Source organism: Nicotiana tabacum, chromosome 16, assembly GCF_000715075.1.
Source record: "Nicotiana tabacum cultivar K326 chromosome 16, ASM71507v2, whole genome shotgun sequence".
Classification (NCBI taxonomy): Eukaryota; Viridiplantae; Streptophyta; class Magnoliopsida; order Solanales; family Solanaceae; genus Nicotiana; species Nicotiana tabacum.
Genome location: NC_134095.1, coordinates 63,260,198 through 63,332,286, shown reverse-complemented (window position 1 = coordinate 63,332,286; position 72,089 = coordinate 63,260,198). Strand labels below are relative to the sequence as shown.

General features: G+C 40.0%; 1 protein-coding gene and 1 long non-coding RNA gene across 2 annotated transcripts; both read left to right on the top strand.

The window, feature by feature from the left end:
* The first annotated feature begins 358 nt into the window (after positions 1 to 358).
* LOC107787945 (uncharacterized) lies at positions 359 to 1,741 on the top strand. The gene is made up of 2 exons (XR_001648512.2): positions 359 to 841; positions 1,479 to 1,741. It is a non-coding gene; the product is annotated as an uncharacterized LOC107787945 (long non-coding RNA).
* Positions 1,742 to 24,696: 22,955 nt separating this feature from the next.
* LOC107824260 (histone acetyltransferase of the MYST family 1) lies at positions 24,697 to 35,190 on the top strand. The gene is made up of 9 exons (XM_016651007.2): positions 24,697 to 25,045; positions 26,258 to 26,346; positions 26,864 to 26,923; positions 28,876 to 29,085; positions 31,434 to 31,502; positions 31,630 to 31,791; positions 33,603 to 33,696; positions 34,425 to 34,567; positions 34,739 to 35,190. The coding sequence occupies exons 1-9, from the start codon at positions 24,733 to 24,735 to the stop codon at positions 34,940 to 34,942; spliced, it is 1,344 nt and encodes a 447-aa protein (XP_016506493.2). The 5' UTR covers positions 24,697 to 24,732; the 3' UTR covers positions 34,943 to 35,190.
* The last annotated feature ends 36,899 nt before the right edge of the window (positions 35,191 to 72,089 follow it).

Sequence of the window (72,089 nt, the reverse complement as noted above, 5' to 3'; positions counted from 1 at the left end):
TTTCAAATATTTCAGTAATAGATTTTTCTATTAGTTAACTATATATATGTTTTAAAAGTGGTCAATTTTAGTCCAAATTATTAAGACAAAGAATCCCAAAGAAATTAGTTGAAGGAGAAAAAAGGTCATTCAAATGTGGCCTAATATATCTAGCCCATAGTCATTCTAACTAGTCCAATAATGACCCACCAAATTTCTTCCAATTAATGTAGTCCATTTGTATTCTAAGCCCACTCCTCAATAGCCCAGAAAACACACCCAACAACCCAGCATTTCTATAATCTAAAGCTGCCAGCCCAACTAAACCTAACCCTAGTTCCTTTTCTCTATAGCAGTCACCCTCTCTCGTTCATCTATCTCACATGGCCATTTTTAGCAAACTCCAAAGCTTTTCAAACCTAAGTGAGGGATGCTCTACCATTTTTGTGCAAACCTTGGTAACTCCATAACGTCTCTCCAACGCTTTCCTCTCTCATCTCTATCACAAGATTTGGTCAAGAATAAGAGGCCAAAGAACTTTTGAATAAATCAGATTCTTCTACACTTTTCAGAGATTTGACTCTCAAACGGCTACAATTCAGAGACTGAAGCCGAACCCGTGACCCCCTTTTCTTTGATTTTCAAATCTCGCTCAGAAATTCGAACCCTATATTGATTTCGCCTATAAATACTCCTAAAACCTTCAGCCTAAACCAAGCTTGAGCACAGGTAAAAACCAGGCTTGAATCACCAAAAAAAAAAAATCGTGCTTCAATTTACATTCAAGTTCTAAATTTCAGTTTAGTAGTGAACAGTAGTGGATCTGAGACCTCAAAGCCTACAGTTCACTGCCCCATAAAAGGTCAGTTTTTTTCTTGTCTTTTCATTATTATTTTTCTTTTGCTTTTGCTGTCAATGTGATATTATTTGTTTCATATAGCTAGAAGTTATGATTTAAGGTCTCCTATTTTATCTAAAGAGATAGTTCTTAGGTTATTGTTATTCTGGTCACATTTCGGCAAAAAACGTGATTAATAAATATGCAATGAAGTGACCATCTAATTTTACTTGCTCTATGTCAGTCTCAATTAATTTGATTCCATGTTTTAGATACCATGTTATATAGGAAAGATTACTGAAGTGGAATTTCTATTAAGCGTCGCACTAATGAATGTTCTCTTACCTAGACATGTGTGGTCTAAATCTTGTTGTTGATGTTCTGTTATTTTGTCCAAAACTGCCCGATGAACCATGTCCATAAAGATTTCTCTTTTTTTCCATGAAAGAATTGTATTTGAACTTTCATTTTGTGGGATGCACCCTCTAACTGGTGGTCATGCTTTAGGAGTTATATCACATATTTTTATTTTCGGTTTAGAGATCCTGCATTAGGACTTTAAATTAGATAACAATATGTTTTTTTCACTTTAGCTATTTCTTATGAAAGTTTATGATGTAGATGTCCCACTTCTAATTGTTTTGTTTTCTTTCTTTCTTAGTTTCACATGAACACCGGAGCGGAAGTGTCCCACTTTGAGACTCGACGACGCTGCAGCACTATACCTGCATGGACTCAGCACACTTTTTACGTTCTCACTGCTGATGTAGTGATAAAACAACAAAATTATCCCGCGTGGGATGTTGGCGGAGAAGCCAGTCAATTGTCCTTTTGATTTCTGCGTTAATCACAATGTTGTTTCTTAATATGTTAGAATCTTAATTGTTATGTGATACTATATCAATTCAGTGAGGTGTTTACGTATGGATAATAATAGAGGTACTCATCATATCACATAGAACATAACATCTAGACATAAGGATATTAAGAATTTGGTTAGCTTGATTCAGGTTTGAGGTATTAGAATTGAACTGTAAGTGTGCTTAAAATATTGACTGTCGTCCTTTTCTTTAAACAACAACATTGGTTTTTCAACTATGGAATTGTTTTCTTATTTGAACTTTTGGAATTAGCTTTGTAAAATGAGCAAAACGTGAGTTTAACCAAATCTTCTATTAAGTTAATCTACTTTTTTACATGCACGTAGACTTGTAGAACTCTTTAGACATAACATTAAGTCTTAGCATTAATCAATTAACTTAAGTCCGGTTGGTAAACCATTTTAATGTGGATCTTAAGGAGTGCCTTACACCTTCTCTTTAAGATTAATCGAACTCTTACCTTAGAATCTCTAATGTTTAGTAGACCATACATAGTTAATAATAGATAATTTAGGGTGCCCTAACTCACCTTTTAATATAGGTAGGTGGCGACTCTTTAGTTAATAATTAATTCAAGAATCACCAATATGTTATACTCTAATTTGATCCGTGTTAAAATGGGGTATAACAATGGTAAGGGGTTAAAACCTTGTGATTGACACTATACCTTGCAAGCAAAGTGTCAAATGCCTTATTGCAGAAATGAGAACCCCCATCACTGATGATTGCTCTAGGAGTATCAAACCGAGTAAAGATATTCTTCTTGAGAAAAGCCACCACACTTTGGGCCTCGTTGTTGGGTAAAGCCACAACCTCAACCTATTTGGAAACATAATCAACGGCCACTAGAATGTATGTTTTGCCACATGAACTCACAAAGGGTCCTTGATGTCAATGCCCCACACATCAAATATGTCAAATTCAAGAATAGTAGTGAGAGGCATTTCATCCTTCTTTGAAACTCCACCTGCTCTTTGACACTCATCACATCTCTTCACAAGCTCACCTGCATCCTTGTATAATGTAGGCCAATAAAAACCACAGCTAAGCACCTTTGAAGCTGTCCTCGCCCCACCATGATGACCAACGTAGGGAGAGGAATGATAAGCATCTAGAATACTCATTTGCTCCTCTTTCGGAACACATCTCCGGATCACACCATCATTACAGATTTTGAACAAGTAAGGCTCATCCCAGTAGTAGTCCAAACTATCTCGTTTAAGCTTCTTCCTTTAGTTAGAAGAGAGCTCACACGGGATAATGCTGGTCACAAGAAAGTTAGCAACATCAGCAAACCAAGGCATTCTATTCACAGATAGAGAGAGGAGTTGCTCATCAGGGAATGAATCATTAATTTCGATGCCATCACGGGGCCTCCCCTCTTCCTCCAAGAGGGACAAGTGGTCCGCCACTTGGTTTTCACTCCCTTTCTGATCAACAATCTCAAGGTCAAACTCTTGAAGGAATAGAACCCATCTCATTAACCGAGCCTTAGAATCCTTCTTTGTCATCAAGTAACGAAGTGTTGCATGGTCAGTATGAACTATCACCTTGACACCCATGAGATAAGGTCTAAACTTCTCCATTGCAAACACAATTGCTAGCAACTCTTTTTTCGTCATCGTGTAATTCACTTGAGCATCATTCATTGTTTTGCTTGCATAATACACCAGGTGAAACATTTTGTTTACTCTTTGACCCAAGACTGCTCCTACCGCAACATCACTTGTGTCACACATGAGCTCAAAAGGTAAGCTCCAATTGGGTGCGGTAATAATAGGAGTGGTTGTCAATTTGTACTTGAGATTCATGCATTCATTATTAAACACGAACTTGGAATCCTTTTCCAATAACTTGCACAAAGGATTCACTACCTTAGAAAAGTCTTTGATGAATCTTCGGTAAAACCCCGCATGCCTAAGAAAACTCCTAACCCCCTTGACTGAAGTAGGAGGAGGAAGCTTTGAAATCACTTCAATCTTAGCCTTGTCCACTTCTATATCATGCTTTGAGATCTTATGGCCGAGGACAATGCCCTCATCGACCATAAAGTGGCATTTTTCCCAGTTAAGTACAAGATTTGTCTCTTCACATTGGGCTAACACCTTGTCAAGATTCTTCAAACACTCATCAAAGGAGTCACCAAAAATACTGAAATCATCCACGAACACTTCCAAGAAGTCCTAGAAAATGCAAAGGTGTCGTACGGACACGTGAAGGTGGTTTTCTCCTGGTCTTCCGGAGTAATCAAAATCTGGTTGTAACCTGAGTACCCATCTAAGAAACAGTAAAAGGCACGCCCAGCTAGTCTATCTAGCATTTGGTCAAGAAAGGGCAATGGAAAATGATCATTGCGGGTCACTTTATTCAACTTGCGGTAGTCCATGCACACCCTCTATCTGGTGACAGTCCTGGTGGGAATCAACTCATTTTGCTCATTGGTAACCACAGTTATACCACCCTTCTTCGGCACACATTGCACCGGCGAAGTCCAAGAACTATTTGAGATGGGGTATACAACCCCTACATCTAACCACTTGATCACCTCCTTTTTGACAACCTCTTGCATAGCCTCGTTCAACCTCCTTTGATGTTCCACGGAAGGCTTTGCATCATCTTTAAGTATAATCTTGTGCTTGCAAAAGGCGGGTCTTATTCCCCGAATATCAGCTAAAATTCATCCAATTGCCTTCTTCCTACTTTGGAGCACCTCTAGTGTTGCATCTACCTGCACGTTAGTAAGACAAGATGAAAGAATAATAGGTAAAGTTGAACTAGGGCTTAAGAATTTATACCTGAGGTGTGAAGGCAAAGGCTTCAACTCCAAAACATGGGGTTCCTCAATTGAGGGCTTTGTTGGCGGAGTCTTTCTATTCTCAAGATCCAAAGAGAGCTTACGGGGCTCATAAGAATAAGAGCCCATTCCGTGCAAAGCATTGACACACTCCACCCGACCTTCATCCTTATTCATATCAAGGTTCAACAATACCGCTTCTAAAGGATCCTCCACATTGACTATAGCACTAGTATCATCGACTATCACCTCCATGACAAGATCCACAAAAGAGCACACTTCAGTACTATTCGTCTGCCTCATTGATTTGCACACATGAAAGACCACTTTTTCATCACCCACCCAGAAGGTGAGCTCCCTTGCTTCCACATCAACCAATGTTTTCCCAGTTGCAAGGAAAGGCTTCCCAATATTATCGGCACCTCATAGTCGACCTCGCAGTCCAAAATCACAAAGTCAGCAGGCAAAATAAACTTGTCCACCCGAACAAGAACATCATCAATAATACCTAGCGGCCTCTTCATTGTTCTATACACCATTAACAATCTCATTGAAGTAGCTTTCGGTTGACCAATACATTTTGAACACGGAGTAAGGCATCAAATTGATACTTGCTCCCAAATCACATAATGCCTTTTCCAAAATCTGCACTCCCAATGGTACATGGAATGGTGAAAGCATCGGGATCTTCAAGCTTTGAAGCCATTGAGTTCACAATTACACTTACTTAATGAGTCATTTTGATGGTCTCACAATCCATGGATCTCTTTTAAGTCACCAAGTCTTTCATGAACTTGGCGTAACCCGGCATTTGCTCAAGAGCTTTCACCAAAGGAACATTGATTGACAAGCTTTTCATCATCTTAATAAACTTCTTAAATTGGTTTTCATTCTTTTGCTTCGCCAGTCTTTAAGAGTAAGGTGGAGGAGGTCTTGGCAAGGGAGCCTTAGCCTTGGGCACTACCATTTCTGGTATGTCTATTACGTGTTCCCTAGATGGGTTCACGTCATCTTGAGTCTCCACCTCATTATCATGAATATCAATTCTCACTTTCGTATTCAAATTCTCTTCACTCGCTTGCTCATCAACTATAGGAACATCATCATCTTGCACTTGAACCTCATCACTCACAACTTCCTTTTGCTTGGAGGTATTCACATCACCACCTCGACCGCTTCTTGTGATCATCGCCATTGTATGCCTATTATTGTTCCACCCTTTGGGTTTACTACCGTATCACTAGGTAGAGCCTCCTTAGGGCGAGTATTCAAAGATTGAGAAATCTGGCCAAGTTGAACCTCCAAAATTTGGATTGAAGTATTATGGGATGCCAACTGGGCATCAGAGTCGGCATTCTTTTTCATCATTTGTTCAAACATCATCTCGATCGTTCCCATATCATTATTTGACGAGCTAGGACCTTGAGACAGAAATGGAGGTGGGTTGTTTGGTTGTTGATACATCGGAGGCCTTTGAAAGCCTTGCCCCTGATTCCCTTGATTGCCATTATTCCAACCCCCTTGGTTGTTGTTTCCTCCCCAATTGTTGTTGTTGTCACTCTAGTTGCCCTGGTTGTTCTGATTGCCCCAATTGTGATTGTTGTTCCCCTAGTTGCTATTTCCTTGTTGGTTTTGATTCCCCCAATTTCCTTGGGATCTCCACTATTATTGTTGGTTAGGAGCATTGCCCCTTTGTCCTTGATAATTGTTCATGTACTACAATTCTTCACTTTGCTCATCATACCCATCATCTTGGTTGAAACCACCACTACCCACTGCTCATATTGATCTGGACTACCTTGACCTTGTTAACCTCTTTGTCACCTCTTGTTGACCAACATGTTGACACCTTCCATAGCATTTACTTGCCTCGGTGCTTGAATTTGTTGCAATTGAGCTTTTGCCAACTGGTTCATTGTTGTAGTTAACTCTGTTATTGCCTGAACATGGTCGTGGAGCTCTTTGTGCAAGTGAATGATAGTCGGATCACCCTATGGCACATTAGCTCGACTTTGCCAAGCTGAGGAAGTATCTGCCATCTCATCCAATATCTCACACGCCTCAACATAAGGTGTGTTCATAAAATTTCCCCCTGCTAGTTGGTTCACTACACACTAATTGGTCGTGTTAATGCCATGGTAGAATGTCTGCTGGATCATTGCTTTGGTCATGTCATTGTTCGGACATTCTTTCACCATTGTCTGATATCTCTCCCAGATCTCATGAAGTGGTTCATTAGGTTCCTGTTTGAAGGCCAAAATCTCATCTCTAAAAGTCACCATATGCCTTGGCGAGAAAAAGTTAGCTATAAACTTGTCCGCCAACTCATCCCATGTAGTGATGGAATGGTTGGAAAGCCTTTCGAGCCAGTCCAAAGCTTTCCCTCTAAGTGAAAAAGGGAACAATCTCAATCTCAATGCATCATCCAACACATTGGTCTGTTTGCTTCCCCAACAGGTATCCACAAAGCCTTTAATATGTTTATATGCATTCTGATGGGGAGCGCCTGTGAAATACCCTCCTTGATCCAATAAAGTCAATATCACATTTGTAATTTGAAAATTGCTCGCCCGGATCCGGAGTGGGACAATTGCACTTGCGTATCCTTTATTTGGAATCACCTGAGGAGTGACTCTTGGAGGAGGAGGGGGAGGGTCTGGAGCCTTGTCATTGGCCTGGCGGCCCCTTTGTTGACCTTGAGGTATTAGAGGCACCTCATCTTCACCATTATCATCTACCTCCTCCCCCGGGAGAACATTTCCAAGAGAATCATTGTTTTCCATTTTGTACCTGAATTGATGACACACACAAGTTAGTAACACAAAAGGAAAGAAAAACAAGACACAAAAACTAGTCAGATAGATAACCAAACCGCTTAGCTCCCCGGCAACGACACCAAAAAGTGATCGTGTCCAACCCTACACCACTATAGAGTGGCAAGAGCGATCGATGCAGCTTTTACCCGAAAGGTCGAGATCGAATCCATAGAGAGCTAAGATATGTTTGGAATTGGGTTCCTATCTAATCTAGCAATGTGCGATGTTCTTAATTACACTTCCAATCATTCTTTGTTTGTTTACTATTCTACTTCAATACTAATGATGCAGGAAAATAAGCTAAGTATGATATTTTTGTAGGGTTTTCTTAATTGGTCTAAAGGCACTAGGGAAGTGACTTGCACCTAGGTGGGTATCTAACGGGATCTAAAACTTAGGGCAAACTTGTTATAATTGGGATCATGATATAGCCATTGCACGAAACTATTCACTCTATACCTCTCGGTAGTTTGAGTGACTTTGCCCTAATTGACTTTATCAAGCCCAATTGGGTGTCAAACAATGCAAGAAAATATGTCTCAAGTCGAGTATTACTATCTCTAGGTTTAACCCTTTAATTGGGGCTATCAATCTCTTGAATGCACCCCAATTCCTTGTTGGCTTGAATTTACTAGACTTAGTATCTCTTTCTCAAGAAGAACCTAAGTCCAAAAGGTACAAATAAGTGTTTGCAACCACCAATTCAACATTTAAAGCATAAATCAAGCCAAATATCATTCACCCATAAAAATTTAAACCCTAAAACTGAAGATCCATTAAATACCCATACTAGGGTTGAGCCACACCCCTAGCTAATAGGTTTAACTACTCATAATCAAAGTAGAAATCAAAAATAGAGATGAAATATAAGCCATAAAAAGTAATTACAAGATTAAAATCTAAGTTTAATTGCTAAAGATGTTCTAAAATTACTCAAAAAGGTAAAAGGAGGCCGTTCACATGCTCTCTAAACAACAGATGACCTAAAAATCTCAAAAAGAACTATTTATATGCAGCTAAATGTTTTGATAAAAAATGCCCCTACGAAGGTTCCGCTGACAGTGAAAAATGGACCGCTGCAGCGCTATAACTACCGCGAACCGCGGTCTTCATTTTTTAGCTCCATTTTTGGTTCTCTGAATCTGGTTCCCGTTGAGGGCGGTAATTTCACCGTGGCCGCGCTAAAGCTACTGCTGCCGCGCAATTTCACCGCGGGCAGCGGTGACATTTTAAGCCCAAAATGCACTCTCTGAACTATGCCACCGCTGAAAGCGAAATCAAGACTGCCTCAGCGGTGGACCCTTTGCGTCCGCGTTTGTTTCTTCGTTGTCAGCGCTCTTTTGACCCACCTTTGAACTTGTGCAGGTTTCACTCCTTTTTTGAGCTGGTTATGACTTCCTTGACTCTTTTTGACCAAACATTGCAATCAAGCACAATAAATTAGCTTTCGGGAATACTTGTACACACTTTTAATCCAAAATCTAAGCAAAAAGGAGCATAAAATAGGCTAGAATCCCTAGTTATCATTACACTCATCCCAAAGCAATATAACATTATTCTCTTTCTGTGAGCTACTGTTCTTTTGTACCTGATATCGTTTGAATTGCATCCAGTTCAAGTGAGACTCGTTTTTTCAAGGCAATAACTATTCAAGTCGCACGGTTTGAATTTATTTTATCATTATTCGCTTTAATTACAATTCAATTCATTGATGTGTGTCAGATTAATCCATGTATCCTGAAAACCACTTACATATTTAATTGTTATCCGATTTTGAGGGTAAACAATTTGGCGCCCACAGTGGGGCTAAGGATAATAGTGGTTATTTTATACAAAATTCCATAACACACACTATTTTACACTTGTTCTTTAAAGTGTCTCTAATTTCGGGTTAAAGCTCAAAATGTCAAACTCACAATTGGCACCCCTACCTACTGACAATGAGTCTGGTCACCACGACGAAAATAATAACATAGCGCCCGGTAACGAGGTACCACCCGCTGATCCCATCGAAATTTCAGTCGCGGACCCGTTGGACACTAAATCGCATGTGGCTATAGACATGAACCTGCCTACCGATCCCGAAAATAGCATCCGTGGTAGAGCCCGATCAATGATGCAAAATACTCAAAACAATAGGGGAGACGGGATAAATCTACGGATGATATTCGAAATGTTACAGGCTCAACCGGCGACGATAACTTGTCACACCTCCTTTTTACCTACACCCCCCCGCTAAGGGAGTATATAAAGGAGTTTTTCCAATCAAAGGACAATCGAAACGGGATTTATTTATTTATTTTAGAGTTGCCACTTGGGAGATTTATGGTGTCCCAAGTCACCGATTTTAATCCCGAATCGATGAAAAGAATGACTCTGTTTAACAGTCTGCGCACCAGAAATCCGGATAAGGAATTCTGTTAACCCGGGAGAAGGTGTTAGGCATTCCCGAGTTCCGTGGTTCTAGCACGGTCGCTCAACTATCATATTCGGTTTAATTATCTGATTTTTATACATGTTGAATCTATGTGCAATTTTTAACTGTTTACCGCTTTTGTTATTATTATTTTTACCGAGAATTGCAACATTGTGAAAATACATCTCGAACTACGTCACATCAATGCACCCGTGGTTATTGACACATTTCAACTCTGTTGAGATTTGAATTTGGGTCACATAAATGTGCACCCGAGTTTAAGAAGATAACATTATTAAATACGCGCCTAAAGCGACTAGCGTATCATTATTTTGGGTAGGGCCGTGAAATTTTTGCTAAACGGTCCATCCCAAAGTCTAAGTAATTTTACCAACACGTATAGAGGGCCCCGCAGCTTGTGTATTTTTGTTTGTCGAGGCTCGTCTCATTCATTATTTTTAAAAGGAATTTGCAACGTCGTGGAAATGCATCTCGAATCACGTCACAATCAATGTACCCGTGATTAGCGACACATTTCGACTTCGTTGAGATTTGGATTTGGGTCACATAAATGCGCACCCAAGTTTATGAAAATAACTTTATTAAAATATCGCCCTTAAAAGCCACTACGCGTTTTTAACTTTGCAAGGCCATGGAAAATTCACTAAATGGCACACCTCGATTTCTAAAGGAAAGTTAATTAAGTGAGGGCCATAATTGTTGGCTTGGATAATATGGAACATCTCCAAACCAATCGTAAGAGTCTAATTAATTAAGGAGAGCTTAAAGGAATTCTAATTATTTTAGGCTAATGTTCAAGCTAACTTAATAACTATTGGGCTTGTGTTAAATTGAAGTTAAGCGTTCAGCTGAAATGGCATTGGGCTGGCAGCTGGCCCAAATGAGTTGCAAGGCTATACATTCCTTATTTCAGAATGGCCTTATGGCTTAAACATTTATCGAAACGGCTCATTAACAGAATAATTCAGAACCAAAATTAGCACAACCAAACAAATATTATATGACATCATTCAAAATCTCAAGTTCGTTCGCCTTTGTTTTCGTCGCTTATTAGACGTAAGCTTTTGTAACAATAATAAACTAGTATTCAAGCATAAAGAGATGGGTTGTTGTATTTCATTTTTAGTGAATTTTGTTGCCTGGACTCCTAGAAAGAACATGGTATAAAAATGGAAACAATAGAATGTACCCTTTGTCAATTAGCAGTAAGCAATAAGTCACAAACATATTTCAATCAGTCACCAAGGTGGAGCCATAATAGGAATCAAACTTCCAACTAATCAGGAAGGCCAACAAAACCTTATAACAATTGAGTTCTAACTTAAGATCACCAACAAACAGATACGTTAACCAATGGCTGAATACGTTCTAGTGCCAACAATCACAAAATCATCCTTTAAGTAAGCTCACTCCTAAAATACCGGTGCAGCAGTTATAACCACAAACTCTAGCTCAAATCATGTTTAGGTAAAGCATACTGACAACCTAACAGCTCAAATTTGTAAACTAACAGCATGTCAACATGAGCATAGCAGTTCAAATTTGTAAACTAACAGCATGTCAACATGAGCATAGCAGTTCAGTTAGCTCTTAATTACAATCCGTATGTCTCCACTGTTCACATAATACAAAACACATAACCAATATCGACTAGGTATAATTAACTAACAATTCATCCAATTGTAAACAACAGGCGACCTACAAATGAACATAAATCTGTGAATATTTCCATTTTGTGAACTTCAAGGAACTACATCAAGGGTGTTCGAAGCATGTACCTAGTATTGACAATACAAGAAGAAGAAGAAGAGAATCAACAGCAGCAGTAGTAATAAATAGAAGTTGCAACAGCAGTGCAACAACAAATAACCAGCAGCTATAAACTTCCCCAAGTATAAAGCAGAAGTAAAAGGAAGAAAGTTCTAGCTATTTCAGATCCAAAACCAGGCAATGAAAAACAATGGCTATTCTTTTCCAACTTTTCCAGCTCTCAAAATTCAATCCCCTTTCTACAGACCTCATTCTGCCCTCTTATACAGATCTGCCCTCTCTTTTCAACTTATTGCCCGACCCCCTTTTCCCACTAAAAATCTGAATTTTTCCACTTAAAACCCACTAAGGAAAACTTTTCCTTATTTTCAGCCCACCATTCCCTCTTGTTTCCCACACTTGCATGCCTTGTTCCTCACTCTACCTTGTTCCCCACTAGCAAATGTCTTGTCCCCCACTACATTAAACAAATGTATTAGTTCACACTATCACATGTCTTGTCCCCCACTATGTATTAAATAATGTATTATTTTAATATTATTAGTGCTTAGTGGACAAAACACTCAAATTAATCATTTTTTAAGACTTAAAATCCCAAAAATGCCCCTGAAACTATTGAAATTACCATTCTACCCCATCAGCTATATCCAATCCTCCTAATCAATTAACCAAACTATAGCAGCTATAACCAATCTTAATTGAGAAATCCTAATAATTGACTAATTTAAACACATGAAACTAACCCCCAATCAATGACATTAAGATTCATCAAACTTAAATCACAATTTAAGCTTGAAACTTAATTCAGACCAAATATCATCAAAATAAAGATTCAGTGATTAAACTAACACACTTCTAGATTAAACGTAAATAAAACAAATAAACACTGTCAACATACTGAATGAAAACAAACTGATTTCATATGCAAGAAATGATGAACAACGACAAGAAAAGAAACAACATAACATAACCAAGAAAAGACAGAAACTAGAACGAGGCAAGATAATTAAAACAAGCAAGAAGAACGACAGATTCATGAACTTGTACTGCTGCTCACTACGTTCGATCATGAAAACACGCAGCTCATTGATATCAGTTTAACCAAAGACAAGATGAAGAAGAAAAAAAGAAATGGACCTTTATTATGGCCAAAAATGGATTTCCCAGTTCTTTAGGAAGTAAGATTTCCCAATTCTTTCAGCTACACTGCGTCCTTCAAATTATCAACAACTTCCGTCTCAGGTGCGACTTCTTCTGGTTCAGCAAATTGTCCAGGCATGTTGTCAGTCGATTCATCCTCCGGCATACAGTCGTAGCTCAAACAACACACCCTCCCCATAGTCCTCGTCAGCATCATCGTTGTTAAATCACTTTGCTGCAACGACTTCATGTCAAACATGCTACTATCGTCATCAGTCGCTGGGTGTATCGACAGCGTGGTCGACGGACTGGTTTGGCTGGAGGTGAACGATGAAGTGAGGAAGGTTGGTTGCGTCGCTGGTTTGGTGGTTGCTGCTGGAGAAGGAGGTGGTCGTTTGAAGGAGCTGTTGGTCGACGTGAGGTCTGGTGTTGCAGCTGGTTCGATGCTTGAAAATAACTGGTTTGAACTATTGTTTTCATGTTCTTGGAGCTGGTTTTACAGCTGGTTGCAACAGAGGTTGGAGGAGAATCCGGCGCTGTTTTGGTGCATGAAAATGGCGTAACCTCGCGGTGATGTTACCGTCGCCGAATTTCGACGTTCGACGGAGGCAGCGCCGGCCTGTTCCCGTCCAGACCTTGCAGTTTTTGGGTGCTGCTTGCCACCGGCGATGGTTAGAGAATGGAGGTGTGGTCGTTGGTGAGGTCTGTTGCTAATGGCTGCTTAGGGTGTCATATTTTTGTCCTCAGGTTTTGGTTGCCATAGATGTATCGAAGAAGAAGAAGAAAGGAGAGGGGACGGGTGTTTAGGGTTTTTGGGGTTGGAAATGAAAAATGGAAGAAGGGGGGGTGGTTGTTTGGGCTGTGGGGCAGACCAGGTCGGGGATGGGGTATGGGCTGGGTACCCGGGTTTCAATTTCAAAGGGGAAGAAAAATTGTTTGGACTTTAAATTGATTTGGCCCAAATATGACTTAACACTCCTTTATTTTGTCTTTCTTTTCTTAACTAATAAAACTAAAAATTCCAAAAATCCTAAACTAGATTATAGGACTAGATTAATTTACAAAAGTACTACTAACTTTTTAATAACAATTAACACACACAATCAAATAAAATCACATAACTTGGACATGAAATGCTAAAAATGCAAAAAATACGTTATTTTGTGATTTTCTTTCTCTTAAAAACAAAACATGGTCCAATTAATTCCTAAGTGCACAATTAAATCTTAAATGTGCATGCAACATATATTTTTTATATTTTTAATTAATTAAAACAAACTAAATATTCACAGACAAAAATAATTATCCAAAATGTCACGCAAAGTTCTCAAAATTGTACCCAAAAGCAATTTATTTTATTTTTCGATTTCTTTGGGAGTAGTTTTCGTGAAGCAAAAATCACGTGCTCACATAACTTTGTTACAAAATCAAAGCCACACACCGAGCAGAACTGAACCTGATCCATCCCGGGAAATCACCCATAGAGAAGAACCGGTCGCGAAGAGATCGAATGGAGATGAGTCAGGGACTAACCCTGAGATCATAAAAATTCTCTAGGAGCTGACAAAACGGATAGAATTAGGGGAGAAGAAAATCGAGGCAAATGACAAGAAGGTTGAAACCTACAATTCCAGGGTCGACCAAATCCCAAGAGCACCGCCGATACTGAAAGGCTTAGATTCTAAGAAGATCGTGCAAAAACCTTTCCCTACGAGTGCGGCCCCGAAACCGATCCCTAAAAAATTTTGCATGCCCGAGATTCCTTAGTACAATGGGACGACCGACCCAAACGAACATGTCACTTCATACACATGCCCCATCAAAGGAAAAAAATTGGAGGATGATGAGATCGAGTCTATCTTACTGAAGGAATTAGGAGAGACCCTGTCGAAGGGAGATATGATATAGTATCACAATTTACTTCCTAATTCAATTGGCTCATTTGTTATGCTTGTAGACTCTTTCATGAAAGCACACGCTGGGCTATCAAGGTTGAGACCAGTAAGTAACACCTCTTCAAAGTAAGGCAAAAGGGTAATGAGATGCTCAAAGAGTTCGTGTTCTGGTTTCAAATGGAATGAATGGACCTACCACTGGTCGTTGATGATTGGGACATTCAAGATTTTACCCAAGGACTCAAAGTTCGAAGTTCGGTGGCTTCACAATAGTTGAAGCAAAATCTGATTGAGTATCCGGTTGTTACTTAGGCTGATGTGCATAACCGATATCAATCGAAAATAAAAGTCGAAAATGATCAACCAGGGGCTCCTTTTGGGTCCGTTTATCTTATTAGACTCGTCGACAGAGTCAAGAGAGATATTGACCGTGAACTAAGGTTGAACAAGTATCAGTATCAGCCTTACAATGGAGATCAAAGAAGCAATGGATCTGGATGAAGTTCTATGTGAAATAAAAGGAGAAGTGACCGAGTTCAGAGCAAGCAAGAACGGTTTCGGCAGGCCTACCGGACCTAAGGAAGCACCGAGTTTATCGGAATATAACTTTAACATCGACTCTACTGCTATTGTATCAGCTATCGGGTGCATCAAAGACACCAAATGGCCTCGACCCCTACAATCTAATCCTGCTCAAAGGGATCCTAACCAGATATGCGAATACCATGGTACTCACGACCATAGAACGGAGGATTGCCAACAATTGAGAGAGGAAGTGGTCCGGCTATTTAACTACTGGCATCTTCGAGAATTCTTGAGTGACCGAGCCAAGAATCATTTCAGGAATAGGGATTCTAATAAACAAATCGAGCAAGAGGAGCCTCAACATATCATTAACATGATTATCGGTGGGGTCGATGTTCCTCAAGGGTCAATGCTAAAATGCGCCAAAGTATCCATCACAAGGGAAAAAAAGACTCGAGACTACATACCAGAAGGAACTTTCTCTTTCAACGATGAGGACGTGGAAGGGATCATGCAGCCCCACAATGATGCATTGGTAATATCTATACTCATAAATAATTCTCGAGTTAAGCGTGTGTTAATCAATCTAGGTAGCTTGACCAACATCATCCAATCGAGGGTCGTAGAACAACTCGAACTACAAGATCAAATCGTGCCTGCGGCCCGGGTTCTAAACAGATTCAGCATGGCATATGAAACCCCTAAGGGAGAGATAAAATTACCAGTGAATACCACCGCGACCATCTACGAAACTAAGTTTTATATGATCGAAGGAGACATGAGGTACAATGCTCTATTCGGGAGGCTATGGATCCACAACATGAGGGCAATACCCTCGACTCTTTACCAAGTGTTAAAATTCCCGATGCTAGGAGGGATAAAAACAATCTACGGGGAGCAACCAGCCGTAAAGGAAATGTTTGCAATCAAAGAAGTGATCCCGGTATCAACACTGGAGACATCAAAGGAACCGAGTTTGGATACAAAGCAAGAGGCTAAATAGCAATTATCGACATCGTCCACAACCCAATCAGATAAATAGGGGACTGACAAAGATGATGATTACAGGGTTCCCAGATCTTTTATAGTCCCTTACGATTTTGACGCCACCAAATCAATGGTCAAGGAGTTGGAACAAATCACATTGATTGAATGTCTACCCGATCGGAAGGTATACCTGGGCACGGAGTTAACCCCCGAGCTCAGGAAAAAACTCATTCAATTTCTTATAGCTAACATGAATTGTTTTACTTGGTCCCGTCTCGATATGACAGGGATCCCACCGGAGATAATCACTCACAAGCTGAGCTTGGATTCAAAATTCCAGCTAGTCAAGTAGAAAATGAGACCCCAGTCCGAAATCAAACATGCTTTCATCAAGGACGAGGTATCTAAACTCCTTAAAATAGGGTTCATTTGAGAGGTAAAATACCCGGATTGGTTAACAAATGTAGTAGTCCCTAAAAGGGGGTACAAATTAAGAATGTGTGTAGACTATAAGGATTTGAATAAGGTGTATCCCAAGGACTCTTTCCCTTTGCCTAACATCGATTGCATGATCGATGCCACAACCGACCACAAGATCCTCAATTTTCTCAACGCCTATTCCAGGTACAACCAAATACGGATGAACCCAGATGATCAGGAAAAAAACCTATTCATCACGTATTGCTATAACATAATGGCATTCTGAATAAAAACACTGGTGCCACTTATCAACGCTTAGTAAATTGATGTTCGAAGAATAAATAGGGAAATCAATGGAAGTTTACATTGATGATATATTGGTTCAATCCCTGCAAGAAGAGGACCATTTAAAGCATTTGCAGGAAACATTCAGCATGTTGAAGAAGTACAATCTGAAGTTGAACCCGGAAAAATGTGCGTTCGGAGTCAGATCAGGTAAATTTGTCAGGTTCATGGTATCCAATTGAGGAATCGAGATCAACCCCGACAAGATCAAAGACATCGAATATATCACGATCGTGGACAACTTGAAGGTCGTGCAAAGATTAACCGGACGAATAGCCGCCCTGTGGCAATTCATCTCGAGATCCTCAGATAAGAGTTACCGATTCTTCTCGCTACTAAAGAAGAAGAAGAACTTTTCGTGGACCCCGGAGTGCCAATGGGCCTTGGAAGAACTCAAGCAGTATCTATCGAGCCCATCGCTGCTTCACACACCGAAGACAGATGAACAACTATGCATGTACTTAGTTGTATCGGAGATAACAGTAAGTGGAGTCCTGGTCCGGGAAGAACAAGGTACGTAATTTCCAATTTATTATGTTAGCAAAACTCTAGGTGAGGCCGGAACTAGGTACCCTCACCTAGAAAATTTGGCGCTCGCTTTGCTAAGTGCCTCTAGGAAATTGAAGCTATATTTCCAGTGCCATCGCATATGTGTTGTGACAACTTACCCATTGCGAAATATAATGCAAAAACCCGAACTCTCGAGACGATTGGAAAAATGGTCCGTGGAAATCAGCGGGTACGATATTGAGTATCGACCCTGGACAGCCATCAAGTCTCAAATTTTAGTAGATTTCGTGGCTAACTTTACGCCGACTCTAATACCCGAAGTCGAAAAATAGTTGTTGGTAAACTCGGGGACGTCTTCGGGAATTTGGACCCTCTTTATGGATGGCACCTCAAACGTAAAAGGGTTTGGACTTGGCATCGTATTGAATCCAACTACATGCAATGTAGTTAGACAATCTATTAAAACTATGAAATTGACTAACAACGAGGCCGAATATGAGGCCATGATTGCAGGTATCGAATTAGCCAAAGGATTGGGGGGGGAGGGGATCGAAGCTAAGTGTGACTGCTTCCTTGTGGTGAACCAAGTTAATGGGACATTCGAGGTCAAAGAAGAATGAATGCAAAGGTACCAAGATAAGTTGTAGGTAACATTACACCGATTCAAGGAGTGGACCTTGCAACACGTACCTCAGGATCAAAATAGCGAGGTTGTTGCCCTTATAAACTTAGGGTCATCGGTCGAGGATAACGAGCTCAACTCGGGGGCAGTCGTACAACTCATGAGATCGGTAGTGGAAGAAGGTCACGTCGAAATAAACTCTACAAGCTTGACTTGGGATTGGAAAAACAAATATGTAGAATATTTGAAGACTGGGAAACTGCCCTCAGATCTAAAAGAATCGTGGACCCTACGTACAAAGGCAACCCGATTTAGCTTGTCCGAAGATGGAACCTTGTTCAGAAGAACATTCGATGCCCCACTAGCAATATGTTTAGGGATAAGAGATACCGAGTACGTTTTGAGGGAAGTTCATGAGGGCACCAGCAGAAATTATTCAGGCGCTGAATCATTGGTTCAAAATGTAATCAAAGTCGGTTACTACTGGATAGATATAGAAAAAGACGCAAAGGAGTTTGTACGAAAATGTGATGAATGTCAAAGACATGCTCCGATGATACATCAACTCAGAGAGCTACTGCATTTGGTTTTGTCACCATGGCCGTTCATGAAGTGCAGAATGTATATCATTGGCCCCCTTCCATAGGCTCCCAGTAAGGCTCAATTCATATTATTTATGGTTGGCTATATTTCTAAGTGGGTTGAAGCCTAGGCATACGAGAAGGTCAAGAAGAAGGAAGTCATCGACTTTATTTGGGACCACATTATATGTCGGTTCGAAATGCCGTCCGAAATCGTGTGCGACAATGAGAAACAATTTATCGGCAACAAAATGGCCAAATTTCTCGAAGACCATAAGATCAAAACTGTCAACATCCTATCACCCTAGAGGGAACAAACAATCAGAATCGACCAACAAAACCATACTCTAAAACCCCAAAAAGAGGTTAACTGAAGCCAAAGGAAAATGGAAGGAAATCCTGCCCAAAGTCCTATGGGCATACCGTACGACCTCGAAGTCTAGTACCGGGGCTACCCCATTCTTGTTGGTTTACGGCGTCGAAGCTCTAATACCAATCGAGGTCGGTGAACCAAGTATCAGATTCTGATATGCTACCAAGGAATCGAACGATGAGGCCATGAGCACGAGCCTAGAGCTATTGGATGAAAGTCACAGAGCCACCCTTATTCGGCTAACCGCCTAAAAGTAGCGGATCGAAAGATACTACAATCGAAGGGCCAAACTCTAGCATTTCAATATTAGGGACTTAGTACCAAGGAAGGTCACACTAAGCACTCGAAACCCGAACGAAGGGAAGTTGGGGCTGAACTAGGAAGGACCATACCAAATTATTGAGATCACCGGAAAGGGGTCCTACAAACTCGGAACAATGAAGGGCAAGCAACTACCGAATAATGGAACATAACTCACTTGAAGTGATACTCCTGCTAAGGTACGACCCCATTCATTTCCTTTTTGCTTATTTTTGAACTAACACTTGCAGGTAACCAACAAGAAACGGTACAGATTTTTAGGTTTGAAAGCACCCGTTGCACTCTTTTTCCCTTGAACTGGTTTTGTCCCAAATGGATTTTCCGACAAGGTTTTAACGAGGCAACAGTAGATCGTGCTAACTTATAATAGAAGGTCGATTATGACTCGGTGTCAAAGATTGCATCAACAGTATTTGAGGCTTTCTCTACGATCAACCTCGAATAATGAGGGACATTGCCCTCGGATATCGATTATAGCAAAGGAAGAAACTTCGTGATTGAAGGGTCTCGATAGATAGGACTTATTGTAAGGGCCAAACGGTCAAATGAACCATACTCACATAGATTGCTCGAGCCCTGGCACAAAGCGTGTTCGCGTGTATAAATATTCTACACAAGAATAAAATGAAGTTTATTCCTTGCGGATAAATATTTCGCATTTTTTAAATTTTTTCTTGCATTTCTCAAGGAATTTCCTACATCCGATCCCAAAAAGGTATTGAGCCCAATGGTCATCTTCTAGTTAGAACAATCAGTCTAACTTGGGACTACCGTCGGAAAACAAACTCGGATGGTCCGGGCTATCAGAGCTCGGGGGTATCAGACCTATCAAGCAACACCCAAATCTTAAAGGCCACGGCCATCCCCATTCGGGGACTGTTATCCTAGGCAAGCTCTAATAATTCGTGGTAACCAGCCTACTGGGTGACACCCGAACTAAAAAGGCTACGGCCAAATTAAAATGGCTCGGAGACGTTCGAGATCCGTAACAAAAAGGCCTTAAAATTTCTTAACCGATTCTAAAAGCTACCCTCGACAATCTATGATCTAAGAAAGTATAAGTACTTTGGGGAATTTTTTCCGGTTATGCCGAACCCCATGATGCCTTAAAAAAAAATAATGTTGAAGGCAAGACTTGTTCGAAACCCCTAGCATAACCTAACTATTTCATGCTAAGGCATTCTAATATTTGCAAATATAAATGACAAAGGAAAAAAAAAACTTAGAAAATGCTGAAGTGAAAAAAAGGCTTTACATACATATCAAAAATTTCTTACAAGGGCCGAAACGGCCTCGACACAAATTCTTTACAGAGGCCAAACAACCTCAACCAAAAGGTAAACCAAAAAGTAAAAAACAAGAAACATTTACAAAGAGCCTAAGTGGTCTAGTCTTCACCAGGGACCGCCTCGTCACCCTCGTGATCTTCGCCATCCTCGGACTCGCCCAAATCTTCGAGCTCCTTGTCATATTTGGAATAGGCCAATTTTTTGGCATCGACTTTGAGCTCTTTGGCACTCTCAATCTTAGTTGATAAGTCGAAACCCCGAGCATGAATTTCCTCAAGGTCCTCTCTTCAAGATTGCCACTTAGTGCTCGATGATGTCTTTCGCTCGAACCTGAGCCGCCTCGGCAATGGCCTTATAAATAGCCACTATCTCATCTGTATCAACTTTAATTACTTTGGCCTCCAACTTGACTGCTTCAAGCTCTGTGGCCAAATTTTCTTGATCAGAGACGGTCGAATTCAACTAGGACTGGAGCTTTTTGATCTTCTTAGCCTACACCAAGGGCTTCTCATTTACAGCTCGGAGCTGGACCTCAGTCGAAGCAGTTGGGCCCAGGCGGTCTCCTTTTTTGAGGCCAGACGATCCATGTTCTTTTTTCATTCTTCGCCCTTGGCCTTTACCGCATCTACCTCTGCCAAGAGCTGTCCGATCTGGTTAATCTTCTGTTGGACCTGCGGGTTTGGACCATTAGCCACCGTATCTGACTCATCATCACTAACCTCAAATATTCTCCTTACCTACTCGACCAGGTTGGAATTCTCCTTCTGAGCCGCCTCTAACTCAGCTTGGAATTTCATGACCTCCCCTTCATGTTACTCACTGAGAAGTTTGCAAGCATCTCTTTTCTCAATGAGCCCTCGGGTCTCGGCCTCATATTGGGTAAACTCTTCTCAATATCGGAGAAAAGTCTCGTGGTAGAGCATATAGGCCTAAAAACGTAAAGGAAAGAGTTAACAATTTTTATGACTTAATCTAAGTACATGATAAAAGTCGTCAAGAGGCATTTGAAATTACTCGGTTTAACGCCTGTTGGGCCTCATTGAACATGCATGGCGCCTCCACCTCATTCATCTTTGCTTGATCTTCTTCGATCACCAAGCACTGAAGATAACTTGCAACCTCCACGGGGACAGAGCGGACCCGGGCATCCTCCGGAATAGACATAATAATCAACCGCTTCCGATCGGGATCTGCACTCGGAGCTGGGAACCGGTTTACTAGTTTCGGGCTCGAAGAAGACCCGCTGGTTCCTGAAGACAAACTTTTCCTTGGTACCGAAAATTCACTCAATCCTGCGGTGTCTTCCGGGGTGGTAGAGTCTAAACCTTCAAAAAAGTTGTGGAAGGAGGCTACCACCCCTCGGGGGCCCTCATTTGGGCATCCTTTTAGCCTCTGGGCATCGTGTATCATGGAGTCGGTAAATGAGGGCGACTCAGGGAGATCTATCACTCCAAGTGCATCCTTCGGGGAATTATCCTCTTCTCGAGGAGCATCAGCTGTAGCCTCTTTATCAGCCTCCCCAACTTGGGACAAATCGGCCTCACCCCTCTATGGTTCGGAGGCCTCGACCGTTGCCTCCTCATCGGCCCCCTGGTTTGAGGTAGTTCGGAGCTACCTCTCAAGTGGGCCACAAGTTGGGAAGTTTCTTATTCTTATTTTGACTCATCCCTTAGCCGGTGGATTGAGTCTGATGGGAGCTCTCGGGCGCTGATACTTTCCTTGAATTTTCGCACCAGCCTCCTTTTCGATTTTTTCTTCTCTGAGTTCAAAGGACTTGAAGCCCTTCTCCTCTTCTTCTCCTGCCTCGGAGCAGGGGAATCGGCGAAACTGTCCTCGTCACTAGATGGAGGCCTCATGGCGACATCCATGGAAAGACCTGCAAAGAAAAAAAAAGTAAGAACTCAACAACACAAAGGGGATCCAAGTGTTGATCACTCAAGAAAGTTATCTCACTATGAGAACGGGCCTCCCACCGGCCCTTCAAAAGTTCGCACCATATGCGCTCGCAATACGTTTTTGTGAGACAATGTCCTTAACCTATTCCTTGAGTCGAGGAACCACATCCGGAACTTGAGCAACAGTTGCATCAACACCGAACATCGATAAGATAGGAGAAAAAGAGAGTAAAAATAAAATTCTGGGAAAAATGGAACTTTACTTACGTTTTGTGTTCCACTCGTCGGGGAACAACATATCTTTGGCCGGGATCAGGTTCGAGCTCCTCACCCAGACAAATCGGCCTAGCCAACCTCGGTCTCGATCTTTATCGATGCTCGAGAACGGGGCTTTAGAGGCCCGATGTGCAAGTTTAATTAGCCCGCCTAGAAGAATCGGGGGCTGTATAGGCGCATTAGATGGTCAACGGTGAATGGGCATCTATCATTATTGCTCACGAAGAATCGGAGAAGAATAACTATCTCTAGAACGAGGGGTGGATCTGACCAAGGCACACCTTGTACCTTTTACTGAATTGAATGATCACCGGGTCTAATGGGCCCATCGTTAAGGGGTAAGTGTAAACACTTAAGTATCCCTTAACGTGGGTAGTGATATCTTCTTTGGGCCCGGGAATCACCACGTCTTTTCTGGCATAGTTGTAGTCCTTTATGACTGTAGGGAGGGTCTCTTCGGTGATCGAGCAAATATACCTCGATACTTTCTCGCCTCAGCCCGGAATAGGTGAAGGTTTTTCAACTTTGAAGTCGGCAGCCACCGAGCACCCGCTAGGAATAAATGCATCAAGAGGAGGCTCCATCATTGGTTCCTCGCCGACAGGCCGTGAAGAAGAAGCAGTTGCATTTTGAGGAACTATCTTAGAAGTTTTCGCCATTTTCTTTTCAAACGAAAGGTAAAAGATGAAGGAGAGGAAGTGAAAAGGATACACTTGAAGATTTGGAGTGAAGACAAGCAAGAGTTTTTACAAAGAGCTCAAGAAATCTAGGCACAAGTACTATGAAATGCAAAAAGTTTTTAAGAACAAGAGTAGAGAAGACTTGAATGGATGAAGAATGATGTATTTATAGTTTTCAAAACGACGGTTCAAAACCAGGAGTGGCCGACCAGCAACTGACGAGAATTTAATGCCCGTAAGACGTGACTGAGGAGACGTTTCGTTCATTTTGTCATTTCTGAAGCAGAGTATCGAGGCGAAAATCGGGGGCTCATATCGTTTCTCGTCGTTTACTCTCCGAAAAACGAGGGGACTATCTGTCTACAGTCCAAATCGGGCTCGTCTATTACACGACAGATCGAGATTGAAACGCGATGAGTTGAAGATCGACCCTGGGTCCATCAAACCAATATACGAGGTCAGAGTGTTCGTCCTCGAGAACATTGAGTCCGTGACCCCAGAATCAACCATGATCCCGAATGAGCTCGAGGAAGCATTGCCAGACCTAATAACGGAAGGCAAAATATCCGTAACCGGTTGGGTATCACGGCGGAAATCTCGGCACATATCAATGAGACGCCAGCTAATTAGCAAATCATGAGATTTTTTTACCTTTTATAGAATTGTACCTAAAGTAGGACTTCCCTACTATATAAAGGGGGTCTGATTATTTTGTAAAACAAATTGTTACACGCATCCCAAAGCAATATAACATTATTCTCTTTCTGTAAGCTACTGTTCTTCTGTACCTGATATTGTTTGAATTGCATCCAGTCAAGTGAAACTCGTTTTTTCAAGGCTATAACTGTTCAAGTCGCACGGTTTGAATTTATTTTATCATTGTTCGCTTTAATTACAATTCAATTCATAGATTCGTGTCAGATTAATCGACATATCCTTAAAATCACTTATAAATTTAATTGTTATCCGATTTTGAGGGTAAACACATATCCATATTATCCGTCGGATAACCCGTTTTTTATCCGTCTCAAATACGGGTCAGATCGGATAATTATTCGTTTTTAAATTACCTATTTTGACCCGCTTATATCTGACCCAACCCGCCGTTTGCCATCCCTAAATATGGGTATAACTCAAATAATGACCCCAAAACTAAGTACATATGCAAATCTCCAAAGAAAAGAACAAAAAAGTGAGCAAAGGAAAACAAAACGAGAAGAAAGAAAGGAAAAAAAGACCGGAGACAATTGTGGCACCCCATCTCACGTGCTCGCCACGTGCATAGTAGACGGACCACATATAAACAGCACCATTTTGTGTGAAAAAGGAAAAAAACTTCAACGGAGGGAAAAACGGAAATGGGATCGATAGACACGTCAACGAGGGCAGAGAGCGGTTCAGACCCAATCCCAACCCCAAACAGCACCGCCAATGGGCATCACGCCGGGAACGGTTCCGTCCATCCGCCGGCGGTGGAATCCACCGGAGCTACGGCAGAAAACGAGCCGTTTAGGAAGAGGAAAGGAAGTGGTGTCCTGCCGCTGGAGGTGGGGACACGTGTCATGTGCCGCTGGAGAGACGGCAAGTATCATCCCGTTAAGGTCATTGAACGCCGTAAATTGCCCTGTGGCGGTGCTAATGACTACGAATACTATGTTCATTACACTGAATGTGAGTGAACATTTTCAAATTTATGGTTTTCTTCTTACTTTATTTGCATCAATTTGGAGCAGCTAGGGTTTGGAGCTTTTTCCCCCCTTAAATTATTTGAATACAATGTACAGGTGGTAACAAAACACCGAATGTGAGTTAAAGTTTTAAAGCCAATCTTACGTTTTCCTTCTAATTCTATTTGCGATGATTTGGAGCAGCTAGGGTTTGGATATCTTTTTCCTAGTTTTCTTATATTAGTTGAATAATTGCCATTTATGGCTAACTGTAGTTCCTTCGACGGTGAACTGTTCAACTATTTTCTACGTATTTCTTAAAACTTTAAGAAATGTGGTTGATAGTACGATTTCATATTATGTAAATTGAAAGATGGAGAATTCTATTTACAAAATTGACTTGAAAATAAATGATTGACCCTCGTACTGGAAGATTCACTTTAAAAAATTGATTTGAAAATTAAATGCTTTGACCAGCGTACGGAAATCCATAGTTCATTTAGGATGGAGTATTATCAGTTGTCTGTCCTAAGTTATTACCACAATTTACGGGTTTATAATTGGCATTCTTGTTACATAGTTGGTTGAGCCGAAAGAACTCTTTACAACTTATAATGTAAGTAATTTTCAAGCTACTCGTTTTTCCTCTTAATTTTGTGTTAATTTTGAGCAGCTAAGGCAATGAATATTCTTACCTAAATTATTTCAGTGATTAGTAATGGGTTTGGGGGAAATTCGTGATTCATTGTCGGTTGAGCCTTTAGGCTTCATTCGGATGTCAACAAAGTTGCTAGAACATATTTTTCTTGGGAAAATAGTGATAAAACAAAAGAAAATGAAATTCGTTTTGTATTATGTATTCATTTGAAAGGAAAGGAAAGTTTTAAAGTTTCAAGAAACCACATCCCTTCATAATTCCACCCTTCCTCCATCGCTTAATTTGGAGAGTCTCTTTCCACAATTTTCTTGCTTAACAAAAGCACAGAAAATGTGCAACTGTTAACTTTCCTGCACTTTCTTTTTCTCTATATCAGCAAGCATGAACTATTTCATTGCCCACAGTTTCAATTATGTTGATCTTACTAATTACAAAGAATGTCTTTCATTACTATTTTACTTTAGTGAAATAAAATTTTCATCTTCTAATAATACTTGCTGAACCGATGAAAATAATTGCATCTTTTACGCCTTTATTTTGTTTTCTGATCTTGGACAGTCAATCGGAGACTTGATGAGTGGGTTAAACTTGAACAGCTTGATCTTAATTCAGTAGAGACTGTTGTGGATGAGAAGGTCGAGGACAAGGTAATACTTGCTATATTTATCTGCTTGTAATTTTCCATTTGGGGTACTTATGAGACTTGTTGCACCTCTCCTATTGGGAGGTGGGATTTTTCATGCTAAGACAAAGGAGAAACCCTTATGTAGATCCGAGAGAAAATTAAGATTCTGTCTCTCTTTTTGGGTGGGGATTGAGGATAATAGGTTGAGAGCTATGATCACTCTACTGCATGCAACGTGACCAATGGTCTCTGTTGTCTCATAGATAGGCTTTTTCTTCTTCAGAAGAATTTACAACTTTCTCCTTCTCATCCCTTTTGGAAGGTTTTCTTTTTGTGTCCCAAGTGGATGGCTGGGCAGGTGAGGTTTAGGAGTACAACCTGTAGATGTCAGATTCAAGTTCCACCTACAATACTTGCTGCATTTGTTTTTCTTTGTTTTGATTATAATGACCTTGCCCTTCATGTTTTTTGCTTTTAAAAAAATAAACTATCCAGTACCTTTGTCTGGTGCTTTAAGGTCTCACAACTGAAGTTTTCAGGTGACAAGTTTGAAAATGACACGCCACCAGAAACGTAAGATAGACGAGACTCATGTCGAGGTACTTTTTGTATTCTTTATATCCTTTTAGAGGGTTATACTTTTAACTACACCCTAACTGTGGATATTATTTTTCTCTTTGATGTTTTCATGGTTTACAATATTATGTTGGCATCATCCTTCTTTTATTCAGTCAAAATTAGTTCCTTTATTTGATGTACCCAGCATTTCTAGTTCTAGTTGCCTGTTATCCGAAGTGCTTAAAGCTATCCCAGCCAGATTCTCTTGAAAGTTTCTGAAAGAGTGCCAATGAACTGTGCATGTGAAATATTTGTGATTTTGCGTTAGGTCCGGGTGGGATGGTGAGAGTTTCAATAGAGACAAAGATAGCAAAGGAGTTCTTTGTCACGCTGTGCTCTAGTAAATGTCTTGAATTTCATAAATTGTAAAGTCTTGCCGTTTTTTGCTCGGCTAAGCACTGAAGCTTGGTCAAGCCCACGACCCCAGGCACCTCGTTTAGTTGGTGCTTTATTGTAGGCGTCAAGGTGCTAAGGCATGCTCCTCTTCACCCATCATCGCTCTCTAAGAGCGCAGCACTAAATTGTAAAAATAGTTGATAAAGCAATACATTAATTGCTAAGAAAATATTATGACTGAATTTTCTAGGATTAGGAATAACAATTTATAAATGTAGAAATAAATGCAGTATAAGAAAGCTAGCCACTAAAAATTTAAAGCTATATCTTTCATCTAAGTCAGAAATTTATAAGTTTTTGAACTTGAATGAGATGATTTCTAGTTCATGCATACAGTTTGATTAGGAAATCCATGCAAATGGTTTAATAATAGTTTTTTCTGTTCTTTTGTCTAAATAATTGTTGTTGTTTGTGTTAACCGTACCATCCTTGAAAAGACAATTTGTTTTGTGTTTGTAATCACATATCTTGCATTAAGTTATTTTATTTTTTCTTCATTAGCGCTTTTTTGCTAAATCCCGCCCTTTAATTCCTCTTTGCGCTGAAAGTCCCAACAAACTTTGGTGCTTTTCTGTGCTTTTTGCTTTTTGCTTCGAAGTATGAGTTCTCTTCCTTAATATGAACTAGGGAGCTGTTTAATCTTGGAGTGGATTGATTTCAGAGGACTAACTGATGAAAAACCACCTTGGCTACTTTTTTCTTTTCTTACCTTAATTGGAGTTACTATTGACCTATGTTGCTCGGACTCTCCGAAAATGTGGCCGGATACGTGTCGGATCCTCCAAAAGTAGTGCATTTTTGAAGGATCCGACACGGGTGCGACTACATTTTGGAGAGTCCGCGCAATATAGCTATTGACTTTTCCTGCTCTCCCTTGCCTTAGTATTTTCCATGCTCATTTAAACACACCCTTTGTGATGAGAAACGTGAACTCTAAGTAAGTTTAAATATAGTAGTATCAGGGGACAGTATCTTTTGATGGAGTGGAGGTAGTAGTTTAGCGAGCTTAACCGCCAGAACTATATTGGGCTCTTTTAGCTATTTACTTATTATTATTTTTTTCTTTATTGATGTTTCTGGGTTTTTGTTCTCTCTCTTTTTGAAATTTGTTTCTTAAGATCCTCCTATAGATTCTCTAGTTTCGTTTTAATTATTTTTCTTTGTTATTTGACATATCAAAGTAAAACATTTCTTAGTTCCGGATGATTTATCTAAAGATATGGCACAATGGAAGAAAAGACCCATATAGGTGTTATCTAAAAATATGGCACAATGGAAGAAAGACCCATATAGGTGATATGTACTATTTGGGAATAGGTTTTAGACTTGTTAGAGAACTTCTATTATTATTATTATTATTGTTATTGTTATTGTTATTGTTATTGTATATTTGTATGTATATATGTGTGTGATGACATGAGTTGAGCTTAAATGGGAAGTGAAGATTCATTTAGCGGACCCCAACTGTTTGGGACGGAGGAGTACTTGTTGCGGGGTGATTTATTGATCTTGCCAAATATATTTGTTTCATTTGTAGGGTCATGAGGAGCTTGATGCTGCCAGTTTGCGGGAGCATGAAGAGTTCACGAAAGTTAAGAACATTGCAACAATAGAACTTGGAAGATATGAGATTGAAACGTGGTACTTCTCCCCATTTCCTCCAGAATACAATGACTGTTCGAAGCTGTTCTTTTGCGAGTTCTGTCTCAATTTTATGAAGCGCAAAGAACAGCTTCAGAGGCACATGGTGAGCCTTTTCCCAAATTTTTCTTGCTTTTCTTGTTATGGAAAGGAGAGGCGAAATTTACATTGAGATATTTCACATTTGGCACTGATTCAGTATGGCTACAATAATTAACTTCTGTGCTTACAACTTAAAATGCTAAAATTGTTTTTGCAGGCCTAATTACTATGCTCAATTTTTAGGTCTATGTGGTATATATTAGTCCTTTACTTAAGTAGGAAGTAGCCAGTATCTCTTCGTTCCTGGATCTGTATGGCTATTATGCCTTTCTTTGTTGAAGCTTTTGAGCAAATCTAGGATGTCATCTCAATTTAATTAATTTTCTCAAGTAGTTAGTGGCAAATATCTATTACTTTGGGGAGATTCCTTGTATTTGTTTGATTCCCATCTTGGATTGCCAACCTACAGATACAACTAGATTAGTTAGAAGTATACAGTTGTTCAATAAAGTTTTAACATTTTGGTTGCGCCTTATCTACATGGGAGTTGAACACTACAATTGTTGGGGAGTTAACCTCAGTTGTGTATAATTCCCTATCAAAAGGTCTAGTTTCCCCCCACCATGCTATGCTACATGATGTTCGCCTAACTAAAAGAAGATCAATTGATAGGATGGTTGTTATAAAAAAATGACGGGATGGTTGTTCTTTTAAGGGTGAGAACTTCCGTTTTTCCTTTCGGCATGTTGTTACCCCTTTCACCTGAAGCATGCTGTTGTCGTTGTTGTTCATTATCCTACTACCTTCTGGGCGTCTTACACCTTCAAATTAAGCACCCAAAAGGTTTTCTGAAAGTGCTATTCTTATCTCTCTCCATTTGTCGTAATTTTCCTGTCCCACTTAGTTTGACTACGAGTACTAAGGTAAGAGTAAGAATTGTGTTTTCTTCTTACCTATCCAGTTCCTAGCAGAAGTGGGTGTAACGTGGAGTTAAAGCTAGATTCTTGAAATTTTTTGAACATTTTAAAGAATAAACGTGTGGACTTGCATACCTTTTTTGATAATATGGAAAAGGTCCAAGATATTGCCCCTAAACTATGAGAAATTGAGCAATTTTGTCCTTCGTTAATAGTTGGGGTTAAATGTACCCTTACTGTTACCAAATGGGCTCAGATATACCCTTATTGACTAACAATCAACTATTCAAAAATAATTACTCTCTCATCGAATCAGAATTTACCACGTGTCCAAGCTTAAAATTAAACCAACCCTAAACATTATAAACCCTCTCTTCCTCCTCATCTTCTCACACCACCACTCTGCAGCAACAATCACCGGAACTTTTGCGGGAAATTTCGCAGGTGGCCTCCCCATCTTTATCCTATCCCTCCTGAACCCACAATTAAACCTCCATTAAAAATCAATAAACAAATAATGAGGTTTAAGGATCATGAAATTCACATGAGAATGAACATGAAGTTGTAGATTCAAGAAAGAAAAGAATGCCACATTACAAGATGCAACAACCGTGAGATATGAGATGAAGATGATTATTCGAGTGACTACTAAGCTATAAGGATCAAAGTATATTTCTTCAGAGATTTCGATAAAGATTTATTTGATATGTAATTTATGCGTGGGACTTGTGATAATGGAGAAAGCTTTCATAGTAGGGGAAACTAACACTGTCAGAAGCAGCATAAGAAAACCAATTGGTGTCTTGGATAGATAAGAAAGTCATTAGCTTTCCTTGTCTACAAGGATTCATTAATGATGTCCTAAAATCACATTACTTTTCCAACAAAGAACTGATGATTTACACATCCACAATAAATAGAAAATGCTGTCTAAGAATCAGGGAGAATTGTGAGCTAGTTCGCTAAAATAACCAATTGAGGTATAGATTATAGTTCTAATATGAGCTCAAAATTGCCGTGAAAATTTCCGACCATTGTCGCTTGTAGAGAGGAGTGATGGTGTGAGAAGATGAGGAGGAAGAGAGAATTTTTAATGTTGGTTTAATTGTAAGCTTGGACACGTGGTAAATTCTGATTCGATGAGAGTAATTATTTTTTTAATAGTTGACTCTTAGTCAATAAGAATTTTAAGTCCATTTGGTAACAGTAGGGGTATATTTGACCCCAACTATTAACGGAGGGCAAAATTGCTCCATTTCTCACCGTTCAGGGGCAATTTGGACCTTTTCGCTTGATAATAAAATATTTGGAATGATATTGAAGAATGCAGAGAAACGGTTTCCCTTTAGGGAAGTTAGACCTAATTTTGGGATTAAATCAATTGGAAGTAGGAAAAAAAAGTTTTTTCAGAGCAGTAGATATCAAATATCCACGCCTTTTACCTTTTGATACATCGGTATTCCTTTTTTCTGACTTATTCTCATTCTTTATGTAGAGAAAATGTGATCTTAAGCATCCCCCAGGCGATGAGATCTATAGAAGTGGTACACTGTCAATGTTTGAGGTGTGTTAGTTGATCTTAGTACCAGTTTTCTTTCTTTTGTTTGTCCTTGACGGACTTAGAGGAAAGCCTTACAGAGATATGCTTACGGTATCTTATAATGTTCTCGTTTGTTGGACATTTGCTTCAGGTTGATGGCAAAAAGAACAAGGTTTATGGGCAAAATCTATGCTACTTGGCCAAATTGTTTCTTGATCATAAAACTCTATATTATGATGTTGACCTGTTCCTCTTTTACGTGCTCTGTGAATGTGATGATCGAGGTTGCCATATGGTTGGTTATTTTTCAAAGGTAAAACTGCCGCTGCCATATCTATATCGGTATTTTTTGTGAAAAAGTTTATGGGTTTCTTCCGTTCTCTCACTGTGTTGCATATTTAGGGATTGTGAGTTTGCGTAGTCATCATTATGTAGTAGTGGGGAAGTTTTACCTTCAGTTGCTACGAGTCTTCAACTTAGGGAGATTATGCAGCTCTTGTGAATCTGTAGAATTCTCACATCATTCTGCAACTACGAAAAGTTACTTTGATTTGTTAGCACTCACTGCCATTTCCTAGTAGGGTTGAAATTGTTAACTAGGATAGTAGCAAGGGCAGTTTGACAGAGTGAGATCCTACCTGCATATATGTTTGGAGTAACTTATGATCTGACAAGCATTTGGGAAGCACTTGTAAGCTTCTTGCCAGAGCATTTCCAAACCATGTTATCGAGGCAGTCAATTTTGTATCTGAATGTTAAAAAAAGTTGCATCTTGATGTAGCTGAAGCAAAATATGCTATCGAAGTGTGTTTAAACTTTGACCACATTTTCTACTTTTTAGAGGGTTGCTCTAACGGGTAAAGTTGCTGTCATGTGGCCTGGGTTCAAGTCGTGGAAACAACCTCTTCCCCGGAACCCCCGCATAGCGGGAGCTTAGTGAACCGGGCTGCTCTAAATGGCCCATGAAACAAAATATTTTTGTTGCTTAAAAAAGACCTTATCATATTTCTTAAGATTTTATCTATTTTTAAAAAGTTAAAAAAGGGAGAGAACAATTAGTAGTTAACTAGTATTGCTTTTAAGTTGCATTGCAAAAATCTGGATATTCAAGAACTTTAGATAGATCTAAAATCTGGATATGGAGTCCTGGAAAGAGAGAATCTGTAGATAGATCTTATTTGATGTTCTCAATATTCAAGAACTTTAGAGGGGCAAGCCTAATACCCAGATTTCGAATAGTGTGCTACTGGCCATGCGGGATTTCTCGGTTAGCAAAGAAAAAAAAATTCAAGAACTCTAGGACATTGAAGAATAGAGGTTGGATCAAACTAAAGCATATACATGTTTTGGATTTGGAACGTTTGCTGGTGTACATCAACCTTGCGAGGCCTTTTGAAACATGTTTGCAAGGTTTTAATCACTTTTTTTTTTGATGAAGTGGCTTTAAATCACATTTGAAGCTCACCATCTAATTCCTCGAATATTTTGCAGCCTAAAATCTACAATCCTAATTTGACTTTTCATGTTTTGGTCGTGCCCGCCAACATATACTTTGCCAAATAGGGTTTCTTATGGGCCTGTTGGAAACAAATACCCAAGTGCTACTTCTCCCCAAAAAATAGTTTTCTTCCAAAACCTGCTCAAACACACTAAGCTCTAGTAAGTGATATATATTTGCTCAACTACCAATTTTTTCTAGCCAAACTTTAGACATTCTAGGCCGGTGTTCTTGATCTGTCCAGTCAGTTTGTACCTTGTCCTCATTATACCTTTAGGGGGTCGTTTGGTACAAGGAATAAGGATAATAATCCCGGGATAAAATTTGGGATTGTATTTATCCTATGTTTGGTTATAGGTATTAGCTAATTCCTGGATAAGTTTTACACAAATGGTGGGATTAGCTATCCCATATAGAAGGTGGGATAGCTAATCCCATGGGATATCCTTGTTTATCCTACCATTGTACCAAACGACCCCTTATTATCCTTATTCAAGGGGAAAAAACTTTGGTATGAGGAACAGAAATGAGTTTGATATTTGACCTAGACTTGATATTTGGTCAATCTCCTATGTTATTGGGTTCCCCAAAGAGCTATGTTAATGATTACTTTCTTCATGCTGCAGGAAAAGCATTCAGAAGAATCTTATAACTTAGCCTGCATTCTGACACTTCCTCCTTATCAGAGAAAAGGCTACGGGAAATTCCTAATTGCATTCTGTAAGCTCTTGAACTTCACAACTCGTTTTCACCAGTTTCAGCAAGTTTTTTTAGTATCTTTCAGAATGAGGTTAGAGAAACATTCACTTGTATAAGTTGTAGCCTACAGGGGACCTTTCTATTTGGCGTATTTACCGATCAGATAAAAAGAGCCATACAATGACTTTTACCTTTAATATAATGTGTGTATATTACTCATAAAAAAGAGTGTATATTCTCCCCCTCCTCCTCTCTCTCTCACACACACTGTGTGTGTGTACACATATTATTTATTTATTTGTTTTGAAAGTTATACACGCGTATTTATATGTGGGGGTGTGTGAACTTGCACTAAACAATGACCACAAGAATAACTATAGCCCCCACCTTGGCCCCCTTCCTCATTGTTTTTCTTGGAGTATCTCACAGCTAAACAACGACATTGAGTGATTGACCGTTATTTTTTGTGTGCGCTTTCAAGCACAAGAGTGTTGTACATAAGGTAATGATTTTGTGGACTGTCCATTCCCGTAGTGACTTTGTGCTTTTGCTTTGAGGAGATATTCATAATTTTCTCTGGTTCACTTATCTATTAAGTATGAATTTATCGTTTTTGTGAGAGCCAGGGTCTATGTGATGCAAATTATTAACCAAAATTCTAATTGATCTTCATATTAGAAAACTCCTTCCATTATTTTTATCCTTACCTGTCCTTCGAATAAATGAGCTAATGAGTAAACCTTGTGCAGCATATGAACTTTCAAAGAAAGAAGGTAAAGTGGGGACACCAGAAAGACCCCTTTCCGATTTAGGAATGTTAAGCTATAGGGGTTACTGGACGCGTGTGCTTCTGGATATACTGAAAAAGCACAAGGGCAATATATCTATCAAGGTTTGTTTCAGAAAATCAATTTTTTTTTCTTCTGTTTTACATTTATATTTGCCTTTTTGGACTTCCATTTAACTTGCAGAAGAAGGTTGGTCTATCTAGGCCTCCATTGATCTCTGTGATGATGGATATCAATCTATTATGGCTTTGACTGTTCTGCTTTGCCTCTGGTAGGAACTTAGTGACATGACAGCCATCAAGGCAGAAGATATTTTGTCCACCCTTCAGGGCTTAGAGTTGATCCAATATCGTAAGGGACAGCATGTTATCTGTGCAGATCCAAAAGTCTTGGATCGTCTTCTGAAAGCTGCTGGGCGGGGTGGCTTGGATGTCGATGTCAGCAAATTGATATGGACTCCATATAAGGAGCAAAACTGAGCATGTGTGTATTATTTTATGTTCTTTGTATATACAGAAGGTAGTGCTGCATGGGATGCACTGATCTTTAGCAGTAGATGTAGGTCCAAGATGTTAGATCTTAGAGAATCTGATCTTACGCTACAAACGTATGGACAACTATGATCAACTTAGTTTTTGTAAATCAGGTTACAGATTATGAACCTTGAAACCCTGTAGAAGGGGCTAGTGTGCAATGACTTTTCTGATAAGAGTCTCTCTCTTGGTTCTGCTTGTTGCTTCCATTGTGAATGGGTTAATGCTCACTCGCCATTTATTGGTGTGGTGGTACTGTGGTAGGCAGAATAAAGTTCGGTCTCATTGGTGGTTTCAGTCCATGAAGTCACTGAAAGTCCCTGATGGGTTTATTGCTCAAGTCGTATATAGACTGATTTGTTAAGAGTTGATTGGAACATTAGTAATTGGCTGTCTGTTTTTTTCCTGCAACTAGGTCACTTTAGGTTCACTGTGGTGTTGATGAATGTATAGCAGTTGCCCTTACAGCATTGCTCCTGTGGTTGTGAGCTTGCTTTCTACCAGTTATAAGAAATTCAGTAAACTGGGGAGTCCGCCATTGGTGTTGTATGGCTCTGCATTAATGCTTTTGCGTTGTTATATACCTAGTTATGTTAGTTTCAGCTTGTCTCTTAATTCTGTGATTCAGGATGATGGACTATTATGTAGATCTTAAAGTTGATTCAGAAGAGAGTGAAAAGAAGTTGCTGTTTAGTGCTACTACTTGTTGGGGAATATAAAGTAATGGTGTCCAAGAGAGCACTCAGCTTTCGAAATTGTATAAGAAACTTAGTTCAAAGAAAGGTGGATATTAAGAGCTTGTATTTCTGTAAGGGCAGCCGATTAAGAGCTTGTACTTCCTACCCCTTTCTGTATGGAATCCTTGTATGGAATCGAGAAGTTGTTTCTGCTCAAATCGAAAGATTTCCCAAGCTTCAAGCAAAGTCCACAAGAAAGCATAAAAAATATCCTATCATGTCAGCGGCATTTTGGATGTGGATAAATATATTTTGATAAAGAAAACTGAGGAGTGGAAGTCTCCATTGCTTTATTTTCTCTCTATGAAGGGTCAATGGCACACTTTCGATTACTAAGAGAATGATTTTGTTTTCAGTCAGATACTCAATTGACCACATTAAGAAAGTTTTAGGACTGATCTCTAATTTCATTGCTGAGAAATCATTGCCACTTGCATCTTTTTTTCTTCTTCCTGGGGCGGTCTGACACTGAATGACTGATTGCTACGTGAACAGACCACTTCAAGTCTTCAACGTAAAAAGCACAACGGCGTTGGAATTTCCAAAGGTAGTAAAACGTTGAGGTGACCGTTTTAGAGTATGTAGCAAATAACGTCTGCCTAACGATACATGCAAAACGACGAGTCCGGAACCAAAATATGGTTCTTTTGGATTCAAAGAACAAAAACATGTAGAAGAGAAACATAATGACCAAAATATATATAGCGTCTTTTTGAAAGACGCTATACCTTAACGGCCGTTGGCCAGTTAAGTATAGCTTCTTTTAAAAAGATGCTATATATATATATATATATATATATGAGAGAGAGAGAGAGAGAGAGAGAGAGCATTTTTTACTAAGACAATATATATATTATGTGGGTCCACAAATAAGTCTTCTGGGCTTAACTGACATAACAATAATTCAACTGGATATAGCGTCTTAAGCTAAGACGCTAAACCTCAAATAATTCCCCTCGGACTGGTTTTTGCCTTATTTAAGGACATTAAGGATTTTGTAAAAATCCATTCAGAAATATTCTCAAGTCTTGTGAAATTTTTCTTTGTTAAGTTGTTTTGCATTTTGTCATAATGTCTGAAGAGCGAAGAATTAGGGTTTCATTATACTAGGGGTGAGGGGGGTGAGGTTGTGGTGGCGAATAACTCAGTAAGCTATAGTTTATCTCCACAGTCTCATGTTAAGTTGCCACTTACAATGGAGTATGATAAATTGGTATCGTTGATATGTAAAAAATGAGTGTGAGAAAACGTTCGGTGAATCTTAAAATAATTGGAAGATATCCGTATTCAGTGACTCCGCAAGGGGTTGCTTGTTATGCTGAGTTTAACATCGAAGACGATGAAACTCTGAGAGATTTTTTGAGGACTCCAGATGAATACTGGGAATTTATTGTGATAAAACTGTTGGAAATGTACGTCAAGGCTGAAGACATTCGCAATAATGAGGTTGCGCAAAGTAGGAAAATCCCTCAATCATTTGGTGGTTATTTTGGACCAGTTTAGCCGAACAGGTTCCGGATGAAAGAGTTTGGCCGGATCTAAACTTATTTCCACGGGCGAATGAGGAGCGAGGAAATAATTTCTCCCTTAATATACATAATCCACAAGCCGAGGGGTAAACTTCAATTTTCCTTTGTGTTACGATGTATATTTTTGTGTATTGTATTTGTATTAACACTCATATATTTCACAGGGGGTACCGACCAGATATGAATTTTACAAGTTATAAACCAACGACCAGTTGGAATATGCCTAGTTTTGGTATGTTGGATCATGGTGGTCCATCGGGGAGTCATGGGATATCAACACATTATGATATGTAAGTGAATATATAAAGTTTATGTATTATGGACCAATTTCAGTAATTCATTATTTCTTTGGTTGTGCAGTGAAAACGAGCAACTTGATGGTCATGTCCTCACTCAATTGCCCGAAGACGACGTATTTAATCGAGATCTGGCAGATGCACAGAGTCAGGAAGGAATAGTGATTATGACAACAATGCAGATGAATCTAGAGATGACACACCCTTCCTTAACGAGGGTGATGATGAAGAGGGAGAGGATGTTGAACTTGATTTGACGAGGGAGCATGCTCTACCTCCCGTTAGACCAAGAGTGTGCGAGCCTCACATGCCGTTTCATTCAAGGCATATTCCCTACCTTGATCATTTGCCAAGTATGCCGGATGTGGATGCCCTCACAAGGGATATTGACAAAATTCGGACAACAATATGGGATGAATCTAGACCAACGGAGCTGTCAAATGTCATGCTTTTTCCTGATAAAGCACGCCTAATCAGGGCAGTAAAAATATACAGTGTAAAAGAGTGTTGTGAGATGATGGTATGGGAGTCATCTTCGAATGTATACAAGGTTGTTTGCCGTAGATGGTTTACGTGTTGTAATTGGATACTGCGTGCGAGGAAGAAGAAAAAAAATATATGGGTTGTGGGTAAATACATTGGCACCCACAATTGTGAAATAGACACATTCAGTGGGAATCACTTTAACTTGGATGTTGACTTGATTTTTCTTGTCTTGATTCCACACATTGAAGACTTCATAAGGTACAAGATCAAAGAGTGTATTACATCTATCCACCAGGAATATGGGTGTACCGTTACCAAAAGAAAGGCATTTTTCGGGCGCAAACGTGCATTAGAAATTGTTTACGGTGACTGGGATAACTCATTTGCATCTCTACCCAGGTACATGGCCACATTGCAACACTTTAACCCCCAGGCTGTTGTTCAATGGAAGCTTGAGCGGAGTCCTGAAATACTAGAACATATATTCAGATATGTGTTCTAGGCCTTCAAAGCAGCAATTAATGGTTTTGTGCATTGTCGGGCAGTAATATTCATAGACGACACTCATGTCTATGAAAAGTATGATATTAAGTTGTTGATCGCGGTTGCAGTAAATGGTAATAAATGTATATTTCCCCTAGCTTTTGCTATTTGTGCCAATGAAAGTCAAGAGGTGTGGACGCTATTTTTGAACCACTTGAAAGAGCACGTTGTCAGACAACATTCAGGTATTTGTCTATTATATGATCGGCATGGCGTATTTTAAGTTCTGTACAACATTTGCCTGAATGGAAGGAACCGTACTCATACCACCTTTACTGTGTGAGGCACCTGAAGGCCAATTTCTAGAAGGCACATCCCAACAAGGACTTGCATGATTTAATATGGTTGGCTGCAACTGATCACCAGGAGTGCAAATTCAGGAGGCGCATGGAATCGATCAGGCAGGAAGCCGAAATAGCCTATCATTGGTTGATGCGACATGAGCTTGACAAGTGGACATTGCATGCGGATAGTGGCAAACAATGGGGAACCCTAACTACAAATGTGTCAAGAGTCTTTCAACGGGTTATTGAAGTTTGCACGTGGATTGCCTGTCACTGCCATGATGTCATTTAAACAGATGGTAGAGAGGTTTGTTGAAAGGGCTAGGGGTGCATCGTCATTGATGGATAAGAGTGTTGAATTTATGCCAATACCAATAAAAAGATTTGAGAAATACAGGAGGCGAGCACATTGGCATTCATATTTACAATATTGTAACGAGCAAAATATTTTTGAAGTTTGCACTGCTATCCATCAAAATTGGAGGAATAATACACACACCATAAATGAAGACAGAAGGTTGTATTCTTGTGGGAAATGGTCCATCTACCATATGCCGTGCTCACATGCCATGAAGTGCTTTCACCATACATGTTTCACGATAACCAGCTACGTTGATAAGGAATATAGTGTTGCTGCGTACTTAAACACCTATAGTGGACAGCTGCAGCCAGTGGGTGCCGAGCATTATTGGCCATCAGAACCATTTAAAATGATGTATAACAAGGAGTATTTACGTAAGCTAAAAGTGCAAAAAGAATGCGTATACGGAACCAAATGGATGTTGGTGATACCGTTTATGCGCGTAATTGTGGCATATGCTCGCAAATAGGAGACAACCGTCATAAATGTCCTTCAGCTGGTTTGGGCAGCGGCGGTAATCCATCTTCTGGTGGAAGTTCATCTAATGTGTCCAACAATCAAGGATACACGTAGTGTTTTGTTTCCGTAATGTGGTTGTAATAAGTGTATGTACTTGTTTATCTTGCAGAATGTATGAAATAAAATTATGTTTCCATTGCTGTTAAATCTTTTTAATATTTAACATTAATACTTCAGTACAACAATCTAATATAAACCCATTTTAAAAAACAACCTTTAAAACAATTTTTTTGATATTTCATATTTCTTGCATTAACAAATGTCTGGACGCAATGACCAACCAAGTTGCTATTGTGGCAAACATTTGATTATGAAGGCATGTTGGTCTAATGGTAATGTTGGGCGCAGATACTGGATGCGTCTATACAGGTTTGGAGGTAATAACGGAAATCATTGTATGTTTGAGGAACGGTATGATGAACCCATTAACCAGAAATACTACAAATCAATTTTGCACTATGTTTGGAATATGAACGCTGAATACCAACGCCAGATCTCTGAAATGCAACAACAAATTACAGCATTGCAGGAGAAACTAAAAGAGGCGGAAGAAGAAAAAAATAAAATGGAAGAGAAATTAAGTGGTTGGAGCAGAGAATAATGGGTGGTAGTGACTAAACAAACACATGTATGTGTTGAGTGTGGTATTTTATCTTTATATTTTCTGTGTCATGTATTTTCATTAGTTGTATCGAATTTAAATTATGTTAAGTTGCTACATTTGTTTTGCGCAGTTTTACTATTAAAATAACAAAGAAACCGAGAAATAAAAACATAATGCGCATATAATGCTAAACCATAGATAAAGTTGCTATTATTTACTGATTGTCATATGTACATAAAAACAAAAAAAAAACAATGTATCCCACAACCTTTATGCTTTAAAGAAGCCGCTGGCCTCAGGTGCATCCCATCCCGCCCGACTATACTATTAGGATCATCCTCATCACGTCGCCTCTTTATCGGAGGATGAGCTGCAACATGATCGTTAGTAAGGCTGACATGCTCGGTAGAAGTGGCCGTCGGTGCAGCAGTAACCTACAGATTAATGAGATATTTTAGTATATGAAATATATATTAGTAATGCACATGTTAGCTAAAAAAATTAAAATGTCTTACCATGGTCTCAACGGACTCCTGAATATAATAATCCGTCTCAGGCATGTCAGTGTCGCACCTAGTGGCCTCCGCGACGGGCGAGGATGATTGCTTAAAAAAATATGCTTTAGATATTTATGACTAATCAATGAGATAAACACAAATATAAGTAATAGTAATACAAACAAACCAAATCCTGTGGAAGATCCTCAACATCCCACGGTGGTGAGCCATAACTAAGTCGGCGCCCACTATCCACACTTGTACTAGACGAGCATCAACAATCGTCGATGCCTCTGGAGGGTCAGAAAAATACGCATCCCAATCATGAGAGGTAAATGCCATTCCCGTGATTGACAATGGAGCTGACGGGGTCACCTGCGAAGTCCCTGGAGTAAGCCCCAGGCTATATGACAGGATATCACTAGGATCAGGGTGGTCACTCGGCTGATCAACTCCAACATCCTCAATAGGTGCCTCAACGCCCCCTTGTTGGGGACCACCTCCTCACTGACCCCCACTACCTCGTGGGACACCCCTACCTCGTGGCACACCCCTGCCATGTTGACCAAGTTCATACTGCACTGCTGGCCCACGATGGTATTGCTCTTGCGCCATATAATCAGCATCGTGTCCTAAGCGCTCATCATCCCGGGCTCGCTGCAATGTTCACACAGCCAAATCTATAACCTATCGGCCATACTCATGCAAAGCGGTCGCTCTCTTGCCGGCATGCTGCTGCATCTGCAGTCCCAACTAGTGGAACAGATGTAGGCCAATAACCTCCACAACTTGTAAAATATTAATTACGAAACGGTAGAGGTACAAGCTGCGGTCGACCAAACTGTCGAAGGACTTGCTCGGTGGCATGATGCTCGACAATATCGAGACACATCAACGGGACAGAAGAGCTCCAGATAAGTCGCCCGGTCGAGCAATAATCGGGCAAACCAGCTATTAGCTCGTCGCTGTCTGGCCTCCAAATGAACTATTACGTAAAAATAGGAACTGTTAGTATATGCAACACATATAAATTCAGGCCAAGTAAAACTTAAGTATAGAATTACCTGCGCGGCCTCCAGTAAATCCAATAAATCCCTGTAATAGGGGAGATTATATCGAGCCTCGTACTCACATACGTATCCCCGCCTATCAACCCACCTCCTAGCTAAAGGGAGAAATGGTGGAGGTGGTGCATCCTGAGCTATGGGTGGTAGAGGTGGCTGAAACTGTAGGAACCGCTCCCAGGCCCAAACCTAATATACAATTTGGACGTAAAATTTAAGGTATATTTTTATGATGTATGTTATAATGAAGAGAGTATTTGACTATGTTTTCACCTGCAGAAATAGCATAAATCCTACAACGTCTCGCTGGGTGCCCATGCATGCCTGGCACATCTGTCTGTACAAGTAACCAAGAACAACAGTACCCCAATTGTACTGATGTAAATCATCTAGCCGCTCGAGATGATGAAGAAATCTCAAGCTGACTAGGTTTCCCGAAGTGTTCGGGAACAATACGCCTCCAAACATAAGCAGCAACAACAGCAACTTCATGTACCGGTTAATATTAAGATCCGGTGTATCATGAGTAATGTCAGCATGCATGGCCTCAAGATGCAGTCAGACGAGCATCAACGCAAGACGACTAGCCCCAACCAATGCACCCTCATCCTCTGGTTGGAAATCGGTGAGCCGCTGCAATGTCTCCAAATACTGATCTCCCGTATAATCTCTCATGGCATGCGGCAAAGCAACATGAAGTCCATAAACCGGCAACCCATACCGAACCTTCACGTCCTGCAGCGTGATAGTGGCCTCGCCAATGGACAAATGGAATATGTGCATCTATGGTCGCCACCGCTCTATCAAATCCGTGATCAACACCCAATCCAGCTGCAGCCGCCCGATCTCAATAATCCTATAGAAACTTGTATCCTGCAGGCGTCTGAGTATATGGGGATAGAGCTGGTGGGTGAAAGTCCCACATATCGTTTACTCTCATAGCACGGAAAGTCTGGGCCAATAACTGCTTCTCCCATATGTAGGAAGACCTATGCTCGACCTGTAGCTGTAGTAGCTCTAGGGAGGCAGGTCCCGGATGCAAAGGTGGAACCTCCATGACGACTACTGTAAATTGAATAAAATTAATTACATTATTTTTCTTTTCCATTGCTTAAATATATTGCAATACATACCTTTAATATTAATTTTTTTTTCGATATTTTTACTATATTGTTAATTAGGTTGATACATTTTCAATATTATAATTTTATATTTTAGATGTTACTTTAATATGTTAGTTTTATTATTTTATATGTTAGTTTTATTATTTTATATGTTTGTTAGTTATTCACCTATTTTGCACTATAATAAAATTAAATAATTAATTTTCGTAACTATACAATATTTAATTATTAAATATTCATATTTTGGTTTCGGACACAATATTTGAGGCCTAGTAGAACCAATGTATCCTGAATTCTTATGTTCATGATGAGAAAATTTTCCCGATTTATCACTCAACAGGTTTGTTATTGTATATGTTAGTTTATGATTGCATATGTTAGTTTTATTATTTGATATGTTAGTTTTATTATTTTATATGTTTGTTTATTTGTTACTGACTTATTTTTTACTATACTAAAATTAAATAATTAATTTTCATAACTATACAAGATTTAATTATTAAATATTCATTTGGTTCCGGACACAATATTTGAAGCCCAGTAGCACCAATGAATCATGCATTCTTATGTTCTTATGTTTGTTGACTATAATTGGAGATAGTTTGTGTTTGAATTATTAGCTTTTTGACGTATTTTTGGGAATAAGAGATACTTAAATGATTAATTTCTATAACTACAAGGATACTACGCTAAAAGCCACTACGTTTTACTACGTTAAAAGGTCACTACATTACAAATACGAGCACTACATTAGGCCACAAGATACCACTACAGGGAACTAAAGTACAATTTTTTTTAGTTTACTAGTCTTTTAGCAAATATATAATCTAAATCGGATAAAAACAAAAAATTAATTTAATCACAAAATAATCACGAAAATACATATACCACAGTAAAAAGTAACTAATTAACATTTTTTTAAACAACTAATAACAATTTCTCTATTTTACGAATTTTTTTTATCACAATAATACTATAGTCTGGATAAAAAATAACAAATTAGTTAAATCGCAAAACAATCACAAAATAACATAGAGCACATAAAAAACAACTAATATGTTTTTTTATACAAGTTTTAACAAAACTAAGTCAGAATACCTCGATATAAGGTTTTTAGAAAGTTGAAAATTTTGTGATTTGGAGCCGAAACAAGCAACAATGTCGGAGATAACGCCTTAGCTAGCACGTGAGACCGAGAATATTTATTTTTTGTTGTACGAGTGTGCTCCACTCAATTTCTTTTTTGATTAAAAATGGAGGAGGGGGGGGGGGGGGTTACGATTCTGTTTTGGGGGAAGGAAGGAGACGATCTATATTATATGTGAGAGCATGTGATTTTTGCCCCATACGAAATACTCCTATAAAATCCCAAGAAAATAGATCTTTGGTTAATCATTTGCCATTTTAGGAATTTTTGTAGAATTTTCTTAATTATTTGCATTTTTCTGTGCATGTTTAATTTATTTAAATCATGAAAAAATACCAAAAATATCATGCATTTGCATTTAGGATTTGTTTTACATTTTTAGAATCAATCAGTAATTATTTGTTTTATAGAAATTTAAAAATCACAAAAAGAGCTTATTTTTACATTTTTTGTCTTTAATTTTTAATTTACTGATATTTTCTCTTTTAATTTAGAAATAAATGATGTTTATAATTTTTATAATTAGTTAAATATTTTAATTTCACATTTTTAGATAATTTAGGATTTTTAATTGAAAAAAAGAAAAGAAAAAGAATGGAAAAGGAAAATAAAGAGAGATTTGAAAAAAGAGTGTTATTGGGTTTATTTCACAACCAAGTCTAGAACAAGCTAGCCCAATTCACGAGCACAACCGAAGCCCAAACAATTAATCCACCCGGTCCAGACCCACCTGAAGCCAAACGACCCCGTTTTGGTAACACTCGATCACAGCCGTTGACTTTTAATCATCCAACGGCTCAGAACTCACTGTTCGCTTAGTATAAGACTGCCCGAAGACCGGCCCCCCCATCAGACCCCTCTCCTCACTTCATCTTTTTGCTCTCAATTAATAAACCCTAGCCACCTCGTATCCCCACGCCGCCTCCACCGCAAACCACCGCCAGAAATTGCCTCACGGTAGTTCCGGTGGTCCAATCTTCCCCAAAATAATACCCTGAAACCCCCTTTACCTCCTCAATTCATATCTCCAACCCTCTCCCTTCGAATCATGCTCGAGCTTTTCGAATCTTAAATCTAAAGTCCGGACCAAAAACCTAACCGTCCCAAAGCTCCCCAAATTAACGCCATAGAATCCTCGTCCCCTTCTTATCCTAAACCCCAATCATTTTTTTCCAAACCCCCACCGAATGGCTCGAATCTCGGATCTAAGGTTCAAGTCAAAAACCCTAATTCTCCCAAAAAGCCCCAAATTCACACCTCACAGTCCTCAACCTCCCCTCACCACTACCCCACTCTCAATTTCCCAAAAGGCCTCGTTCATTCTTTCGAATCTTGAATCTAAGATTCCTTAAACCCTAGCTATTTCTCCCTTTTCTGATTTTGGTTTCTGTTCGGTTGTTTGAACCCCAAACCTTCATTAGTCGATTGTTCTTTGTGAGAACAGTCGATTAATGTTAGTTCGGGTTCACGATTGCTTTGAAGAAGTTTGGTCAAATTTGAGCTGGCCTGGTTTTCTAAAAGAATAAACGAAGTTTAGGTAATTCTTTTCACTTTTGTTTTTATTTGTTGTTTCCTTTCTTTGCATGTTCAGGTTTTCTTATTTAGACGCATGTTTAGATTTCTTCTCTTCTTCCTCTTGTGACTGTTAGTTGATTTCTGGTATCTGTTTTATTAAAAGTAATTAAAGCATGTTCAATTTGTTTAAGTTTAGGCTTATTTAGGTTTTTGTGAATTGTTGCTCTGTTTTGCTTTCCTCATGTTCATTAGTCCCATGTTTATGTTTAACTCTAGATTTTTGTTCCTTTTCTTTTTTTTTTTCCAGAAAATGCTTAGTTGTTTAGATATTCTTGATTAAAGAATGTTTGCATTTAGTACTCAAATTGCATAATTTTTAGTTTAGGGTTTGTTGATGCTTACACTGATTTGCTTCTATGAGGTCATTTGGTTATCAGTTTTATTTTGAATCAACAAGATATCTAGGTCGATTGTTGCCCTAATGGTTTAAATTTAAAAACTGATAGTCTGAATTCTAGTTCTTCTTTGTAGTTTAATTCATTTTATTTATTGATTAAGTGTATTAGATTTAGACTCCATTCTTAGGCTTATTTAACTGGGAATTTCTGTTTGTTTGGGTCTTTTGATTCGAATTTCTCATTTTGTCTAGGTTTTGTTTTGTTTGTCCTAATCTGAAAAACATTTGAAACTTCAAGGACTTAATTCAATTTAGAAACTTAGGATAAAAGCTGAAATAAGTAGTAACCTAAACGGTAAAAAGAGGTTTCTACTTAAGCTGAAAATCAGAAGTTTCTAGAAATGTACAGCTGTCCTAGCTATTATAAAAAAAGATGTTGAAATATAGGACAGTTGTACCAAGGGTTGTTAAAAAGGACAGTATTATTATTCCCTAGGATAAGGAATATGCCTAAAAGATACCCTCCCCAAGGCAGCCTATAGATAGGCTCATTCACTCTGAAAAAGGAGGAGAATTTTTCACACAGATTCAGCTTTAATATTCTGCAATCTATTAAAACACATCATATTTTTTAGAAATCTTGAAAACTCCAAAACTCCTCATTTTTTTTTCTGATTCTTTACAAGTTGGGAATGGTTTGAAATAGGGAGTTTCTTAGATCATTTAGTTGGTTGTTTCTGGTTTCAAGTTGTTGGTTGTGGGTTTGAAAATCCGGGGTTTTTTGTTGTTGCTTCTCCTCTGCTGCTGCTCCATTATCATTTAAGGTTTCAACCAGTTTTGAACCTTTATTTGCTGAGTTTTTGCTGTTGTGTTATTCAAGGTACTTGGTTTCATCTTTCTCCATGTAAAGATTCTTTGTTGAAATGATATACAGCCTGATTTGCAAATCATGTGTAAAACCTGTGGTGTCATCTGGTTGACTGTTATTATATGAGTTTTCTTTTAGTAACTTAGCATGAATAATTCAGTCAATACATGAGTACCTTTGTGGCTTCATCTTGCAAAAGTAGCTTTGGCTTATAGTCACTGAGAATGGAAACAATAACAGCTTGATTGCTTCAGGAGTTACGTTGGGCTGCCTTTGGGTTTTGCAGATAGAGAGGAAGTTCTTCAAGTGCTACTGAGGATCTTCGACTTGCGACCCCGAAAATAGTCCCTTGTTCTGCAACAAGTGCAGCATGTTATTCGTAATTTGGAATGACTCAGCCTGTATCTGCGGAACTACAATGGCTGTGGACAGATTTTTAGCTGTGGGTTGTGCCCGGTCATAGAGAGCAGCCTCTGGAACTATTGGTACCGCTGGGTTTTCCTCGTGATCCCCCATGACGGTTTCGAATTGTACAGTTGTTGGTTGTTGTTTGTTTTTCCGATTAGCCCGATTCAAGGCCTTGAAAACTTTCTCGGGATCTGATAATGCTTCAAATACTTCACCAGATCTCGATGAGTTTCTAGGCATGCACTTCTTTCAATTGTAATTGATAACACCGTTAACTCCCCGGCAACGGTGCCAAAATTTGATCACACCCAACTATGCCTTATAAAAGGACAATGCGGATGTTGCAAATATAACCTGAGTATTTATGCCCAGAGTCGAATCCACAGAGAATTAACCTATCAATTACTTTCGTTGGCCTTACTAAATTCTTTAGAATCAACTTCCCCAAACGTTGTGAATAACAGTTGATGGTATATTTAATAACTAAGATTGAAAGTGAATAAACAGTTGTAAATTAAATAAGCTTAAGTTGTGAACAATAATGAGAAGGTTCTAAGGTAGTGATTTCCCCTATTGACGGAATCCCTTCTGTTTATGTTTCATATAGATTTACCAACACATCTCTATCAATCATGAACACTTTTTTTACCGTGAATCTCCCCCGAGTAATTACGATAATTTACTAGACGCACTCTCCCGAGATACGCTAGCTGACTTTGTTTATTACAGTTCACTTTAGATTGCACCCAAGACTTCGTTATCCCTAATCACGCCTTTAAACCCGCAGTTATAGATCCCTCTTATACTTTGGGAGTGATGTTGTTCAACAATTATCTAAATATGCACTCTCTCCCAAGTTATGCATACTAAATAGGCACAACTAATTGAGGATCTTGTCAATTAACTACAACAAACACGTAGTTGAACAAATAGGGATTAAACTAGCAAACTATATTAACATAATCAAGAAGTTCATCCTTAAATAGGTTCCATCAAAACCCTAGACAAAGTATTTAGCTACTCATGACAATGGGTAAATAAAATGAAGGTGTTGGTTTATGTTTAGTCAACAATGGCATGCCAATTGGAAGAGTTGGTGGAAAGAGTTGGTATGGATGCTAGGAGGAAGCTTCCTCCTTTGATGTCACCCATGACATCAAGAGGAGGTATTTTGATGTCACCAATGACATCAAGAGGATGTCTTTACCTCTATAAATAGATGCACTCCTTCATTTGTAGAAACCATCCCAAAAATAATACAACACATTGTAGTGAGTAGAGAGTTAAGAGAGAAATTCTCTTAAGTGTAATTGGGAACTCTCCCCTTCCTTTGTTAATATTAAAAAGGCAACTGTTCTTTGGTAGACATAGGATTATTTTGATCCGAACCACGTTAAATCTTGTGTTCTTTCTTTTACGTTTCCACTAACAATTGGTATCAGAGCAACATGATTCTTTAACGATCCAAGGAGGAAGAACAAGCAAAGATGAGTTCCATGAAGTTTGAAATTGATAGATTCAGTGGACGCAACAACTTCAATATCTGGAAGATCCAGATGATGGCGTTACTGCGGAGGGAAGGTTCAATCCATGCTATTGACGGAAAGTATCCTAAGGATATATCAACTCCCGACAAGGAGAAGATTGAAAGGGATGTATTGAGTGCAATCCAACTATCCCTTGCACCTAACATGCTTTGTGAAGTGAGTACGGGTACCGAAGAGACGGCCAAACAATTATGGGAAAAACTAGAAGGGCTATACCAAGACTGATCAATGACAACAAGGATGTTGTTACAACGGTGTCTTCACACATTTAAGATGGGGTCAAGTACTTCGTTACAAGATCATTTAGATGCGTTCAATAAACTTGTCATGGACTTACAGATTGCAGGAATTAAAAATGAGGAGGAGACGTTTGCATGTGCTTTGCTATTTTTATTGACTTCAGGATATCTTGATATTGAGAATTCAATGATGTATAGCAAGGAGCCTATTAAGCTTGAGCAAGTGCGGTAGGCACTTAACTCTAGTGATGTGCGGAGGCACATTGAAGGAGATAAAGATGACCAGGCAAGTGGGCTCTTTGTGAGAGGCCGGACTAGCCAATAGGGAAAGAGCAAATCAAAGCACAGATCAAAGTCTCGTGTGAACAAGAAGAATACAGAGTGTTGGGGTTGTGGCAAGAAGGGGCACTTTGAACGAGACTGCCCAATGTCAAAGTCCAAGGAAAAGGCGAGTGCATCCACAGTTGAACAGGTACATGATTTTGATAATGATTATGTACTAACAACATCGTGTAATAATAATAGTAGTTATGGAAACAAATGGGTGTTAGACTCTGCTTGCACTCTGCATATGACGTTCCGAAAAGACTGGTTTAGCAGCTATGAGAAAAGTGGAGGAACCGTAGTAATGGGCAATAATGCAACTTGTGCAATAGTTGGCATTGGCTCAGTTCGGGTTCGCTGCCATGATGGAGTCGTGAGGACTATTACACAAGTCCGTCATGTTCCTGATCTGAAGAAGAATTTGATCTCCCTGAGTACTCTAGATGAACAAGGCTACAGGTACATGAGCGAAGCAGGAACTATAAAGGTGACTAAAGGTTCTTTAGTCATGCTGAAAGGCAAGCTGGAGAACGGCCTTTACACATTGGCCGGAAGCACCATTGTTGGCTCTGCAAATGCATCTACAGTGCAGTTATCTAATGATGACAAGGCAAGACTATGGCACATGAGACTGGGTCATATGAGCGCACGTGGACTGGAGATGTTGAGAAATCGTAACCTTTTGGAAGGTGAGAAGATCAACACACTTGACTTCTGTGAGCACTGCGTTCTAGGGAAGCAAAAGAAGGTCAGCTTCAGCACTGGCAAACACAAGACAAGAGGAGTGCTAGAATACATCCATTCAGATTTATGGGGTCCCTCTAAACTTCCATCGAAGGGCAAAAAGAGGTATCTTCTCACTTTTATTGATGATTTCTCACGAAAGGTTTGAGTGCATTTTTTGAAGGCAAAATGTGATGCTTTTGAAACATTTAAAGAGTGGAAGATTTTGGTTGAAAATCAAATGGAGTGGAAAATCAAGTATCTTCGCACAGGCTTGGAGTTTTGCAATGAAGAGTTTAATCAATTCTGCAAGGTTCATGGGATCTCAAGACATAGGACTGTCAGGCATACCCCACAGTAGAATCGATTTGCCGAGAGAATGAACAGAACTCTTCTTGAAAAGGCTCGTTGTATTCTCCTACAAGCCAAAATGTCCAAAGTATTTTTGGCTGAAGCAGTTCACACTGCTGCTCATATTGTCAATCGATCTCCAGCATCGACAATTGACTTTAAAACTCCGAATGAGGTATGGTCAGGTAAACCCTCTAACTATTCATACTTACGAGTATTTGGGTGTCCAGCTTATTATCACGTTAATGAAGGAAAGCTTGAACTAAGGGCTAAGAAGGCCATATTCGTAGGGTATGTGGATGGAGTAAAAGGGTACAAACTTTGGTGTTTGTCTTTACTCAAATTTATAGTTAGTAGAGATGTCACCTTTGATGAATCCTCTATACTTGATCCCCGTAAAGTTTTCGTGGAGTTTTCAGAAAACAAGAACGACGAGCAGGTGGAGCTTCTGGTAGAGCTTGCCAAGGAAAAGGATCAAGAGACTCAGGTTAAAGATGAGTCAGAAGATGTATACCTTGAAGAACTTGTTGTCAATGAACCAAACACAATTGCAAAGGGGAGGGAGAAGAGGAAAATACGAGAACCGGAACGCCTTATAGATCAAGAAAACTTGATTGCATATGCGTTCGTAGCTGCACAAGAAGAGATTAAGGATCTGGAGCCCTCCTCGTATATTGAAGCAACTTCTTGTAAGGATGCTGTACAATGGCGGTTAGCCATGACTGAAGAGATGGAGTCGCTTCACAAGAATCAGACATGGGTCTTAGTGAAAAGACAAAAGGGGAAGATGACAGTTGAATGCAAGTGGGTTTACCGAAAGAAAGAGGGAATTCCTGAAGTGGAAGATGCTAGGTTCAAGGCGAGATTGGTTGCAAAAGGATTCAGTTAGAAGAAGGGAATTGGCTACAATGAGATTTTCTCTCCAGTCGTGAAGCATAGCTCAATTCGCGTGCTACTAGCATTGGTTGCCCAATTTGACTTGGAGCTTCAACAACTTGATGTCAAAACTGCTTTCTTACACGGTGATCTAGAAGAGACAATCTATATGGATTAGCCTGAAGTTTTCCTAGCTGAGGGAAAAGAAGATCACGTATGCCAACTAAAGAAGTCTTTGTATGGTTTGAAGCAATCCCCTAGATAGTGGTACAAGAGGTTTGATGCATTCATGACTACACATGAATTCTCAAGGAGTGCATTTGATAGTTATGTGTATCACAAGAAGATGTCTGGTAACTCAATGATTTATTTACTGTTGTATGTTGATGATATGCTTATTGCTGCTAACAACATTACAGAGATAAATGCTTTGAAGAAACTGTTGAGTAAGGAATTAACATGAAGGATTTAGGAGCTGCAAAGAAAATCCTTGGTATGGAGATTTCAAGAGAAAATGGTGTTGTACATCTTTCTCAGAAGAGGTATATTTAAAGGGTTCTCAAGAGATTCAATATGCATACGTGCAAGCCTGTAAGTACACCATTAGCTCCTCATTTTAAACTTTCAGAGTTACAAATGCCTCAGTCTGAGGATGAGGTGGAGCATATGTCAAAGATTCCTTATGCCAGTGCAGTTGGTAGCATTATATATGCTATGGTATGCACACGTCCAGATATTGCTCAATATGTAAGTGTGGTAAGTAGATACATGTCCAGCCTAGGAAAGAGGCATTGGGAAGTTGTCAAGTGGATATTGATATATCTCAAAGGAGCTTCTGGTGTTGGTCTGATCTTTCGAAAAAATGGTGGAGGTATTTCAATTTTCGGTTATGTAGATTCTGACTATGCAGGAGATCTTGACAAAAGAAGGTCCACAACTGGATACATCTTTACCCTTGTTGGCAGTGCCGGTAGTTGGAAGTCGACTCTGTAGTCGATTGCCGCTTTGTCTACGACAGAAGCAGAATACATGGCAGCAGCGGAGGCGGTGAAGGAAGCTATCTGGTTGAAAGGTTTAGTAGTGGAATTGAGTTTGGTTCAGTTGGAATCAACTTTTAGATGTGATAGTCAGAGTGCTATTCATCTAATAAAAAATCAGAGATTTCATGAGCGCACTAAACACATTGATGTCAGATATCATTTTATTCGAGATATTGTTGAAGAGGGAACTATCAAGGCCGTGAAGGTTATCACAGACGATAATGCTGCAGATATGTTGACCAAGATAGTCCCACTCGCTAAGTTTGCACACTACAAGGACTTGGCGGAGGTGTGCATCAACTGATGCAACTCCGAAGAGAACAGTTGTTAGGTGGAGGTGGTATGTTCAACAATGGTTTGATTCTTCTTGTTTCTTACAACGGGGTTGCCCAGTAAGCTTAGAAGTTTTGGCCAGAGTTGTTCACACGCACACTCGAAACGCAAACCAAGGTAGAGATTGAAGGTGTTGGTTTATGTTTAGTCAACAATGGCATGCCAATTGAAAGAGTTGGTGGAAAGAGTTGGTGTGGATGCTAGGAGGAAGCTTCCTCCTTTGATGTCACCCATGACATCAAGAGGAGGTAGTTTGATGTCACCAATGACATCAAGAGGAGGTCTTTACCTCTATAAATAGATGCACTCCTTCATTTGTAGAAACCATCCTAAAAATAATACAATACATTGTAGTGAGTAGAGGGTTAAGAGAGAAATTCTCTTAAGTGTAATTGGGAACTCTCCCCTTCCTTTGTTAATATTAAAAAGGTAACTGTTCTCTGGTGGACGTAGGATTATTTTGCTCCGAACCACGTTAAATCTTGTGTTCTTTCTTTTACGTTTCCATTAACATAAACTATGAAAATATTCATGATCAAAATTGCAAGAAAAATAAAGAGAAGAAGAAAATATGATGTTTTGGGTGATCTCTCACACTTGTTTCTCTTGCCAAAGTACTCTCTAAAACATTACATTCCTCCCTTGGGCGAGTTCTATTGTTTAATATAGGGTTTTGGGCTAAAAATCCCGTGTTTTGCACTTTAGTCCCTCAATTTTACGCTTCCTATCGCGGTCCTACCACGGCTATGCCAGGACCGTGGCCAACTAGCCTCTTAGAATCGGCAACAGCCTTTTGCCGCGGTCCGACCGCGGTTACGCCGGGACCGCGACAGTCCATCTCCAGTTCTGGTTTTGCTGCCTTCGTGTGGTGCACTAAGCGGATATTGTAAGATTGGCCTCTTTTTCTCCGTAATTGATCTCAAAAGTACTCCATAGACTTCTTTTATTGTATATAGCCTGCAAAGCATGAAAAGCACTAATCAGAGCATTTTGTTATCACTTTTTACCATAAAAACTATACAAGAAGGTGGTTCTTTAGGGCCTAATTATAGTCCAATTCACCTATTATCAGTAACTTAGCATGAATAATTCAGTCAATACATGAGTACCTTTGTGGCTTCATCTTGCAAAAGTAGCTTTGGCTTATAGTCAAATTTCTTGGTTATTAATACTGATTATGAAGTTTTAGTCATGTTTTTCCTTCTTTCTTTCATCTAATGGCATTCTCTTTACTTAAATCCATTCATCTTCTTTCTTTGTCTGTTTGGTTTTGAGATGCTACCTGCAAATTTGGCCACTAGTTGGCCAAATCAGCAGGTTCAAAAGATGAAAATTGGAGTTTATACCATTCTAACATAAGAGAGGACCAAGCTCTAATGGACAAACCATATCCAAAAGAGGAGGTATTCTTCAGGATGTCAACTATCCTAAACCTGTAATAGATTAGCTTGTAGTGAAGTTTAGTTTATGTATTTAATATGTATTAATGTAATTTGAAAGCTCGTTATTTTATTTGAAGCAATAACGGTTAGGTTTTAATTTCATGTTTTGGATTCAAATTAACTGTATTTAGGAATTTAATCATATGTTTTAAAAAATAATAGTGGTGTAGAGGAACTGGGTTTTGAGCCCACTTAGAACTAAAAGGCTGTTCATTTGATAAAAGAAAAGGGTTGAATCTGCAGCTCAAGTGTAAGACTAACCTTAAATGATTTGGGCCTAGTCCATAGGCCCAAAACATTGAGTCAGACTTATAAGCCTCCGTTCCATCCTAAATCGCGAATGCTTTTCTTTCTACATTAGAAAATCAGTTGATGAATTTTCTTTAAAATTAGAATCAGGTTGGTAAAAATGAATCTTCGAATTTGGATTGCATATTTTTGTTTATTTTGTTTCTGATTAAAGTGAATCGTTTTCCTTGCAATTTCTCGTGCAGTTTGGGTAAGTTTAGAACACAAAGGTAGATATGCCTAGACGTTAACTGAGGCCGGCCTGGTATGAGCCCAATGTGGGTAAAATTGACTGAAGTTCCGGCATGGGCAAAGAAAATTGAGGTTCTTTTCTACATTGCCAAATTGTGGGTTCAAAAATAGCTTGCAAAGCTGGATTAGTCACGTAATGGGCCTTTGCTGGCCCAGGACCTTTTTTTTCCAGCAAACAATTAAAGGTATATCTCCTCACTCTAAGTTTATCCATAGTTAAGATACCATTAGTTCGAATTTCAAGTTAGGACCCAAATATAAGTATTTTCAGTCTTATTTAATTAAAATGTAAACTTCTTTTAGTTAAAGTAGTTTGAGGCGTGCCATTTTTCATTAATAACCCATGGCCCTCATAAAACGAATTAACTCTTATAGAAAATTTGAGGTGTGCCATTTTCATTAAATAACCCATGGCCCTCATAAAATTAATTCAAACCTTGTAAAATTGAGGCGTGCCATCAATTAAACTCTCATGGCCCTCGTAAATGTTGTTATTAATTTGAACCTTAGTAGTTGCTTTAGGCGCGTTATTTAAATAATTCATCATAGCTACGGGTACAGTTCCCGTGACGTAGTTGTGATTTTTCATTACTAAATCCGGGTGTACATTTCATATGACCCAATTTCAATTTCTCAACAATGTTAAATAGAACGTGTTGCGAACCACGGGTGCATTTCATGTAGCGTGGTTTTAGACGTATTTTAAATAACGTTGAATCTTCCTAAAAGCGTTGTAAATTAATTAAAAGCGGTTATAAAGCTAAAAATGCACAATAGGTTAAACATGTAAATAATCAGATAATTAGGCCAATTTTAATAGTTTAAGCGACCGTGCTCGAACCACGAAACCCGAGAATGCCTAACACCTTCTCCCGGGTTAACAGAGTTCCTTATCTAGAATTTCTGGTTCGCAGACTTTAAAATAAAGTCAAATTTTCTCGATTTGGAATTTTAAAATAAACCGGTGACTTGGGACACCAAATAAACTGTTCCAAGTGGCAACTCTGATAAATTAAATAATCTCATTTCGAATAATGTCACTTTAATTGGAAAAACTCCCTTATATCCCCTCTCGGGTGGTAAAAAGGAGGTGTGACAGCTCTGGCGACTCTGTTGGGGATCCAAACCCAGAACTTTGGTTTAGGGTTCAAGAATTCGAGCTTAGAATAACTATTATAGTTGGCTTGTTTTTATCTGATTTTTACATGTTGAGCCTAATGTGCTAATTGCCGCTTTTTACCGCTTTGGTATTGTTTGGACTGTATATAAATTGCTACGAAACCCTCTTCTCTCTGAGTCTTCTAAATCATCTGGGAAGTTTACACTTCGTGTAACTTCTTTTTTGTTAGAGTCATATTCCAATTTTAGAACGAGGTTCGGACAAGTTGCAAAGCCGGTGAAACTTCTGTATTCCCGGTATGCTGCCCCCCCTCAGCTCGAGCTGTCTGCTCGGGTAAGCCAGGTCTAGAACAATACACCCAGGTTTTTAAAACCTAGTATAACGAATCCTCATGCCGGATCCCTAGTAGGAACGCTTGTTTGCATCACGTGCATTTGACTTTGGAGACTCAACATAGGGGTTGGGTCTGTCTAGGACAGGTGTACCGGAAATGAAAAGACTATCCCGATGCATTCTACTTGCTACTTGTGCATTCATTTTCTACGGATTGCATGTTGATCGGCTTATGAATAATGGAGAAAAGTTGGAAAGAGAAAAATCAATTTGAGGGCTGAGAGAGATAATTACCTGTCTTTGAAAAACCCGGTATCCAAAAAGTATTAAAACTCTGCCAAATTTTTGAAAAAAAAAGAAAAGGAATTTTTTCTTCAAGAAAATTTTTTGGTATTGTTTTTATTATGTCAAAAACTGCCCGAACTACGCAAGTTTGATTCTCACCAGATGTGGGATACGTAGGCAACCCCCACCGGATCCAACTCCATTTTGTAAAAAAATAACCCCCAAAAAAGAACAAAAATGTTATTGTTTTGTCATAAATAAGTTAGGTAATGTCGTTCTTGTCTAAATGGCCAAAACGTCCCCAAAAGGACGCTGGAAGGCTTATTTTGCAAGAATAGCCACCTTTGGTTCCTTTTTAAATTTTTGTCAATTAGCAAACTATCGACACCCCCTTTTCCTCTAACCGTGGGGTCAGAAATCGGGTATACGACATTGGGAGGACAACTCTATTGCCTTTCGAGAATTGGGTTTGGAAGTTGAAGAGTCGCCACCTAATGATTATAGTGCATTAGGACACTTAAGAAGGGTTTGAGATGAAGAGACCAGAGATTAGGGTAAGGGCTAGAAATTATCTCGAGGGGAAGGTGTTAGGCACCCCTCAAGATCCACTAGTGTGGTTCCCGGCCATGCTACAATTGTGACTTTAAGAAGACAAGTAAGAGAACAAGCAAAGGGATTCACATAGCTTAGCAAACAAGTTTAAGAGTTGAAGAAATAGAGTGTTTAGAAAATTAGTCTTAAAAGAAAACTAAAAAAAATTAACAAGTAAAGGGAAAGGGGGTCCTAGGTTTATTGATAATATGGATCACATCAATGCAATATCCAGAAATCACTCCTCAAAAGAGGGGTCGCACGTGATATTAGCGCACCAGCCATCATATCCATATTCTACCCTTCCTACCCCGTTAAGGTATTAAAGCGCGTTTAGTCTCGTTTACTTTTTGCATGCTAATACCCGTCCCGACCTATCAGTCCCGGGGTATTAGGACTTCTAATCCTAAGAGGAAAGAAAGGGATGGGGCCTTTATGGAGTTTAAAGGATAAAATTCTAGTTTCGACATTCAAAACAAATATCAAATAAAGGGATGAGTAAACAAGCAAACAAGGCTCAAATAAACCCCTTAAATCAGACAACACTTAGTTTAGCATGTCTTAGCATATGCTGATTTGGTCTTAAGTTAAAAATTAAGCGGGGAGCGGACTGATTCAACACATATATTTAGACAGAAAGTCTGCATTAGGCAATTCGGATACAATTGTCAGAGATTAAGGCACTTAATTAACACGAGTGGGATTACTGATTCTTTTGAAAATAGACAGAAAAGTTTTGAAGAAAAGGCAAGCCGCAGACTTAACAAAACGACGTAGAATAGTTCCCAGAAGACAGACCATTGAATTGCAGATTAGCAGAGAAAGAGCAATTTTAAACAAGTTTCAAAAGAGGCGGATTGTTTAAGGAGAAAACGAGTTCGAGCTGCAGAATTTATAAAAAAATGATAAAATACAGAAAAGTGATATGTAACTGAGTTGAAAATCGTTCATCAAACTACCAGAAAAGGCAGTAAGTTTCAGAAAGCATGCAAGTTTACCAGAAGATTAGGTTTTAGAAAGAGTTGTACTAATCTGAGAAGAGGCTCAATGGTTCGAAGAACCACTGGTTTTTGTCCGTTAGTCAATGAAATCGTTACTACTTTTAGACGAGTGAGACAAGTTTGATTTTAAAAACTTCCTATAGACATGATCTCTATGAGTCATTTGTTTTAAACCATGTTAACAAACTTGTAAATAGATGCTGATTTGATTAACCCTAAAAATTTGCCTAATATCGTGAACATGCACATTCCTATAGGCATTATTTCTATATGCAAGATTGCAGAAAGTTAAATATTGTCTCCTATAGGCATGATTTCTATGGGATTGGATCAAAAACATTAAAAAGAATTAAAACCCTAAAGCGTGGTTTCTACCCTTTGATGCAGGAAAGTAAAATCCCTCCCACACCCTTTTACTAGATTCCCCGAGTTTGTACAAGTTATTACAGACCAAAAGAAAAGATAAAAATACATCAAAGACCAACAGCTGCGTCCGAGGAACCTAATTCAATCTTATTGTCTAATAATATGTGATTAACCAATTCCGAATCCAGATTTCCAAAGCCTTCTCTTATCCAAAGTGTTTCAGAGTTCCAAGGAATCTCAAGGATTCTCGGCATTGCTTACACCCAGGATACCATTGAAAGAATAGTGCAGTATGGAAGAGCCAGCCCTCAGGCATCCAAGTTCAGTGGGAACTCAAGGGTCCCAAAGCATGGCTTGCAAGAGGGGGGCAAAACTTAATTGCTAAGAATGAGTGTAAGTGTGAAAAGGGGTTGGGGAAGTCATAACAGATTGGTGGTCATACCCAGCCATAAGGCTGGCTGGCACACCCTCTAACCAACTTGTTTAGCCAAACAAATGAGAGCAAGACCTATTGAAGGTCAGACCAAGGTCTGGACAGTGATTAGGACACTGCCAGACCAAGGTCTTAGGCTCAAAGCACACATAAGGGGAAAGGGGAAGTGGGAATTGGTTTGAGTTAAGGGGTTCAAAGAACCCAATTCAAAGTCATGGGCAGCAATAACAAAGTGCTGTCATGGCTAGAACCATACTCTCATACAAAGAGGAAAAAGGAGAGGGAATTCACATAAGAAAAGTAGCCACAAAGTTGCAGAAACATAGTAAAGAAGAACATAACAGACTAAGAAGTAAACACATAGTGGAGGAGCATTATTTAAACTAAGAGTGACATACCAGTTGCAAAGTAAATAAACAGCAGAATAACAGAGTAAGCAGACAGCCAGAAATCAGCAGGAGCAGACTTAAGTCTTCAGCAAAAACACTTGAGAGTTCAAAAGGAACTCAAGAATGTTTCAGGCAGTAAAGAGAAGAAGAGCAAAGTGCTCAGTATTAGAAGTAGAGAAAACAGCAGTAGAGAAAGTATTGAGCTTGTGTAGTGTTCAATTGAAGTCTGAAGTGTGTGTATCTTGTGAAATTGTGTGTAGTGTCTTGTTTTAATAGTGCAGAAAACGAGTAAGCAAAAGGCAAGAAAATAGTTTGCAATCAATCATAGAAGGTCTCCCTAAGGTTAAGGGATTTGATTTCAAACGGGCATGAGACAATTAAGGAAAGAAGAATAATTAAAAATCTTTCCAAAGTAACATAACACAGGTAAATACATAGGGATTATTTAAGGCAAAAGTCCCATGATACATGATTTGTGAAAAATAAGGCAAGTAGATCAATCAAATAGCCAGCAATTTATTCGAATGAACTTAGTCAGAAAAAGGGTGAGGAAACGTTTAATTGAAAAATCAGTAAAAATCAATTGAGCCTTGTTAAAAGGAGATTGGAATCAATTACACGTTGGCAAAAGACCTTTTTGAAAGAAGAGTTTATCATATATAAAGCATACAGACATGTGAAAAGAGAGAGACTAGTATAGGAAAATTCAGAGTCATAACAAAGAGGGTCAAACAAAGGTCCAGTAAAGGCAAACAAGAGGCTTAGTAAGAAAATAGCGAAGGAACACATAGGATAGACATGTAAAAGTATGCTGTAGGAACTAGTAGAAGAGATAACAGAGCACAAGTAGAAGAACATGCATAATAACGGAAAAATCATAAGAACATAAGAGAAGACATGCGAGGAAAGGATACAAAACATAAGCGAGAACTCATGAAACATGGCATAAACAAACAGATTCACACAAAGACAGAATAAAAAATAAGAAACGGAAATCGTTTTTAAGATTTTGAAAACCCCTAAATTGAACAGACTAATTTTGAAAAGAGAAATTTGGGGAAAAGCTTTGAAACTTCGAGTATAACATCATATCTATCACAGATCTAAGAAAACAAAAGAAAGAAAGAACCTCGAACAGCTTTTAGGGTTTCTCAAAAACCCTAGAAACGAGAAGGCTTGGAAAGGATCTGGCCTGGAGTAGATCTGAGCCTTATCTAGGCTCTTGAGGCTCGAACACGTCGGAACGGAGCCGGAGAAGCCACAGGAACACAAATCGGCGGAGGATCTGAACAGGACTCGTTGAGGTCGAACCTCGAAATCTCGAACAACCATGATTTGGGGGTGAAGGGAGGTGAGCATAGGTCGTCCATGGCCTGAGAAGCCATGGACTCCGGCGAGAATTGGTCGGAGAAGACGAGGGAGGCGATTAGGGTTTTGAGTGTTAGAGAGCGTTTGAGAGAAAGGGAGTGTTTGAGGGCGGCGATTGAAGAGAAATGAGAGATAGGGTTAGGTCGTTTGAAATAAAAAAGGAAAGGAGGGATGTGGGCTGTTGATCAGAATGATCAACGGCCAGGATCTGAAGATACAAACGGGCGGGTCAGAGAAGACGGGTAAAAAAATCAAATTGGGTCGCTGATTTGGGGCCTGATTTGAGGTCAATTGGGGGGTCAAGATAGGCTATAATTGAAAGAAATTGAGGCCATGATTGCAATAGCCAGTTTTCCCTTTTGATTTTATAAAAATAGTAAAAGATGTTTTAAAACCAAATTGAAGGCATTTAGTCAACTAATAATATATAAATATTAATTCAAAAATATTGGGATCAATTTTGTAATTATAAAATGCTATTAAATATTAAAGAGGCTAGTATTGAAATTATATGCAATTTAGTTTTAAAAATACCAAATGAATTTGTAAAAATATGCAAAAATCATGCCGACTATATTTTGATGTAAATATGAGAATGAAATAAATTATTCTCCAAAATGGCAAGCTTTGGGAATAATTATGGGATTTTATGGTGTAAAAATAGGCCATAAATTGGTTTAAAATCGTTAAAAAATGCCAAAACTCTTTGGGGTGCTTATATATGCACATATATGTCATTTTGAAAATATATTGGGAAAAATTGGGTATCAACAGCTGCCCCTCTTTACCCGAGGAGGATGAAAGAGTTGTCGGGTAAAGATAAGATGACCAATTTTGACCGGAAGCGGCAATTGAAAAGAATTTTAATCGAGATCTGGTTTTTGAGCCGCCTACATATCCCTGGTCTTACAGGAATCAGGCCACATGTAGTTCGGGAACCATTGACGGAATGTGTCGATGGAGATTCGAAAAGACGGACACAATGGTTAAGTTTGAAAAGGCATTTGGAATCAGATAGGTTGAGGAAAACCGGAGCGGGATTGCTTCTGCTGAGACGACCGTTCGCTAGCCGGTGTACCTGTAGATGAGCCGATGCACATATTGTGCGTAATTTAAACATGATGCAAATTCCCGTTGGACCATGAATGCTGTCTTTGGACGGTTAGGATGACGTCCTCAAACTATGATGTCCTGGGCCATGAAGAGCATAAAATAAAGATTCGCAGGCCATGAAATGGTGTTCTCGGGCTATGCAGATGGTGCCTCCGAACTATGACGCCTTTGAATAAGTTGGCGATTTTTCAGCCCATGAGAAGGTGACAATCTTTCAGCCTAATGAATGCAAAGAGTGGCGATTTTTCAGCCAAGGCGTGAATTTGAATGCAGGTGGCGATATTTCAGCCGAAGCGAGAATTTAAATAAAGTGGCGATATTTCAGCCATGCAGGATGGAGACAGAGCTTAGTCTCGAAAGGCAGATAGATAGCCTTATGCAATATGGAGGTAGAGCTTAACCTCGAAAGGCAGAGAATAGCCTTATGCAAAATATAGATGGAGACAGAGCTTAGTCTCGGAAGGCAGATAGATAGCCTTATGCAATATTGAGGTAGAGCTTAACATCGAAAGGCAGAGAATAGCCTTATGCAAAAATACAGATGGAGACAGCTTAGTATCGAAAGGCAGATAGATAGCCTTATGCAATATGGAGGTAGAGCTTAACCTCGGAAGGTAGAGAGTAGCCTTATGCAAAATGCGGATGGAGACAGAGCTTAGTCTCGGAAGGCAGATAGATAGCCTTATGCAATATGGAGGTAGAGCTTAACCTCGAAAGGCAGAGAGTAACCTTATACAAAATGCAGATGGAGATAGAGCTTAGTCTCGAAAGGTAGAAAGAAGCCTTATGCAATATGGAGGTAGAGCTTAACCTTGGAAGGCAGAGAGTAGCCTTATGCAAAATGCGGATGGAGACAGAGCTTAGTCTCGGAAGGCAGATAGATAGCCTTATGCAATATGGAGGTAGAGCTTAACCTCGAAAGGCAGAGAGTAGCCTTATGCAAAATGCGGATAGAGATAGAGCTTAGTCTCAAAAGGCAGATAAGTAGCCTTATGCAAGAATGCAGATGGAGACAGAGCTTAGTCTCGAAAGACAGAAAGTAGCCTTATACAGTGCAGGAATGTAAATGAGCAAATAGTAGTAATTTTCTTAGCTGATAGGCGGTTGCGATATCATGACTGCTATGGAATGTTGGGTGTAGATAGTAGACCTTTGTGAGTTGAGTGATTCTTTCGAGGGTTTCGACTTTGAAGAGTGAATGCGTTTTGCATTGCGATCTGAGTTCCTGCATCCAAAGAAAAATCGTGAGTTCTCTAGAGGGGGAAGGTTAGTTCGTATCCCTTGGCTCCTGACGTTATGTATCATTGGGGTAGCATTGCTAAACGACAGTGATGCAAATGATGTTTATGCATGATTCAGTAAATGTAATGTAAGTATATATATTTTGAAAAAAAAAAATGATTTTATTTTGGATGAACCAACAACTGCAACGTGGTTCAAGACACGGCAACCTTGCTTGCTCCGAAATTTTGAGGGTCCTCCTCAAAATTCTGCCCCAGTTCACTGGGCCGGCGCTGCTGACGGTTGTGCTGAATAACTGAAAGCGAATCGATTCCAGAATTTTGAGGGTCCTCCTCAAAATTCTGTCCCAGTTTACTGGTTTGATGTTGATGCGAAAACCGACAAACTGACATCGGAATTTTGAGGATCCTCCTCAAAATTCTGCCCCAGTTCAACTAGCGGGGAAAATGGAATTTTTATTAAAATGTGACCAAACCCATAGGGCTGCCTACGTATCCCCTCTTAAACGGGAATCAGGTCATGCGTAGTTCAAATTACATCATAAAGAAAAGCATACGATCAAATGTAGTATCTCTTTACTGCTTCTGAGTTGATCGGCTTCGGCCAGACTTCTCTGTCCATTTCTGCAAGAATAAGGGCTCCTCCGGTTAGGACTCGGTGAACCATGTATGGACCCTGCCAATTGGGAGAGAATTTCCCTTTGGCTTCGTCTTGATGTGGAAATATCATCTTCAACACCAGCTGTCCTGGTGTAAACTTCCTTGGTTTAACTCTCTTGTTGAAGGCTCTGGACATTCTGTTTTGGTATAACTGACCGTGATAGACTGCATTCATCCTCTTTCCATCTATGAGGGCTAACTGTTCGTAGCGACCTTTTACCCATTCTGCATCATCTAACTCGGCTTCTTGTATGATCCTTAATGATGGAATTTCTACCTCAGCGGTAATGACCGCCTCTGTACCATAAACCAGCATGTAGGGAGTTGCCCCGGTTTATGTGCGGACTGTGGTACGATAACCCAATAAGGTGAATGACAACTTCTCATGCCATTGTTTGTGCATCTCGATCATCTTCCTTAGTATCTTCTTGATGTTTTTGTTGGCCACTTCTACGTCTCCATTCATCTGCGGTCTATAAGCCGTAGAGTTCTTGTGTCTGATCTTGAAAGTCTCACACATTGTTTTCATCAGGTCGCTGTTAAAATTGGAACCGTTATCGGTGATGATTGACTCTGGAATTCCGAACCGACAAACAATACAGTCACGGACGAAATCTGCTACCACCTTCTTGGTAACTGCTTTGTATGATGCTGCTTCAACCCATTTAGTAAAATAATCAATTGCTACCAAGACGAACTTGTGCCCGTTTGACACGGTAGGCTCGATTGGACCGATAACATCCATTCCCCAAGCGGCGAACAACCATGGTGAGCTTGTTGTATTAAGCTCGTTTGGAGGCATTTTTATCATATCTGCATGTATCTGACAGTGATGGCACTTTCGGACATACTGGATGCAGTCTGTTACCATAGTCATCCAGAAATATCCTGCTCGGAGTATCTTCTTTGCTAAAACAAAACCATTCATGTGCGGTCCGCAGGTCCCTGAATGTACTTCCTCCAATAACTTGGTTGTTTCCCTTGCATTGACACACCTTAGTAAACCCAAATCAGGAGTCCTCCTGTACAGGATTCCTCCGCTGTGAAAGAAATTATTGGATAGTCTCCGAAGCATGCGTTTCTGGGTAGCATTGGCAAGCTCTGGATATTCTCCTGTGGTCAAATACTCTTTGATGTCGTGGAACCATGGTTTCCCGTCGGCTTCTTCCTCAACATGAGCACAATAAGCTGGTTGGTCATGAATATTGACCTGGATGGGGTCAATGAAATTTGTATCTGGATGCTGAATCATAGATGACAAAGTGGCAAGTGCATCGGCGAACTCATTCTGTACCCTGGGAACATGCTGGAATTCCGTCTTTCTGAACCTCTTTCTCAATTCCTGTATGTGATGCAGATAAGGGAGTATCTTGGGATTTTTGGTTGCCCATTCTTCTCGAACCTGATGTATGAGTAGGTCCGAGTCTCCGATTACTAGTAACTCCTGAATGTTCATATCAATGGCCAGTTTAATCCCTAGAATGCAGGCTTTGTATTCGGCCATGTTGTTGGTGCATGGGAACCTGAGCTTGGCGGATACCGGGTAATGCTGACCGATTTCTGATACCAGGACTGCTCCTATGCCAACTCCTTTGAAATTTGCAGCTCCGTCGAAAAACAACCTCCAACCATCATAGGATTCTGAAAGATACCTCTTCATCGGGAAAATACGTTTTTAGGGGCTCGTATTCTCCGTCTATGGGATTCTCGGCAAGATGGTCCGCCAAGGCTTGCCCTTTGATTGCTTTCTGGGTTACGTAAACAATGTCGAATTCACTTAGTAGGATCTGCCACTTGGCGAGCTTACCAGTGGGCATGGGCTTCTGGAAGATATACTTCAGAGGGTCCATTCTGGATATGAGATAAGTAGTGTAAGCACATAAGTAATGCCTCAACTTCTGCGCGACCCAAGTCAGAGCCCAATAAGTGCGTTCTAAAAGAGAATACCGGGCCTCGTACGGTGTGAACTTCTTACTGAGATAGTAGATGGCTTGCTCCTTTCTCCCTGTTTCATCATGTTGTCCTAAAATACAACCGAATGCTCTATCCGATACCGTAAGGTAAAGCAATAGGGGTCTTCCTGGCTCGGGTGGAACCAAGACCGGCGGCGTTGATAGGTATTCCTTGATTCTGTCAAAAGCTTTCTGACAGTCATCAGTCCATTTGGTAGCAGCGTCCTTCTTCAACATTTTGAAGATAGGTTCACAAATGACCGTGGATTGAGCTATGAACCGGCTGATATAGTTGAGTCTTCCCAGAAAACTCATCGCGTCCTTCTTGTTCTTTGGCGGCGGTAATTCTTGGATAGCTTTGACCTTTGATGGATCCAATTCTATTCCTCGACGACTCACGATGAAACCCAATAATTTTCCAGCAGGAACCCCGAATGCACACTTGGCAGGATTCAGTTTTAGATTGTACCTCCTTAGTTTGTTGAAGAACTTTCTTAGATCTGCCATGTGATCCCTGGCTTTCTTGGATGTGATGATGACATCATCCACATATACCTCGATCTCCTTGTGTATCATGTCATGAAAGATGGTAGTCATGGCTCTCATGTAGGTGGCACCAGCGTTCTTCAAACCGAATGACATCATTTTGTAACAATACATTCCCCACGGCGTGATGAAAGCCGTTTTCTCTGCATCTTCCTCATCCATCCATATTTGATGATACCCAGCGAAACAATCAACAAAAGACTGCAACTCATGCTTGGCGCAGTTGTCGATAAGAATGTGTATGTTAGGCAAGGGGAAGTCGTCTTTGGGGCTGGCCCGATTAAGATCCCGTTAGTCAACACAAACTCTAACTTTCCCATCCTTTTTTGGCACTGGCACGATGTTGTCTAACCATGTCGGATACTCTACTACCCTGAGAACCTTGGCTTTGACTTGCTTGGTAACCTCTTCTTTGATTTTCAAACTCATGTCGGGTTTGAATTTCCTGAGCTTCTGCTTTACCGGCGGGCATGTTGGATCTGTTGGCAGTTTGTGAGCTACAATGGATGTGCTGAGACCAGTCATATCATCATATGATCAGGCAAATATGTCTTCATATTCCTTTAGGAACTCCGTGTACTCTTTCTTTTCTGATGGTGACAAGTGAACACTGATGCGCGTTTCTTTGATATTCTCTGTATCTCCCAGATTAACGACCTCAGTTTCATCCAAATTAGACTTAGGCCTATTTTCAAAATTCTCAACTCCTCTAACGACCCCTTCTGGTATATCATCCTCTTCGGAGTCCTTATCCGTTTGTTGCGTTGTCTCGTTACAAGTCACAATCATTGGTTCATCATCAGGGCAAGTAATAGTAATGCTGTGTAAAATAAAGTGAATGATAGGGAAATAATAAGAGTGAGATATATAATAAACTGAAATGCTTCGGTTAGATTCATAATTGTTTTGAATATCATAGCTCTTTTCAGAATTAAAGACAATGCAGAAATAAAATCAGCTAGTAAAAGTAAAATGTGATGCATGGTGCTTTTGTTTAGCCTTGCTACCCCGAAGCTTTCCGGGCCCTGGTGGTTCTGATTGACCAATTGCTGAGGCACTCTCCTCGGTTCACAACTTGTATAGAAAGGCCTTCCTCCCCTTCCTCCTCGAAAATAACACTACAATCCATATCATCATCCTCTAGGAACAGATTCTTCACGACTGCCAATGCTTCATCTTCCTCCGACCCATATATAGCATCTGCCAGCTGGAAAGTCTGCTCCAGGTGAGGTATCGGGTGATCCAGTGGGTGGTAGGGACCGCGCCATGGTGGCGACCAATGATTGAACTCCTCCCAAGTGTACTCATACCCCAAACCAAATGTAGTGCCATGTTTCTTCAGCTTGATGGGTTTGGCGATTCCCTGGAGGTTTCTGTCGAGTCCCTTTCCAGGTTCGTATCCACACCAATTCGGGATACTTTCAATCTTGTTATCCCACCATTTATCTTTGTCTACAACGTTGATTCTTTCAATGTGGTGGTATGTTTCTCCGCCTATTCTCCTTCTGCCTCCAATCATCGGGATGGTCTGGCGACTATATATGTGGTTGCTACCATCGCCATGAATGATCACCTCTTGGTGATTCCATTCGAACTTCACTGCCTGATGTAGGGTCGATGCTACAGCTCCAGCGGCATGGATCCACCATCGTCCCAATAGCAAATTGTAGGATGCTGGGACATCTATCACTTGAAAGTCGACGTCGAACCAGGTTGGACCCATTTGCAAGCATAGGCTGATCTCTCCGATAGTGGACCTTTGGAACCCATCGAAGGCTTTGACGTTGATGGCCCCATCTTTGATCTCGTGCAAGCTCTTTCCCAATGTTCTGAGAGTTATCAATGGACAGATGTTGAGGCTGGAAGCTCCATCGATCAAGACTCTAGTGATGAAATAATCCTCGCATTGCACGGTGATGTGTAGGGCCATGTTGTGACTCAGTCCTTCCGGTGGCAGTTCATCTTCGTGGAAGGTGATTTTGTGGCTTTCCAGTATTTGTCCTACCATATTTTCCATTTCGCCCCCAGTTATGTTGCTGGGCACATAAGCTTTGCTCAATATCTTCATCAAGGCATTTTTGTGTGCGTCAAAGATCTGTAGGAGAGCTAGGATGAAGATCTGTGCTGGTGTTTTGTTCAACTGTTCCACGACCGAATACTCCTTAGCTTGTATTTTCCTCCGAAGATCATCGAGACCAGTTTCAGTAGTCCGTCCCGAGGCTTGCTTACTGGACTCAGCTAGGTTCTCTGGAGTGTAAACCCTGCCTGTTCTGGTCATACCCTGCGCAACAATTGCTTCTCCCGTCTTGGTCTTTCCTTTCCTCCTTACTTCAGCTGTATAATCCCATGGTATGGCATTTGAGTGGAACAGTGTTACGTCTGACATTGCTACAGGCATGGGTACTTTCGGTGGTAACACAACAACTTCAAAGGGTACAGGTGCTTTTGGAACCCCAAACTCAACCTCAATTGGCCCGGCCACCTTCGCAGAAGAAGGTGCTTCAAATTCAAGAGGTATAGACATGTCCACTTCATCGCCCCTGGAGGGCTGGTTCTGTACAATAATCGGGTTAAGTGTGACTATCGGTTTCTTTGGCTCATCATCCTCAGCAATCAATCCTATCGATCCCTTGGGGTCCCAGTCATCTTCGATCTCGATCATGTGAATGTCCCCACCTCTGTGATTAGGCAGAGGGTTGTTACGGACATTAGAAGTAGGCTCCTTTGCTATGATAACCTTATTGTCGATCAGAGTTTGAATCTTGTCCTTCAACGAGCGTCATTCATCAATGGTGTGACCTTTCATGCCGGAATGGTACCCACAAGTCTTATTAGGGTTGATCCACTAGGAAGGATTTTCTAGAGTTATGGCAGGGATAGGGGAGACGTAACCAGCAGCTTTAAGTTTCTCATACAGTTGATCAATTGGCTCAGCGATGGCTGTATATTGTTTGGGAGGTCTGCGGTCAAAATTTGGTCTGGGTCTAGGGAAATTTTGGCGAGTGGGAGGTGATTGGTAGTGAGAGGGTTGGGTATTATAGGTTTGGTAAACAGGTGTAGGTTGAGAGTATCTAGGTAAAGTGGATTGATATGCGGGAGGTGGAGATGATTGGTAAACGGGTGGTGGATTTTGGTAAGAGGGTGCGGGTGTAGGTGGAGGCGACGGGTAGGTGTGGTATTTTAGTGGTGATTTGGCTCCCTGTGCGACCATCACGACATTGACATCCTTCTTCTTGGATGTGCCACCAGACTGTAAAGCCTTGTTGGTGGCTTGCGATGATTCAAGATTAGTAACCATACCATTCTTAATGCCTTCTTCAATTCTTTCTCCCAGATTGATGATATCGGAGAATTTTTGGCCCTCGATCAGCATCAACCTCTCATAATATTATGGGTCTTGAGCCCGGACGAAGAATCTGTTCATCTATTCCTCTTCTAAGGCCGGCCTGACCTTAGTAGCCTCTGATCTCCAACGGGTAGCATACTCGCGGAATGTCTCGGTAGGCTTCTTCTTCAGATTTTGGATGTAGAATACATCCGGTGCATTCTCTGTATTGAATCGGAACCTATCTATGAAATCCGATGCCATACCTACCCAGCTCGTCCATTTCTTGGGGTCCTGACTGATGTACTAGGATAAAGCATCCTCCTTCAGGCTTCTCATGAAGAGTTTCATACGGATTTTCTCATTCCTTCCGACTCCGACCAGCTTATCATAATATGTCCTCAAATGGACTCTGGGATCTCCCGTGCCATCGAACATTTCGAACTTGGGAGGTTTGTATCCCTCAGGAAGTTCAACATCTGGCTGAATGCAGAGGTCCTCATAATTCAGCCCCTCTATGCCTTTGTTTCCTTCCATGCCCTGGACCCGGCTGGTCAGCTTCTTGAGTTCTACTGCCAAGTTTCTGATAAGAGAGTCCTTGTCATCAGACTCAGGTGCACTTGATATTGGTTGAGTATAGTGGGGTATGGTATCTACGTAGATGGGAGTGTTGTGGAGGTGGTTGTTTGTGGTGTTCAGTGGTTCAGAAATGAGCAGTGGAGTGTTGTTTGGAGTGTGGCATGTGTTGCAGTGTTGAGTGGGTTGCATCTGTGGTTGTGGGGTGTTCTTTGGAGGTGCGGGATTTTGAGCATTTGGAAAGTTGACATCAGGAGCGGTGAGATAGAATGACAAATTTGCCAAGTTCTGAACTTGATCCAGTTCTTCTCGGAACTTCAATAGTTTCTGCTCAAGTTGGGCAACAGTTTCCTTAGCAACCGGGGTACCCTGAGGAATGTCAATTCTTTGAATTTCCTTTCTGGTGCTTGAATCTCCCATTCTACCTTTGCTCTTGTTCCAGATAGGACTTGGAGGAGGAGGAGGTGGAGGGCCCTTGGATCTCGTACTGTATGATGATGGTGCCAGAATGCACGAACTAACCTTTGGGGAGGGGAATAAAAATAAAGAAAAACAAAAAAGGTAACAAGTTAGTGCGGGTTATGGGAAGAAAATGTTGCAATATTTAAACACATTGTGCAAGAATATAAATCGCGTCCTAATTTGGGTGCCTAGTTGTGCCTGAGGTAGGCCTAACGACAAATTAACTTGGAGAACTTATAATGCTAAATGCCTCATTTTATTGATAAAAAATAAGATGACTCCAAAGCGACGCTAAATAACGGAAAATAAAATGTCACTAGTGGCCATCGGCCTTATTACATCATTAGAAGCAAAATAAAAGACTCCTAACTACTTGGTCCCGACGGACCTTCCCCAGATTCGGTATCTTTATCCCCCTCGAACAGCTTCACCAGCTCGCGCAGTCCTAGTAATAGATAAACTTGGTCCAAATGTCCACCTGCATTCCCTTCAGCGTTTCGACAATCTTCAATCCTCTTGAGGAACTTTCCTTCTAGCTCCACTCGTCCCCGCTCCAAATACCCTAGTCGCTTGTTGGCGCTGACAGCCATATCCTTCCATTCCTCGATCAACTTCTGATGGGCTTCTTGTATTTCTCGATGCTCACTTTCACACTCTCGAATCCTCTTGCGCAGTTGATTGTACTTAACCCGTGCTTCAGCTTTCTCGTCGATGATTCTGTGTCCGTGAATGAACCCGGGCTGACCCATACCATTGTGATTATCTTCCAACCAACCCGTATAATGCGGCACGCAACCAGCGTGATACCTGTCGGGCTCAATAGATTCTTTCCCCAAAACGAGCTTGCAATGCCACATGTGTTGAGCTTGGCATTTGTGAGGGCTATCATCGTCCTGGAAATCAGCCCTAAAGTGACTCATTTTGTCGACCCTTGGTATGATTTGATTTCTTCCAGCCTGCCTCATGGCTCGCAGGGGAACATAAGGATACGTTTCTCTTAGACCAATGAGTATGAGAAATGGTGCATCTCGGGATCGAACAATGAATTCTTCCGTAGGGAACCATTCGACCATCCACTGTACCTGGTCTTCTTTTAGATTCTCAAATAGCTCCACCCATCTTCCAACGTCCTATGGCTGAGCGAACGTGTTAGGCATATGATTCATACGCCTTGGCTGGTGGAAGGCAATGTGATCATCGCAGTCTCTGCATAAGATCTCTTGTCGGTATTCTCCTTTCTGGAGGTGCTCCATGAGACAGAGCTGAAGTAATAAATTGCATCCCTCAAAATGACTAGCCTTTCCCTGACAGTTGTCCAGAGCCCGGTATATCTCAGCAACAATCATGGGCACTATGCTGAAAGGTTGTCCGCCGATTCCTTCCATCAGAGTCTTGGTTACCATGGCCAATCTGGTGTGGATCCTAGCCTTCTTCATAGGGAACACTATCATCCCCAGGAAACAAAACATGAATACGAAGACCCTTCTGTGAATATGCCCCAGTGAGGTGAGGGCAAATTCATCTGAGTAGGTGCGGTA

What these genes read in the sequence shown, in the direction of transcription:
- LOC107824260 (XM_016651007.2), top strand. Translation starts at nt 24,733, where the DNA reads ATGGGATCGATAGACACGTCAACGAGGGCAGAGAGCGGTTCAGACCCA. An exon ending in TAGACGAGACTCATGTCGAG is followed by an intron (nt 26,924 to 28,875) that starts GTACTTTTTGTA and finishes TTTCATTTGTAG; the next exon opens with GGTCATGAGGAGCTTGATGC. An exon ending in AACAGCTTCAGAGGCACATG is followed by an intron (nt 29,086 to 31,433) that starts GTGAGCCTTTTC and finishes TTCTTTATGTAG; the next exon opens with AGAAAATGTGATCTTAAGCA.